General features: G+C 41.8%; 1 protein-coding gene and 2 pseudogenes across 2 annotated transcripts; all 3 read left to right on the forward strand.

The window, feature by feature from the left end:
- Nucleotides 1-8,949: 8,949 nt before the first annotated feature.
- On the forward strand, nt 8,950-11,674 carry LOC143882536 (G-type lectin S-receptor-like serine/threonine-protein kinase At2g19130). Of its 2 annotated transcripts, XM_077386015.1 has the most exons (2): nt 8,955-9,215; nt 9,807-11,674. In XM_077386015.1, the coding sequence occupies exons 1-2, from the start codon at nt 9,050-9,052 to the stop codon at nt 11,414-11,416; spliced, it is 1,776 nt and encodes a 591-aa protein (XP_077242130.1). In that variant the 5' UTR covers nt 8,955-9,049; the 3' UTR covers nt 11,417-11,674. The 2 variants fall into 2 exon arrangements, with proteins under 2 accessions (XP_077242129.1, XP_077242130.1); XM_077386014.1 differs by having other exon boundaries at nt 8,950-11,674.
- A 5,133-nt stretch (nt 11,675-16,807) lies between these two features.
- Nucleotides 16,808-36,816, forward strand: LOC143885607 (G-type lectin S-receptor-like serine/threonine-protein kinase At2g19130 pseudogene; annotated as a pseudogene).
- Nucleotides 36,817-38,562: 1,746 nt separating this feature from the next.
- Nucleotides 38,563-42,341, forward strand: LOC143883903 (G-type lectin S-receptor-like serine/threonine-protein kinase At2g19130; annotated as a pseudogene).
- The last annotated feature ends 29,748 nt before the right edge of the window (nt 42,342-72,089 follow it).

Consider the following 72,089-nt stretch of genomic DNA (forward strand, 5'->3'; position numbering starts at 1 on the left):
AAAGAGTGTGAAGAATTGATAAAATTATTTCAAGAATAAGAAGATTGTCTAGAAAAGCTACAACCGATACCAGGGGCAAGACATAGATGGAAAGCTCAAAGAATATGAAGAAAGTGAGAAGATATATGCTATACAAGGGGCATAGAGTGGAAACAACTTTCATATTTCCAATCAATGACCTTGGTTCTCAAATTCATAAAGCCAACAAATTCAAGATGAAAAGTTCAAAAGCAAACAATGAAAAGTGATCATCAGATATCGAGAGTACGAATCCATAGATGGAGGATGTCAAAGAACAAGTTTCGCTCTATGAAAGTCAAAAGCACGTATTAGAATCTTGAAAGAAGAAGATCCATTATCTCTTACCTGGAAATGCCGTCAAACTCCGCGAAAAAAAAAACAAAAGAGAAAAAAAAATAATCAGTACCAGAGGGACTCTAGTAACCTAGATCGATTCCCAATTTGAACATCAGAAGGCCTCCTTTGGCCGAATAAATCCCAAAATCAGAACCCAACGTCAAAAGAATACCGATTGCAAACCCTTCGAGCCTGAGTAAAATTTTCTTGAAAACCCATCAAACCAGGGGCATTTCCCCGAACTACGCGAGACCTGATCCCTATACTGGGGTACGTAGGCAACTCGGTTGAACCGAGTTCGGTCGATTCAAAAAGGAAAAGAAATTCAATCCTTTCAAAAAAAAAAAAGAGAGGGACAAGTTCCAAAAGAAGAGAAGTTAATTGTTCCAGAAAGAAAAGAAAAAAGGAAAAAAAAATCAAACAATTTATCTTCAAACTAGGGGCATTCGCCCTGAACTACACACGACCTGATTCCTACCTTGGGATATGTAGGCGACCTGTTCACAGGTTCGGTCGAAATCTTTGTTGAGCCTTAAGCCATTCTTTGAAAAGCCCTATCTTACCTATAAAAGTCCTTCTGGTGTTCAGAACTAATGAGCTAGGTCCTGAGATACAATAAAAAAATGAAATGATGATGAATAAGAAAAATAACGGAGTTTGAAGATCTGCTAGACTGAAAACCTGAAAGGGCGGTCTAGGCAAAATTTAAGATCATTCCCCTGCTAAGTTGAAAACCCGAAAGGGCGGCTTAGGCAAAAGCTAAGGGGATAGCCTGCTGGATCGAAAACCTAGAAAGGTGGTTCAGGCAAAAGTTAAGGCTAGCGCGGTCCGCCAAGTTAAAAACCCTGAAGAGGTGACTTGGTCACGGTAAGAGAATCATTATAAGAAGGCTACAGCCGGTATCAAGACTGAAGATCAACTGAAGTTCAAGCAAATTCAAGTGATATCCTCAAAACTGGGGGCATTGAAGCTAAGCAATCTTAGGGGTCGTAATTAAATTCTTGAGGCATTACTGTTTCGAGGAAGAAGTCCGGTGTTTACCAATTGAAAAACTATTCCTTGCAAGGATAGACTTACCAAACAAAACATTAACTAAGTCAGAAGCATCACTATGTTTGTCAGTATAGTCAGTCAATCTTTATTATTCTAAGTTCACTCCTTCAGGGCTGCTCAATCCTTTGAGTAGTGCCTTTCATCTAAGTTTTCTCTTTAGAAAGAGTCAATTGTCGTTCCTATGTCCAAATGATGTAACTGTCTTGGTGAAGGAGGCCAGGCCTAGGCAGCTCCCTGCAATTATACCTGAAAGAGCTCGAGAATTTAGTCAAACAACTTCATTTCAAAGAAGATCAGCTCAGAAAAATTCAGAAGTAGAAACATCAGAAAGCCCAGCTTCCGTAAAAAGATCATACCCCAGGAAGGCACCTTAAGCTTGGAAGAACCTCAGATGCAAAGATGGTTGAGCCAATTTCTCAGAAAGATGAACCGCTAAAATTCAGAATTTCCTTCCAGTTAGTTTGATTATATCCAAAAGAGCCGTTGTTCTAGATTACCAATCTCAAATATCTTCTTCAAGGTTTCAGTTATCAAAATCCCCAGAAGACAAGACCAGCAGTCTCTTTGAGAAAAATCTTGTTGAAGTTTCATAAAAGTGTTTCTGATCCATTCTTGTTAGTAATGGTTCTTCGTTCCTAAGGTTTGCCGTTTCATCATTCGTCAAAGTCCTAGTTTCCGATATCTTTGTCAGGCACGATCTATAACATCCCCGATTTCATTAAGTTCAAAAAATCAAAAATTCATCAAATCCAATCCTATGTCAAATTCAAGTTCATGAAAAATCTCTAAATTCTTCGTTGTTGAATTCATCAATCAAAGCTATCTTGTTTCTTTGAGCCCGTTTGTGAACGGTGCCTCTTTTCTCGAGTCCATTTGTAAATGATCTCGTCTTCTCCTTGAACCCGTTTGTGAACAGTGTCTCATTTTTCTGAGTCCATTTATGGTCTCATGTCCTCCTTAAGCCCGTTTGTGGACGGTGCCTTATTTCTGAAAAATAAAAAATTCATCAAATCCAATCCTATGTCAAATTCAAGTTCATGAAAAATCTCTAAATTCTTCGTTGTTGAATTCATCAATCAAAGCTATCTTGTTTCTTTGAGCCTGTTTGTGAACGGTGCCTCTTTTCTCGAGTCCATTTGTAAATGGTCTCGTCTTCTCCTTGAACCCGTTTGTGAACGGTGTCTCATTTTTCTGAGTCCATTTGTGAATGGTCTCATGTCCTTCTTGAGCCCGTTTGTGGACGGTGCCTTATTTCTGAAAAATCAAAAATTCATCAAATCCAATCTTACGTCAAATTCAAATCCTACGAAAAATCTCATGTCCTCTTTGAGCCCGTTTGTGAACGGTGCCTCTTTTCTCGAGGCCATTTGTGAATGGTCTCGTCTTCTCCTTGAGCCCGTTTACGGACGGTACCTCATTTCCAAAAAATAAAAAATTCATCAAATCAAATCCCAATTCAAAAAAAAAATAAAAAACAAATCCAATCTTACGTCAAATTCAAATCCTACGAAAAATCTCATGTCCTCTTTGAGCCCGTTTGTGAACGGCGCCTCTTTTCTCGAGGCCATTTGTGAATGGTCTCGTCTTCTCCTTGAGCCCGTTTACGGACGGTACCTCATTTTCCAAAAATAAAAAAATTTAGCAAATCCAAATCCTTACTTCAAAAAAAAAATTCAAATCCTACGAAAAATCTCATGTCCTCTTTGAGCCCGTTTGTGAACGGCGCCTCTTTTCTCGAGGCCATTTGTGAATGGTCTCGTCTTCTCCTTGAGCCCGTTTACGGACGGTACCTCATTTTCCAAAAATAAAAAAATTTAGCAAATCCAAATCCTTACTTCAAAAAAAAAATCCAATCCTACGAAAAATCTCATGTCCTCTTTGAGCCCTTTTGTGAAAGGTGCCCCATTTCTCGAGTCCATTTGTGAATGGTCTCGTCTTCTCCTTGAGCCCGTTTACGGACGGTACCTCATTTCCCAAAAATAAAAAATTTATCAAATCCAAATCCTTAATTCAAAAAAATCCAATCCTACGACAAATTCAAGTTCATAAAAATTCTCTAAATTCTTCGAGCCCATTTGTGAATGGGGCCTCGTTTCTCGAGTCCATTTGTGAATGGTCTCGTCTTCTCCTTGAACCCGTTTGTGAACGGTGTCTCATTCTTTGAGTCCATTTGTGAATGGTCTCATGTCCTCTTTCAGCCCTTTTGTGAAAGGTACCTCATTTCTCGAGTCCATTTGTGAATGGTCTCGTCTTCTCCATGAACCCGTTTGTGAACGGTGTCTCATTCTCTGAGTCCATTTGTGAATGGTCTCATGTCCTCTTTGATCCCTTTTGTGAAAGGTGCTTCATTTCTCGAGTCCATTTGTGAATGGTCTCGTCTTCTCCTTGAACCCGTTTGTGAACGGTGTCTCATTTTCTGAGTCCATTTGTGAATGGTCTCATGTCCTCTTTGAGCCCTTTTGTGAAAGGTGCCTCATTTCTCGAGTCCATTTGTGAATGGTCTCGTCTTCTCCTTGAACCCGTTTGTGAACGGTGTCTCATTTTTTGAGTCCATTTGTGAATGGTCTCAGGTCCTCTTTGAGCCCTTTTGTGAAAGGTGCCTCATTTCTCGAGTCCATTTGTGAATGGTCTCGTCTTCTCCTTGAACCCGTTTGTGAACGGTGTCTCATTTTTTGAGTCCATTTGTGAATGGTCTCAGGTCCTCTTTGAGCCCTTTTGTGAAAGGTGCCTCATTTCTCGAGTCCATTTGTGAATGGTCTCGTCTTCTCCTTGAACCCGTTTGTGAACGGTGTCTCATTTTCTGAGTCCATTTGTGAATGGTCTCAGGTCCTCCTTGAGCCCGTTTGTGAACGGTGCCTCATTTCTCGAGTCCATTTGTGAATGGTCTCGTCTTTTCTTTGAACCCGTTTGTGAACGGTGCCTCATTTCTCGAGTCCATTTGCGAATGGTCTCGTCTTCTCCTTGAGCCCGCTTGTGAGCGGTATCTCATTCTCTCGTTGCCCGTTTGTGAGCGGCACCGCAGCGGGATTTTTTTTATTGCATTCCAATTCTAGGACTTCGTTTAGGGTCTTGCATTAGGTAGTAAATGTTTGCGTCGGTTCCGTTTTGTGTAGAGTCCTTTGTCGATTAAAGCTACGCAAAATGGTTCTGTCATTTTTAACTTTGGTATTCAATGACTACGTCATCTCTACCAAAGAGGGGCATCTGTAGACACCCCATTTTGTTTTGTTTTAATCAACAAAGAAGTTAGTGTTCTTGTTATCAGTCTCCTTTAGTGTTTTCCATTCCCGTGTCCGCTCCTCTTGTTTTCTCGATCTTTTTGGTTATTTTTGTCATGTTTTGTGTCGTCCTGATAATTGTTGAGAAAGGTTATTCCCAAGAATCCGAGCAAGAGAGAATTTGGATCCGATTGATGGGCCCGTCTTGAGCATTTGTTTAGATTTGGATCAAACAGGGTGGCCCGCGCATTGTTTTAGTGAAAAATGAGTTTTGAACCTACTTCGATCCAACACCTAAAGATGATCATCAAGAGAACGGTCAAGATCTCAGAGAAGTCGTTTTAACAACCAATTTTGTTACGATCATCAGGTTGAGTTACTCGGATCAGCCCATTGAAATGATTTAGGAGGACACAACCTACTTAGGTAGGGGACCCATCAATTGGATGGTCTGGATCGTCATAGAGGAATGATTTAAGGGGGCACAACCAATTTACATTGCGACCCACCATTTGAACGGTCAAGATCATCAATTGTCGCCCATCAAATGGACGGTTCGGATCATCAAATGGGAGTGATTTAAAAATGGGGTAACATATTCACATTTTGATATATTGGATGGTTTGGATCAGCCCATAGGATTGATTAGTGGAGCACAAATTAAATCACATCGCAGCCCACTATTTGAACGGTCAAGATCATCAATTGTCGCCCATCAAATGGACGGTTCGGATCATCAAATGGGAGTGATTTAAAAATGGGGTAACATATTCACATTTTGATCTATTGGATGGCTTGGATCAGCCCATAGGATTGATTAGCGGAGCACAAATTAAATCACATTGTTGCCCATCAAATGAACGGTTCCGATCATACTTTGGAGTGGGGCATATGATTTTATGCACAATTGGGAATTTGGTCACATATGGGACCCACTTGGGTTATCTTTTACCTACTCAAAAGGATTTTAAAAAAACATGCATGGGGCCACACACATGTCAAAATTCAATGTCCACAATGGTGGCCACCTACCATGGAATATGTCCACAATGGTGGCCACCTACCATGGAATAAGTCCACAATGGTGGCCACCACCCTCCCATTCCTTTGCTATAAATGGTTCAATGAGGGTGAGTAAGAAGGAGAACTCATTTCTCTTCTATCATGAGTTCTAACAAAGTGGCTATGTGGGGTTGAAAAGAAAAAAAGAAAGAAAAAGAAACAAGAAAAGAAGAAAAAGAAACAAAAAAAGAAGAAAAAAGAGAAAGAAAGCGGAAGCGATCGCACGGAGGCGGGATTTTCGAGTTTTTCGGCTCTCGGATTCGGCGAGGATTTCGATCACAGGTAGGTACACCGTTCTCGGAATTTTTTTAGAATTATTTGGTATATTTTCGGATTTTTGCATGATTTTTAACAAAGAAAACTAAACGTTATACTAAACAGATTCCAAAAATAATGAAATTTCGTGGGAAAATAATATGATAATGATACATTCTACCATGAATTTGTGAGAATTTTTGGATTTTGTTTGGTATATAATTTTATGCTTTCTTTGAAAATCAGCAGATTTTGGGGGAATTTTTACTGACATCAGATCACAAAGAAAATTCTTAAAATTTTTACAGTAGTCTTATATTTCAAATTTCTTGCTTCTATAAAAGTTTCAATTACTTTGGATCTTGTTTTACATGGGATGTAGTGTTAATTCATAATCTGGTCTAACAATTGAAAAATCCGAAACTGATAGTAAATAGTTTTTTAAATTCATGAAAATCTCACAGCATGCTAATTTCACTTATATCTTACTAATGTAGAAATTTCATGGAATTTAGATTTCTATTTCTAGTAGTTTCTGTGTTATTTTTGCAATCTGGTCAATTAATTGTTAAATCAAAATTAAATATGAGCTTAATGTAAAAATCTGTAAAAATCTTCCAGCAAGCTACATCTCATCATATCTTGCTTCTGTATAAGTTTCAACTCATTTCGAATTCGTTTGCAACAATTTCACTTGTAAAATCACTCATATGCTTAAAATTGATAAAATCCATTGAAAATCCGAAATTAATTGAAAATCACCTGAAAATCTCTAAAGAACCTTAAATCTTTGTCATATATTAAATCCTTAATCCATTGAAACAGAAATCTTAGGATCTTTAGATTTCCCTGGAAAAATGGCCAATGCATCCATAATCGTATCCCAATTGCAACCGATCTTTGACAATTTGAATACTTAAGCTATAGCACGTTGTTGGCTCCGAGGTTCACTGTCCACGAAAATCCTGAGATATGCCAGGCAATAAGATGCTATAACCTAAGTATTAAATTGCGCAAGGAAAGAGCGCACGATTCCCTTCCTTGGATGCTATCCTGGGCCGAAACTGGTGAACCCTAGAACCATTGGTAATCCTTGAATGTCCAAAAACTGAAAATCCTTGAAATCTAAAATTCATTAACCTCGAGAATTTAAATCGATTTGTCTTGTGTCTCTCGGAACCATTGGATTATGGTTTCCGTCTTAAGAACCATTAGAGCCCACTTTAGGAACACTGGTGTCGTGTCGTGTCCTAAGTTTTAGGGAGTCCTAGAGTTAGGAGTCCAGCCTCATCACGGACGTTTGCTATGTATAGCAACCGTGCCATAGGTCTAGTTACACTAGTCACCCGATCTTTCCCTAGGACAAGCCTAGTTAACTAGGATGTAGGCTAACCTGCATTAGTCTAAGGGACAACTTGCATTTAGATAAGAATCATATAGCATCTTCGATGAAATCCTAAGATAATAAAATCCTCAACTTGAATTAAATAACTTCTCCTAAAACTGTTGAAACAGTCAATCCCGTCTAGGTCGGTGTCTTAGTTGAGTTAGGCATATGTAACTTAGCTTAGGTGCACCGAACTACGTCGACTCTGATCCCAGTGAGGCTTGGGTACGTAGGCAGCTTGGATGTCTGACGGCATACCACCCGCGAGTCGGCACCACAAACAAATTGTGGTGTTTTGTATATTAATTTTCTTGTAAATGCTTAATCAAATCACTTAGGATTTTCCATGAAATTAGAATTCTAGGAGAACTTTCACTTAGAATGAATCCAGACAAATTAATAAATCAAGATACACATCTAGGATTCACATTAAAATTAGATCATAGGATGCATGTCATTTAGTTCGCACATTAACATAGAGTTGAATGAGCCATTTAAAATAAATTTAAAAGAATTAGCTTTTGGAATCGAAGACCGATTATCGGGCAGGAATGGTGCATGTGGCGGATAACTCCCCATACCTTCCATTCTCGTAACCAGGTAGCGAGTCTAGATTTCTGGTTAATTACGGGTCCTAGATCCCACATCTAGGTGGCGACTCTGTCAGTCTCTTTCGTGTGGAATTCGGATTGCCTTAGTGATCCCAAGTTCACAGGAAAGATTAATTCAAATCAACATTAAAATGCACACGCCAATCGCGTGGGTACGAGAGACCAAGAGAGAGAGAGCGGCGGCTCGCGCCCCACACCCCTCTCGCGGGATCAGGGTACCACAGAAGTGTACCGTTCAGACCATAGGATGATCCGAGCCGTCCATTTGATGGGCCATAACGTAAATGGGTTGTGCCCCCAAAAGGGTTGGCCCATCAAATGAATGGTTTGGATCATCTTGTGGTCATACAGTAACATTAAGGTCCGTCCACAACATAGGATGATGCAAGCCGTCCATGGTTTGGATAATCCTATGGAGTTGGTCGTACACTATCATTAAGGCCCAATCGTAGGCGCCACCGATATTTTTCAAATTGAAGCATACCGTCCATATCATAGGATGATCCAAGCCGTCCATGGTTTGGATCATCCTATGGTGTGGTTCGTACCAATTTAGGCCCCACCCATATTTTTAAAAATGAAGTGTACCGTCCAGACCATAGGATGATCTGAGCCGTCTATTTGATGGGCCACAATGTAAATAGGTTGTGCCCCAAAAATCATTTCCGTAGGATGATCACAACGCTACAATCTATAGAGGTTGCATAAGATGTAGTTTTTATTTAGATCGGAGGGCTAGGATCCGCCTATGGAAAAATATTTTGGGACGCAACCTATTTATGTTTATGGCCCATCAAATGGACGGTTTGGATTATCCTATGGTGTGGTATGGGCTGGGCCTACGTTGTTCAAAGATGGGCCCACCATTCCACCAATGGTTTCTGTTGGGCCCACCAACTGTTCCTGTTGTGTGTGTGTGGAGAGAGAGAGAGAGAGAGAGAGAGACCGGTCAAATGGTGGGAATAGCCTACGGGCGGGGGGGAAGAAATATCAGCGCCCTTCTTTTAAACTCCAAATTAAAAACTCCATCTCTTCTTCTTCTTCTCCTTCTCCTTCTCCTTCATACTAGACAGCCTCCTGGTGCTTTTTATTTTATTTTTGCAGAGATGGAAATCAAAAGCAGATCATGGATCTTTATTCCTCTTTATCTCTTCCTTTTCAAAACCCATTTTTCTATGGCAGCTAATAGCATCTCTCGAGTTCAATCTCTGTCTGGAAACCAAACGATAACTTCTCAAGGAGGCAAGTTTGAATTGGGTTTCTTCACACCAGGTAACACACATAACTATTATTACATAGGCATCTGGTATAAGAATATCTCAAAGAAAACAATAGTTTGGGTAGCAAACAGAGCAAACCCACTTCCCAACAATTCAGCAGAACTAAGAATCATAGAAGATGGCAATCTAGCCTTGCTCAATCACTCAAGCATCTCAATTTGGTCTACCAATTTAACCTCAAACACCCTCAATTCTACTGTTGCAGAGCTTCTTGACACTGGAAATCTAGTTTTGAGAGATGGGTTGAATTCCTCTAATGTAATTTGGCAGAGTTTTGATCACCCAACTGATACATGGCTACCTGGAGGGTGGCTTGGATTCAATAATATCACAAAAGAAAAACATAGTCTGATTGCATGGAGGAACATAGAAGATCCTGGTCTGGGGACTTTTTCTCTTGAGTTAGACTCAGATTCAAAAGGCAAATATCTTTCTATGCTGAGAGGTTCACAGGGGACTTGGGATTGGTATCTGTTTGATAGCTTTGGTGATTTTATCTCCGATGAAAATGGAACAGGGAGCTATATCACTTACTCTGTTAATGATAGTTCTATTATTTCAAGAATTGTGTTGCATATTTCAGGACGAATCATGAAATTTACATGGTCGGAAAGTATACAAGACTGGAATTCAACTTGGGTACAACCTATAGATAATTGTGAGGTTCTTTCTCCTTGTGGGGCTTTTGGTATCTGCAGTAATGTAAGTAGTCCTCCTTGTATATGTTTGCGAGGTTTCGTACCGGGGTTTCCGAAAGATTGGAATTTGAGTGCTCAAGCTGGTGGGTGTGTGAGGAGAACTTCTTTACAGTGTAGTAATAGCAGCTCTACTAGCGGAGAAGAAGATGGGTTTTTTTTAATGTCCAATATGCGAAATGCCGATAATTATTCAACAGTTGTTGGAAATGCCAAAGAATGTAGATTAGCTTGCTTGAGAGACTGTTCTTGTTCTGCTTATGCTTATGTTAGTCAGTGTTCTATATGGAAAGGAGATTTAAATAATCTGCAACAGCTAATTAATGGTCAGGGAATCGATCTTTATCTCCGGCTTGCGGGTTCTGAGCTTCTGGCGACTAGCATTAAGAAGGGAACTATTATTTGGTATATTGTTGGTGCAGTTATAGTGGTTGTCTTAGGCCTTGTTTTGGTGTTGGTTTGGAAATGCAGAAGGAGATTAATAATTCGTTCATCAGAAACACTTGAGGGGTTTTTGGTGATGTTTAGCTACAAGGATTTGAAGAAGGCGACATATAATTTCTCTGAGAAACTTGGGGCAGGTAGTTTTGGTTCTGTTTATAAAGGGACTTTGCCCAATTCAAATACCATAGCCGTGAAGAAACTTGAAGGATTTAGGCAAGGGGAGAAGCAATTCCGAATGGAAGTGAGCACAATTGGACTTATTCAGCATGTTAATTTAGTTCCTCTTCGTGGGTTCTGCGCCGAAGGTAGTGAAAGATTATTGGTTTATGATTACATGCCAAATGGTTCTTTAGCTTGTAATTTGTTCCATAAGAATTCTGAGATTTTAGACTGGAAGATTAGATACCAAATTGCACTCGGGACTGCTAGAGGACTAGCCTATCTCCATGAAGAATGCAGAGATTGCATTATACATTGCGACATCAAGCCAGAAAATGTGCTATTAGATGCTGAATTTTGTCCCAAGGTCTCAGATTTTGGTATGTCAAAGCTCATCGGACGGGATTGTAGCCGGGTTCTAACGACCATGAGGGGAACCTTAGGCTATCTCGCTCCAGAATGGGCTTCCGGCACTCCTATAACCACAAAAGCTGATGTTTATAGCTATGGAATGATGTTTTTTGAAATTATATCAGGAAGGAGAAACACAAAACGGTCTGAGGATGGGACTGTTGATTTTTTCCCTATTGTTGCTGCTTCCAAAACATTCGAAGGAGAGGCATTCTGCTTATTAGATGAAAGGTTGGAGGGTAAAGCAGACATGGAAGAACTGGAGAGAGCATGTAGAGTTGCTTGTTGGTGCATACAAGAGGATGAGTCTTGTAGGCCATCTATGGGAGAGGTTATTCAAGCACTGGAGGGAGTTCTGGAAGTGAAAGTCCTTCAGGTTCCGACGTCTCTCCGGCGACTTGCACAAGATTATGAGAGCACAGTTTACTCGGATTCATCGTCTGATGAAAGTAGTACTTATCTTATGGTGAATGCCTCTGTCTAATTCTCACTCCATGAGATAGAAGCAGTGAATCATGGTGGGTTTTCAATTTCTCAAGTTCCTTTGGGGTGAGTGAGATTCAGATTAGTTTTAAATCTTTGTAGTAGCTTAGTCTCTATTAGTTCACTTGGATGTAAATGGTTTTATGATTTTATTGTGGTTCTTATGAAAATAAGAGAGACTTCATGTATATGATCACAGGATGGTTTGAGCTTTAGTGCTTTTGGGTATTTGATTTTACCTAGGGAAACATCATTTCAACTCACTTTCCCTTCATTTTCATTGCCATCTTGTTTGTCTTTTTCATGAACGACAAATGAATGGTTTATATGAGTTTTTTATGGAGTGTCCACCTCCAATTACACATAATTAAGATGCCATCCTTGATATTTAATCCAACAACGACTTTATAAGAGATAGTTGCGTGTAATATCCGGCGGATACGAATTCGGTAATAGATATTAAATATCTGTCAAATTCGAATCCGAATCCGAATTCGGATAGTTTATACTGTAATCGAATTCGGACATAGCCATATCCGATTCGAATTCAATCTGTTTACACCCTTAATCATTAGTGTACTATACTTATGAAATGAAATATATGAAGTTCCCAGTACCTACTAGCTGCTTCTGCGTCCATCACTTAGTCCCTCTTGGTTTATTGTACTTGCGAAATTAAATACATGTTGGACTTAACCTCATTAGGTCTCACTTGTAAAATGGTATATATTTTGGGCACTCAGGCGTGAGTCGCGTGACAAATGCAAAATTAATGCAAGACGGTCTGACCCTCACACTTCTACCATAAAATAGATTGTGAACTTACTCTCAAGTCTCAACAACGTGTAACACATGTAACTGAGATTACGGTGCTCCCATCCTAAACTTGAGAAGTGAAATACACGGTGGCCCCACTCTTAGTTTGTTACATACTTGAAATAAAAACATGATAGTTTATAAGTGACACTTGTAAAATGAAATACATGGCTGGCTCACTTTAGTGCACCATACTTGTAAAATGAACTACCAGGTGAGCCTACCTTCACCATGCCACATGAGACCTGGCAAAACTAACCCCTGCGGGTAGACCCGGCCCACCCGCAAATTTGCAGGCACGGGTTGGAATTTTCGTGACTTGTGAAAATCGACCCACGGGTCACCTAACCCAACAAAACATGGGTCGGGTCGGGTTAATCTGCAGGTTTTGTGGATTTTGATTTTTGATTTTTATTTTTATTTAAAAAGATGAAAAACCAAAGGTCAAGATCAAAAGATCAAAAGCCAAAACAAAGGGAGTTAGGGTTTCTCATTTCTGTAAAGAGAAGTGAAGAAGAAAAACTGAAGAAGACACCTTCGATCCTGCCACCATCCGAGAAATCTCATTTCTCTTATTCTTGAAGAGAGAGAGAGAGAGAGAGAGAGAGAGAGAGAGAGAGAGAGAGAGAGAGAGATCCCAAAACCCTTTTCCCCTTCCCCATTCATCTTCTTCGGCGAGGGTGCCGGAGCTCCGGCAAACAATATTTCTGTAATTTCATTTTTTACTTACACTACTATTTTCATTTAATTTCTTCATCTTTGTCACCTCTTTTCACTCAGATCTGATTTATCTCTAAACCCTAATCTCTTTTTTTCTTCTTCTCCGGCCAATCACCGGCGAGATTCCGGCGATCATCTTCTCTTCTCCTCAGCCATCTTCACTACTAGATCTAAACCCTAGATCTGACCTTTCCTTGTTAGGTCTGGCCATTTTCACTTCAGCTTCAGTTAATTTCCATTAGATCTAACCTTTTCTTATCTCATCTCCGATCGTCCTCTATACTTACCATCTCAAGCAAATTTCAGGGGTGAATTTATCACCGCCCAATAAAAACACTGTTTTGGAAAAAATGGCGGGTAATCCGTGGGTCGACCCAACCCACCCGCACTGGGTTTGGGTCACCAGGTTGCTAACCCGTAGGAATGCGGGTCATTTTGGCCCTCAACCTGCGTGACCCACACCCGCGACCCGACCCACCCGTTTGCCAGGTCTATGCCACATGTATAAATGAAATGCATGGTGGGCTCAATTTCAGTGTGCCACACTCGAATTATGAATTAGGATAATTCAAACAACCTTGACAGTACCCGATGTATAAACGATAGTTACGATATGCCATGAATCCGTGGCCATACTCATAAAAGTTCGTCGGATTTACTAGGCAATTTCGTGGAAAGTCATTTCACGGCTCACTTTTGGAGAAGCGAACACCACCGCAATAGTAAGCAGGGAAATTGCTTAGCAAATCCCAAAGTTTGCAAATATAAATTTTTTGCCAGGCAATTTCCCGGAAAGCCATTTGGGGCTCACTTTTGCAGCCAGCTAAAAAAAAAAAAAGGTTGCTAAATAGCCACACACGTTGGCTTTTTAGAAGATTTTGTCTTATTCAATTAATTCATCCGAGTGGATGTTCTCTCCAGCAAAAGTACGCCCTGAAATGGAATTGGCTTTCACCAAAGTTGCCTAGCAAATCTCTTTTTTGGAATTTGCTAGGGACCATCACAGAAGGAATTTCGCGGCTGGGCTGATGCTTCCAAATATATTTTCCAGGTAAAAGCAATAAATTGATGTGAAAAAAAAACATTAGAATTTCAATTTCTTGATGCTTACCTAATGAGTGTTTAGCACTGCCTTTTTAGTTTTACAACTACCAGGTTAAAGGGCATAGGTCAGAGGATTAGGACTTGCATTATGGCTAATCAAAAGTGAGGTATTGAACAGGTAAATAGTTTGGATTGTGGAACAAGTATCCCAACTTGTCCTTTTGCCCCACCACCATATGACTAGGGGTGCAACTCTGGTCGAGAATTGATCGATAAAACATCACAAAAAGACTTATATTATTCATAAATTACGTGTCAATATATGGATAAATCTTACCACCAATGAACTCGGAGTGATGCAATTTTGTAGGAGGCCTCCGAAACTAAGCGTACTTTGGTCATTTAATTGAATTCGGGATTTTTCCATGACAATAAGGCCATGTTCGGCCGCCATGAATTTTTTTAGGGGTGCAACTTGGATCGGGTTCAACCAAAAAATATCACGGGTCCGGTTGTGTTTGGGTCAGCTCGGGTTTAGGTTGAGGAAGTTGAACCCGAGTCGGGTTGTGTTTGGGTCAGCTTGGCTTTAGGTTGAGCTCGGGTTTAGGTTGAGGAAGTTGAACCCGAGTCCGGTTGGGTTCAGGTTTAGGTTGACGTATCGGGTTGACCCGACCCGCATCAAAACCCGACATTTAAAATAAAAATCCAATTTTCTGCTTTTTTTTTAGAGCATAAAAACCTAAGGGGGAAGATATCAACCATAGCCAGGTCAACCTGACCCAAGCTCACCGAATTGGGAAGTCAGGTCAGATTCGGGTTTGGTTTGAGTTGATATTAATTTTTCGGGTGAGGACGGGTTTGGTTAACCTTCATCGGGTTGAGAGTCAGGTCGGATCGGGTTCGGTTTGACGGTTTAGAGTTTTAGGTTGGGGTCGGGTCCCAACCTGAGTTGCACCCCTAATTTTTTTTTCATGATAAATTAGTGTCTTCAAGTGGTAAAAGAGGTGTAGTGTGGGTGGGAGAAGGGGAGAGATTTGAGAGGACCCATTGAGATGAGGGTGAGGTGGCTAAAATTCAGGAAGATAGACATTGGATTTCACGCTCTACTTTGTTTGGTTGCACAAAAGGTTGGCAGCTGCCGGAATTTGGATTGGATTTGGCATTCCATTCCATGTTTGGTTGCCAAAATAACATTGGACTACCTTGGATGTCTCCCATGTAATGATTACTTGTCCCTCCTTTAAGAAAATCCTTCTAAAAGCAAAGAATTTTGATTTAATTGTCTAGGGAATGATGCTCTCTCTTCCCTCTCTCCCTATATTGGTAATGACAACCCTACTTATTCTCCTACTCTCCAAGTATTTGTCATGCAACTAAATACTACTTCACTATCCTCCGAGGTAATTCTAGACAAGTCAAAATTCTGGCCTCCTCCCTTTGACTCCTTATTCCACTAATCTCCGACCACTCCCGAGCAACCAAACGGAGTATTTGAGTTTTTTGTTTCCTGATTTTTAGCCACTTGGACACTAGTTTTCTTGTTTCCTGATTTTTAGCCACTTCAACCGCCCAACTACTCTCTCACCACTTGGATACACCAGTTTATCATGAAAAAAATATTCATGGTAGCAAACGTGGCTTAAATCTTTCATTTCTTGTCTTTTTGTGTAGGTATAGCCAGTGGCGGAGCCTGGATTTATACATAAGGGGGCAGGTTATATATATATATACATAAGGCTAGGCCCTACCATTTCAAAAAAAAGACATAAGGGTAGGTCCAATTGAGTTAGGCCTGTTAAGGAGTTTAGCCCAACTCAACAGGGGCAGCTGCCCCAACTTATGCTACATGTACCTCCGCCCCTGGGTGTAGCAAAATATTGAACTCGTTTGTTTAGACAAAACGGGCTTCCGTTGTGCTAGCTACGCCCCAACTAATCTCTCCCCTGGCGAAATATATGCAGAGTACACAATACGTCCTTTTTCTCCTCGCTGCCTGTAAATTTAGGTGGTATTGAAAGAAACCTCGATTTCAAAAAAGTCCACATGAATTAATTTCAAAGTTTGGTGTGTGTAAGGTATAGATAGTTTGAGATTTCTTATCGTATTTGAGCAATAATACAACGTGATATTTGAGATTTCTTATCGTCTCTCTAATTCACGATATTTTGGTCCGAAATTTAGAGTAATTGTAATTTTAAAATATATATATATATATATATATATATATATAGGGCGAAATTTTGGAATTTTGGTCCAAAATGAATTAAATATTTTTTTTTAATTATTACCAAATTTCGACCAAAATTTCAGAATTTTGATTTTTGAAAGGTCCTAAACTGGTACCGAAACTGGAATTTTAAACCATGAGTGCGACAGGGGCTGTCTTGACTCCTAGTTAACACGGACACCAAAATTGCCGATGGGGGACACAAAAAAGCAGGAATTGCCAATTATGGAGAACTCTAACATCTTCGACCATTATTGAAGGGAGGGGGCGGAAATAGCTTAATGGGTTTGGTAACCCATTTTGAGAGTTTGATAACACCATTTAGAGGGTTGATAACCCCCTTTTAGAGACTTGATAACCCCATTTCCTCCCTTTCTAACAATTTTTCAAAAGAGTGTCCCCCCTGGCAATTCTCGTATTTTGGTGTCCCCCATTGGCAATTTTTCATCCTTTTAATGATGGGAAATGAAACTATTAGAAGTTACATTGGCATCCTTTTCTTGCAGGTGAGCCAATTTTTCTTCAAAATAACTTCTTGCAGGTGAGCCAATTTTTCATCCTTTTCTTGTCTTTTTCATCCCAGAAATGGGTATCAGTTGCAGGCCATGGTTCTTCTTTGCTGTTTTCATCTTCGCATCCTTCTCTTCAGAATCCCATCTTTCTATAGCTGTTGATACCATCTATCCAGGCCAATCACTCTCTGGAGACAAGACCATAATCTCTAAAGATGGCAAATTTGAATTGGGTTTCTTCTCTCCAGGTAACTCTCAGAAACATTACATTGGCATCTGGTACAAAAAAATCTCAAAAGTAACACCAGTATGGGTAGCAAATAGAGAAACACCCCTCCCTGACACTTCCTCAGAACTAAAAATCTCAGAAGATGGTAATCTAGTCCTCCAAAACCAGTCAAGCATCCTCATCTGGTCCACAAATTCAACTGTTAAAGCCTCAAATGGAACAGTCGTTGTGCTTCTTGACAATGGGAATCTAGTTTTGAGAGAACGGTCGGATTCCTCTGCTCTGATTTGGCAGAGTTTTGATCACCCAACTGATACATGGCTTCCTGAAGGATGGATGGGGCTGAACAAGATCACCGGAGAAAACCAGATTCTCACTTCATGGACCAGTTCTGAAAATCCAGCTCCTGGTCTATTTTCTTATGAGATCGACCCAGGAAACAGCAGTCAGGCTTTTATACTATGGAATGGATCAGACATCTACGGGAGCAGCGGGGATTGGAATGGGCATTTCTTCAGCAAAGTTCCCGAAATGGCAGTTCAGTTGTACTTCAAGTTCGGCTATATCAATGATGACAAGGTAAAGTATTCTAATTACTCAATAACTAATCCTCACATTACCTCCAGATTTGTGATGGATGTGTCAGGGCAAGTGAAGACATTAAACTGGATCGAGGAGAATAAACAGTGGCAATCAATTTTTTCTCTACCGAGAGACCGATGTGAAGTTTATTCTCTTTGTGGGCCTTTTGGTAGCTGCAGCCAGAGCGTGAGCTCCTGCACATGTTTGCAAGGTTTTGAACCAGCTTCCGTAAAAGATTGGAGCTTGAGTGACTTTTCTGGTGGATGTGTGAGGAAAACACCTTTGCAATGTGGAAATGATGGCTTTTGGAGGATGCATGATATGCAGTTGAGTATGTATGATATGCCGTTGCCTGTAAATCAACAACTTTTGACAGCTGGAAGCGCTGATGATTGTCGATCAGCTTGCTTGAATAACTGTTCTTGTACTGCCTATGCTTATGATAATAGTAGATGCTTCATATGGATTGGAGACATTTTGAATATGAGACAACTATCTACTGGTGACGGTAAGGTAGGAGATCTTTATCTCCGCCTTGCGGCTTCTGAGCTGCAAGGTTCTGCTTTTGAGCTCCCGCGTTCTTCAGGAGGTAAGAAGAAAGCAAATACAGGGTTGACTATAGGTGCAGCTGCAGGGGTTATGGTTTCCATAATGGGTATTGTTTTGGTTCTGATTTGGAGATGTCAGAGGGGAAGGGCCACTATAGCATCAAATGCAGTACATGGTTCTTTGGTATCACTTAGCTATAAAGATTTGAAGAGTGCCACCAAGAACTTCGCTGAAAAATTAGGGGGAGGAGGTTTCGGTTCAGTTTTTAAAGGGATTTTGCCTGATTCAACGTCCATAGCAGTAAAAAAACTCGAAGGCTTTCGACAAGGGGAGAAGCAATTCCGAGCAGAAGTGAGCACGATTGGGACAATTCAGCATGTTAATCTCATTCGCCTTCTCGGGTTCTGCTCTGAAGGTGATAAAAGACTGCTGATCTACGAATACATGCCAAAGGGTTCTTTAGACGGGCATCTGTTTCAAAGGGACTCCGGTATATTGGACTGGGCAACCAGATACCAAATTGCACTTGGAACAGCCAAAGGGTTAGCTTATCTCCATGAGAAATGCAAAGATTGCATCATACATTGCGACATAAAGCCAGAAAACATACTTTTGGATGATAAATTCTGCCCCAAGGTGGCAGACTTTGGTCTGGCAAAGGTCTTTGGGCGGGAGTTTAGCCGGGTGTTGACAACTATGAGAGGAACCAGAGGGTATCTCGCACCGGAATGGATTTTGGGCCTTGCTATCACATCAAAAGCTGATGTCTATAGCTACGGAATGCTTCTTTTTGAAATAATATCAGGCAAGAGAAACTTAGAACAATTTGAAGATGGGAAGGTTGGCTTTTTCCCTAGTTCGGCTTCGAAGAAAATAACCGAAGGTGAAGTTCTTTGCTTGTTGGATCACAGGTTGGGGAGTAATGCTAACACAGAAGAACTTGATAGGGTTTGTAAAGTTGCTTTTTGGTGTATTCAGGACAACGAGAATTCTAGACCAACCATGGGGGAGATTGTTCAAATTCTTGAGGGAGTTTTAGAGGTAAACATGCCTCCAATTCCAAGGACTATTCAAATCTTTGAAGAAGATCAAGAGAGTCTTGTGTTCTTTTTGGAATAAATGCTATTACAAATTCTATTATGTTCCGTGAATTCCTATGAAAATTACTACTCAATGAGAGTTTCATATTCTACACAGTAATGTTTTGCATGCTTTTATGGAAGATTAGCTTTCAATTTCTCTTTTTTCTTGGTAGTATGTCATTTGAGTGATAATATTATATCTAGGGCGCTGATAAATTCACCCACCTTTGCCGGTTGTAAAGCCGTGAAGACACATCCGGCACAACACTTTTGTACAGCCATTACAACACTTTTGTAAAACCAATACTTAACCTCCCCTCCCTCCCTCTCTCCAACACGAACTATAGGCAGGGCCAACGATTGATTTGTTTGAACAATTGGAGATCGGGCAAGTCTGATGTCGATCGATTAGTTCGGTTGGATGTTGATAGGGATAGCCTTGCTAGCTTTGATTTCCTTCTTCATTGAGGGAGTACGTGTTTGCGGGTCTATGTTTATCCTTGGTTCATGTATTGCTATTTTTATGTATTGACCATCACGGTCGCCTCTCTATTTAATGTAGCCAACTACGATTAAAAAAAAAATCAAATGAATATGGAAAAATGTCATCGATAGGGCCCTATTTGGATTGCATTGCAAGAAAAACATTTCAGGCAGAAATTTCTTTACTTTGCACAATTTTCTATACAATTTCAAGAAATATTTTTCTGCTGTTTGGTTTGCCAAACTTGGCAAGAAAAAAAAATTTCAAGAACATTTTTTCTAATGTTTGGTTTGCCAAGTTTGGAAAGGAATTTTTTCCTTTGGATGCTCACATTGAAAGCCAATGACTAATAAAACTAGAGGGGCACAACTTAGATTTCTAGTAAATTAAAAAAGGAGCCCAAATGTAGTATATAATTACACACTTATAAGGCTTGTGACCCCACAAGGATGGTCACGAGTGACCTACTACTGAGACCCACTTGGTAGAGGGCTGAATGGCAAAAAAAACACAATGGAGACCACATGTATCTTAATGGCTAGTCTATTATAATGGGCCTTGATGGAGGTCACAGTGATCTTATATACATATTTGTACATTTTTCATTTCTCATTATAACTTAAGAGTAGAAGAACCAAATATAAGTAATTGTAGACACCCCATTTTGACAAGGCCCTAAACCTGCATATTCGAATAAAATCCCGAGGTCAGGCGGAAAATGAATGAAATTAATCCGAGCAAAAGGGAATGTGGGGCCCGCTTGTGTGGGACCCGCTTTTGTGTGGGACCCGCTGATGTGGGGCCCGTTTGTGTGGGGCCCATTTGTGTGGGACCCGCTTGTGTGGGGCCCGCTGATGTGGGGCCCGCTGATGTGGGGCCCGTTTGTGTGGGACTCGCTTGTGTGGGGCCCGCTGGTGTGGGACCCGCTTGTGTGGGACCCGCTAATGTGGGATGCGCTTGTATTCAAAGAGAGAATAAGGACAGTCATCATTTCCTTTGTTTTTAAAATGGCCGGTAATGAGTATGTTTTTTTTTTTTTATTTTTTTTTATGGCATCCGATGCCATTTGTGATGATTGTTTTTATTTTTTTTTACGAAAAAATGAGAAAATGGGGAGGAAATGGGGGGACATGAGGGGGACAAAAAAACCCTCATTTTTCTCCCCTCATGAAGATTCATGATGAGTCTCGGACTCATGATGAGTCTCCCCCTGGTCTCTCGCATGAGGGGAGAACGAAGGAAAAAACCAAAAAGAAAAAAAAAGGAAATCGACAGTGGAGAAAAAGGGAGCAGAGGAGAAAAACCAGGGGGAAAAAAGAAAAAAAAAAGAAGAAAATCGGCAGAGAGAGAGATCCGGCCAGTCATCTTCTCCGGCGAATTCCTTGCCGGAATCCGATCGCACATCTCTCATTACCAGTCACCTTCTTCATCTCCATCTACGCCACAAGCGTCTCAGATCCGGCGGATCTCCGGCAAATTTCTCCCTTCTTCGGTCAGTATCATCGGATTCCGTCGATTTTTACTACCTCCTGCAATGATTCCATCTCCGGCCAAGATCCGAGGTCTGCAAATCTGAAAGGAGTGAGGATCAAGCTGCTGATTTCAAATCTTTCCGAGCTTTGATCATTTTTTTTAAACTCGATTAGCAGTCCATGTAAGTAGTTTCTCTTGAATGTTTGTTTTTGTTCTTGAGTTTTATTTGGAGGCTTGAGTTGCTTGTGATTGTAGACACCCCGCTGATGTGTGGGGCCCGCTGATGTGTGGGACCCGCTGATGTGTGGGGCCCGCTGCTGTGTGGGGCCCGCTGTGTGTAGGGCCCGCTGATGTGGGACCCGCTGATGTGGGGGACCCGCTGATGTGTCGGACCCGCTGATGTGTGGGGCCCGCTGCTGTGTGGGGCCCGCTGTGTGTGGGGCCCGCTGATGTGTGGGGCCTGCTGATGTGTGGGGCCCGCTGTGTGTGGGGCCCGCTGATGTGTGGGGCCCGCTGTGTGTGGGGCCCGCTGATGTGGGACCCGCTGGTGTGGGACCCGCTGATGTGTGGGACCCGCTGACGTGTGGGACCCGCTGACGTGTGGGACCCGCTGACGTGTGGGGCCCGCTGACGTGTGGGGCCCGCTGTGTGTGGGGCCCGCTGATGTGTGGGGCCCGCTGTGTGTGGGGCCCGCTGTGTGTGGGACCCGTTTATGTGGGGCCCGCTGACGTGTGGGGCCCGCTGACGTGTGGCCCGTTTGTGTGGTTTTCTTCTTTTTTTTTAGAGTCTGTCATAGAGAGTTTAGGATTCCGTCCTTCCATCTTTCAGAGTCAGTCTTCAGCATAGGAGTCAGTCCTTCAGTCTTTCAGGGGTCTGTCCTATCATCATAGGGGTTAGGATTCTGTCCATCCCCTCATCCAATCACGTGATTTTATTCACTCATGCAAGGTATAGGATGCTGTCCAACCCTTGCAGAGTTGTTATTCTGTTCATCCCCCCCGCAAAGCATAGGATGCTGTCCAACCTTTGCGGGATATCAGGAGTCTGTCCTCCACTTGTGATGATAGGATTTTGTCCTCTTGTGTCGAAAAAAATCAAAAACATCTGAAAAATCAAAAATCTCAAAAATCTCGAGTCATTAGAGTGTAGTTAGGAAAATCTGTTCCGAACTACGGATGGCTTGATCCCTAGCTGAGGGGTACGTAGGCAGCTCAGGCGTGCTGCTGGCATCCTGAGTGCAGTCACCATTTTTTTACACACCATTTTCACTTTCACTCTTTTTTATACCACTTTACCATTATTTCTCACATTTCCTTCCGAACTACGGATGGCTTGATCCCTAGCTGAGGGGTACGTAGGCAGCTCAGGCGTGCTGCTGGCATCCTGAGTGCAGTCACCATTTTCACACACTATTTTTACACCCTCTCACCTTTTCATCCACCCAAGTTCAGTCAAACCTTCTTAATAAATATTTCCAAACATTTCAAAACAAAAGCAAAAATGGGCAAGGATGGTGATTGCCAGGTCACTCGGAGCCCTCTTTTCATTCCATTTCCGGTTTTCATCGTGGTTTGCCGGTTTTATCGATTTTCCGACGTTTTTATCGCGTTTTGGGACGGGCGACGACGTAGCGTGGCCCCTTCGCAGGGATTGTCCTCGCTGAGCCCAACGATAGGCTATGACGATCGTGAGACCTATCCGATCTTCAGCGGATCAGGATTGTTGAGTTTGATTCATTGGACTCTCTGAGCCTATCGTATGCTCCCTTTTATTTTCCCTGGTATTCTCGGTCCTCATGTACCGTCGATTTATCGATTCATTTCTTTCCTCACATCTTTTGTTTATCGTGTGTTTGTCTTTGGTTCCTTGTGTGTTTACTTTTAGATTGCTTATTATTTGTGCGCTTAGTTTCACATGCTTAGCTGTGGCTATTTACTGCTTTTCGCTTACCATATCTGATATTGCTTGTTTAGCTGTAGCTGTGCATGCGGATGTTACTGCTTTCCTAGATGTGATGGGTTAGGAGTAGATGCGGTGAGTTAGGATTTGGATGTCTATTTTCTTTTGCCCATCCCAGGGTCATGCATGCTTAGATAGACGTTTTCTCGGGGATGCTCGTTCCCATTTCACATGATTTTCGCCCAAAATTCTTCAAAATTAATAATAAATGGCATAAGAGACCAGGTGCTAGCACTTGGGCGAATTGGGGGCGCCTAATCCCTTCCCCATTCGTCATCAGGCACGAACCCTTTGTATCTCTGGTTATCTGTTGCGACAGAGCACAGCATGGGATCCAGGGCCCACTTCCTTGGATGGCGACTCTTTCTTTGCTTAAGGTGCGTCTCGAATCCGGGCTAGTCCCCGAATCGAGAGGTATCTCACTTTACATCGCCGCTCATGCTGTGAGGGGCACTCTTTCGAGGGTTCCTTGGTGGGGCTCTCCTTCACGTGGATGATCTAGAGACTCGCGCGGGGGCCCGTCCCCTCACGCCCGTCCCGGATCTGGTTCCACAGGCTGGCGACTCTGCTGGGGAAATCTTGGAACATTGCCTAACTCTGTAAAAATGCCATCTTTATTAATTTAGAAGAAATTTGGGTCAAAACCAAGTTAAATGGGAACTTTATCGTTAGAAATCCAGGGGCACCAAGTAGGTGCGTAAATAAAACAAGGGATTCACACACTGCACATCATGCATCGTCATATTCTTTATTTCTTTATTTGTTTTCGTTATTGGCTCCACGGGATAGATTCGATGCGTGCCCGACTGGGATGTCATTACACCCTGATGGTACTGTTGAATCTATTTCCAAGCTATGCGCCGGTGCTGCAGCCGTAGACATTGGGCGTACTTTTGTCTACAGCAGCCGATGGGCAATGAAGCATACTATGTATAACATTGGGCGTACTTTTGTTATACATGTTAAGTATGTTTCATACGCATAGTACCCGATAGATTGAGTCCGGAGCCCTACTTTGTTTTATATATTATGTATATACTTACTGACTTAGTGAAACCCAACTAGGAAGTACCCGTGTTTATATACATATGTATTGTATTCATATGAGGACGAACATGTGTTGCTTACACATGTGAAGCCTAGAGTTAGGAGCCTTGTCCCATTTGTAGACTAGGGTAGCTCACCTTGCGTGGCTACAGCGCGGTCCTAGTACACTCATCAGTCTGTCACGAGTCAAGACCTCCTTGGCTCCGCTAGATTAGACTAGGGTTGGTGCCCCTGGTTAGGATGTATATATATATATATATATGTATATATATGTACATGTTTGTTATTAGATTAGGGTTTACTTCCTAGTTAAGTTTTCCTTCATAATCTAATCAATTATTCTTCTCTATCCATTCTGTGGATTATCATAAGATTCTTGGCTCTCTTAGCCATGATCTATCTCCCATGAGTCTGATCCTTTGATTGATCCTGATCAGACCGTGTTCCACATGTCGATTGTGAGTCTACCTTGCCATTATCATTATCGGAGTGTGTGTTCTTGCTGAGAACCCTGCTTTATCTTGACCATGACGGCATACTCTTCATGTTTAGTTGCTGAGACCCTCCTAGTATAGCCGTCATGCTGCCAATTTTTTTTAGAACCCTTGAGCGTAATCATTATCCTTTTGGGTTCATTGACAAACCATGTGCTTACCTTACCACATCTCCTGGTATAGCCGTTATGCTGCCGAATTTTCTCCAAATACCTTGAGTGTGGTCATCATCCTTTTAGGCTTGTTGACAAACCATGTACTTGTCGTACCACATCTTCATGTACAACCATTAAGCTGTCGGATTTTGATCCAAGGGAAGGATGTGTTGGCGCTACCTTTTGTCTCAACTTGCGCATTACATTGTCATGCGATTAATTCTCATTGAGCCTAGTGTTTATGGTGTCCATGACAGGAGTCTTAGTCACTCGTCTACCATCAACCCCAAAAAAGCTTTCATCTCTAAACTCGCTTGGTCTAGCCCACTATACCTTTTTCCTCTCACATTGCCCAGATGGCTGAGTATGCTGAAAGTCTCGTCCTGAGAGAAATGAGAGAGATGGTGATGACATCCATGACCTGATAGACAGGGATCCCCTCATTCTTCTTGAACTCAAATGCTTCTGAGAACCCTGCACATAACCGTGTTGCACCTCCTACACCCACCATGGGAATCTACCCTTTCAACCCTTCATAGATCTCACCACCTTTACCTGTACCACTTCTGGGCTGGAAAATGATTAGGAAGGGAAAAGAAAAATGTCAGAGCTTGAACTCCTTGAAAACATTATACCAGAGAAAGCCTTGCCATTGTCAGGTGCTCAAGGACAATTTGAGCTGGATCAACAGAAACCAAAGAGGCCCTCTCTTCTGAGATTCTAACTCCAGGATTGCTCTCTCCAATCATTATCAATGAAGGCACGTTGTCCTTGAACTTTCAGCGCCAATCCGTTGCCTCCGATGAAGTGTCTCATCTTTGAAATTTGTTTGGAAGAGTGTATACCAACCCTCCTGTCAAAGTTGGTAAGCCTAACCATGTCAATATCAATTCTACGTACGTTGTGTTTATTGGTCTCTCTCATTGTGAACCAATGTCCAATCTTTTGTTGAATTTGATGGAGAGCCTATCGTGGCGCGTCAAAAATCAATGTATGTACTTCAAACATTCAATGCAACGAACATTTGATTCCAGTGTCGTCATTATTCTTGTATATGTTCACTCTTGGATCTAATGTTAATAAACAAATTAAGACACTCTCCTCAGACGAGGATGCCGATGAAATTCTCCTCGAGATTTGAAAGCTGATCAAACGAGGGGAAGAGCGTCGAGCAAAGCCACTCGAAGATGAAATCGATACCGTGGATAGTGGTATCCAAATCCGAAACTCGGGAAATAAGGATTGGCAAAATCTCCCGAAGAACGCAAAGAATCGATAAACCTATTTAGAGGGTTCAAATAAGTGTTGCTTGGTCCTATGAGGATAAACCGGAAGCGTATCTTGACACTGTTCAACGTGAGTCACCCTCAGCTTTAGACATCGGGTCGAAAAAGCAAAAATTTCAAACGAAGAATACCAGACATCAAGTGAAGTTAATGAAAAATTGAGAGAAGACTTTCGGACAACAAAGTCATGAGCATAGAACATGAACCCCAAAAAGAATACTTAGGCTATACATTCCGATGGAATTTCAAGTTAGAACATTCAAGGAGTAGGGGCCTCCCCGACATCCAATAAAAAAAAAGAAGGATAGAATCCAGAGAAGAAAGGAGAGGGGAGCATGCCCCACGTCAACTCCTCAAGAACGTCAGAATCTCAAAAAGCAGAGCTGATAAATAGATTGAAAATTTCAAAATCATCTTCAGCATTTAGAGAAGACCCAGAGTCGTAGAATCCCGAATATCAGTGCGAGATCTCAAAGACAAAGTGGGAATTCAATCAGTCTAGCTTGCACAGTGCAGATGAAGTCTTGCCAGGAAATGCCGCCAGATTCCTCAAAAAAAAAAAAAAAAAGAAAAAGAGAAAAAGTTCAAAGCCATTGAACCTTAGCCATTCAAGAAGCTTGTATGCCAAAACACCAGAAGGCCATCATTGGACGCCTGAGCCTTAAATGCCAAAATCCCAAGTTTAAAAAAAAATCCTTTTGCAAACACCTTCGAGCCTCAACAAAATCAAACATTATTTTCAAGCACCCACAAACCAGGGGTAGTTCGTTTCGAACTACGTCTGACCTGATCCCTTTCTATAGGGTACGTAGGCAACCTGATCAATTCAGGTTCGGTCAACCTTTGGAATAAAAGTCAAATTATTCCCTTTCAACCTTTGGAATAAAAATCAAATTATTCCCTTTCAACTTTTGAGCTTAAAGCCAAATCATTGTGTTCCAAACCCCAGCAAACTACGCGGACCTGATCCTCCATTTTTGGGGTACTTAGGCAACCTGACCAATCCAGGTTCGGTTGAAACTTTGAAATCCAAAGGAAATATCCAACCCTTTTGAACCCAATCCCGCCTAGAAAGTCCTTCTGGTGAACAAGCAGAGGTTCAAAGTCAAAAAAAAAAAAAAAAAAAAACGATGGAGTCTGAAGACCCGCTAGGCTGAAAACCCGAGAGGGCGGTCTAGGCAAAATTTAGGGTCATTCACCCGCTAAGTTGACAACTGAAAAGTCGGCTTAGGCAAAAATTAGGGTATCAAGCCCGCTGGATTGAAAACCCGAAAGGGCGAACCAGGCAAAAGTTAGGGCAAACGGTCCGTCAGATTGAAAACCTGAAAAGGCAATCTGGTCAATGGCAATGACTTCCAACGAAAAAGCGAATCATCAAGATGGAGAAACAGTCTTCAACCAGGGCAAAATCTCGGAGTCCAAGTAGTGCCAGCAAGATTACTTTAACATTCCTCTAAACTAGGGGCATTGAAACCGAGCAATCCGAAAGGGATAATAACCATGACGGAAACACCGAAAGAGGAGAGTAGTGCCTCTTGACATGGTCTTCGAAATACTCTAAGAGTGGCTAAGCCATACCCTTGAAAAATAACACATCAGATCCAAGAGTGAGTCGAAAGCGAGTCGAGTCCTTAAAGCAAAAAGAGTCTTCTTTGATTGAGTCCTTGGAAATCTGTTCCTCCTTCATATTTGTGGTCCCTTTCCTTGCAAAGTCCAAACTGTCGGGTGCTGGAAGAATGGGAGCGTGTCTTCCAAAATGCAAAGAAAATTCAGAGTAAATCCTGGTTTAGGTATCAGAAGGGGCGAGAGACATCTTATTCAAACCTACCAGAGACCTTAAGCCTCCAAAAGTTAGCAATACGAAAGAAGGGATTCTCAGACTCGGCCATCATGGTGATTGTCCTACTCTCTCCATACAAAAAAAAAAAAAACTGTGCAACCTCAAGCCTTCATGAAATGAAACATCTTTTCTTCAACCATCATTGTCCTGCCTCCTTAAAACTCCTGTCATGGAAACACAATATACTAGGGGCATCTTTTATGACTCGCGTCATAAAAGATGTCAAGCACACAAAGGCAATCAGTAATAAGGCCTCCAGCAAGTTAAGATAAGAGGGGTACGAGCACATCTCAAGCCAAACCTCTAAACTCCTCAGTTGATTCCACTCTTCAGAAGAGTCAATTCTCCAAGAAAATCAGTTTCCCTAGCGAAGTCTAGAATGTGCTCACGCAGCCTTCAATCTCCAGCAGAATTCAGTTCTCTCAGAAGAAGTGGTCAATACTCAGAACCTCAGCAGATCATGTGAGCCTGGTCCTCAGTAAAGAACTCGCACTCCCATTTTCTCGGCAAGAGACAAAATAATTTTCAAAGGAATCAATCTGAATCAATAAATCAATCAATCAAAATCAAAAGAAATATCCATCCCTTCCAAAGTCCCCTGAGGCATCCCATACGTGTAAGACCCCTGAGGCATTCCATCCGTGTAAGACCCCTGAGGCATCCCATCCGTGTAAGACCCCTGAGGCATCCCATCTGTGTAAGACCCCTGAGGCATCATCCGTGTAAGACCCCTGAGGCATCATCTGTGTAAGACCCCTGAGGCATCCTATCCGTGTAAGACCCCTGAGGCATCCCATCTGTGTAAGACCCCTGAGGCATCATCCGTGTAAGTCTCCCTGAGAGCATCCAACCAAAGTCTCCCTGAGAGCACCTCACTAAAGTCTCCCTGAGAGCATCCAACCAAAGTCTCCCTGAGAGCATCCAACCAAAGCCTCCCTGAGAGCATCCAACCAAAGTCTCCCTGAGAGCACCCAACTAAAGTCTCCCTGAGAGCACCCAACCAAAGTCTCCCTGAGAGCACCCAACTAAAGTCTCCCTGAGAGCACCGCACTAAAGTCTCCCTGAGAGCATCCAACCAAAGTCTCCCTGAGAGCACCTCACTAAAGTCTCCCTGAGAGCACCCAACCAAAGTCTCCCTGAGAGCACCTCACTAAAGTCTCCCTGAGAGCACCCAACTAAAGTCTCCCTGAGAGCACCCAACCAAAGTCTCCCTGAGAGCACCCAACTAAAGTCTCCCTGAGAGCACCCAACCAAAGTCTCCCTGAGAGCACCCAACTAAAGTCTCCCTGAGAGCACCGCACTAAAGTCTCCCTGAGAGCATCCAACCAAAGTCTCCCTGAGAGCACCTCACTAAAGTCTCCCTGAGAGCACCCAACCAAAGTCTCCCTGAGAGCACCTCACTAAAGTCTCCCTGAGAGCACCTCACCAAAGTCTCCCTGAGAGCACCTCACTAAAGTCTCCCTGAGAGCACCCAACCAAAGTCTCCCTGAGAGCACCTCACTAAAGTCTCCCTGAGAGCACCTCACTAAAGTCTCCCTGAGAGCACCTCACCAAAGTCTCCCTGAGAGCACCCAACCAAAGTCTCCCTGAGAGCACCCGCACTAAAGTCTCCCTGAGAGCACCTCACCAAAGTCTCCCTGAGAGCACCTCACTAAAGTCTCCCTGAGAGCACCCACCCAAAGTCTCCCTGAGAGCACCCACCCAAAGTCTCCCTGAGAGCATTCAACCAAAGTCTCCCTGAGAGCACCTCACTAAAGTCTCCCTGAGAGCACCTCACCAAAGTCTCCCTGAGAGCACCCAACCAAAGTCTCCCTGAGAGCACCTCACTAAAGTCTCCCTTAGAGCACCCATTCCGCTGTGTTCATCTGTCAAGATGCTGTCTTCTCAGATCCCGATTCAGGTTTGATCATGATGCTGTCTAATCATTTCGCTATATTCATCTGTCAAGATGCTGTCTTTTCAGATCCCAATTTCGGTTTGATCATGATGCTGTCTAATCATTCTGCTGTGTTCATCTGTCAAGATGCTGTCTTCTCAGATCCCAATTCAGGTTTGATCATGATAACTGTCTAATCATTCCGCAACGTTCGTCTGTCAAGATGCTGTCTTCTCAGATCTCAATCCCGGTTTGATCATGATAACTGTTTAATCATTCTGCTGTGTTCATCTGTCAAGATGCTGTCTTCTCAGATCCCAATTCAGGTTTGATCATGATAACTGTCTAATCATTCCGCAACGTTCGTCTGTCAAGATGCTGTCTTCTCAGATCTCAATCCCGGTTTGATCATGATAACTGTCTAATCATTCCGCTTCGTTCATCTGTCAAGATGCTGTCTTCTCAGATCCCAGGTTTGATCATGATAACTGTCTAATCATTCCGCTTCGTTCATCTGTCAAGATGCTGTCTTCTCATATCCCAATTCAGGTTTGATCATGATAACTGTCTAATCATTCCGCAACGTTCGTCTGTCAAGATGTTGTCTTCTCAGATCTCAATCCAGGTTTGATCATGATAACTGTCTAATCATTCCGCTTCGTTCATCTGTCGAGATGCTGTCTTCTCAGATCCCAGGTTTGATCATGATAACTGTCTAATCATTCCGCAACGTTCGTCTGTCAAGATGCTGTCTTCTCAGATCTCAATCCAGGTTTGATCATGATGCTGTCTAATCATTCCGCTGTGTTCATCTGTTAAGATGCTGTCTTCTCAGATCCCAATTCAGGAATGATCAAGATGCTGTCTAATCATTTCATTCTGCAATTTGTGAGAGTCTGTCTCACTCCCCCTTGAGAGTCCATCTCAGTTTTTTTTTCGAGATTCTGTCTCGTCAATCCATCTTATCATTCCCTCTCGATGAGAATCTGTCTCGTCGCGTCAATCCATCTTATCATTCCCTCTCGACGAGAATCTGTCTCGTCGATCCATCTCGTCACCCTCTTGCATCACTTCCGTTCGAAATCTTGGGCCAGTCAAAATGTGTTGTCTGCTCGGCTTTGGCTTTCGTGCGACAAGCACACTCTGCCAAAGAGGGGCATCTGTAGACACCCCATTTTGACAAGGCCCTAAACCTGCATATTCGAATAAAATCCCGAGGTCAGGCGGAAAATGAATGAAATTAATCCGAGCAAAATGGAATGTGGGGCCCGCTTGTGTGGGACCCGCTTTTGTGTGGGACCCGCTGATGTGGGGCCTGTTTGTGTGGGGCCCATTTGTGTGGGACCCGCTTGTGTGGGGCCCGCTGATGTGGGACCCGCTTGTGTGGGACCCGCTAATGTGGGATGCGCTTGTATTCAAAGAGAGAATAAGGACAGTCATCATTTCCTTTGTTTTTAAAATGGCCGGTAATGAGTATGTTTTTTTTTTATTATTTTTTTTTATGGCATCCGATGCCATTTGTGATGATTGTTTTTATTTTTTTTTACGAAAAAATGAGAAAATGGGGAGGAAATGGGGGGACATGAGGGGGACAAAAAAACCCTCATTTTTCTCCCCTCATGAAGACTCATGATGAGTCTCCCCCTGGTCTCTCGCATGAGGGGAGAACGAAGGAAAAAACCAAAAAGAAAAAAAAAGGAAATCGACAGTGGAGAAAAAGGGAGCAGAGGAGAAAAACCAGGGGGAAAAAAGAAAAAAAAAAGAAGAAAATCGGCAGAGAGAGAGATCCGGCCAGTCATCTTCTCCGGCGAATTCCTTGCCGGAATCCGATCGCACATCTCTCATTACCAGTCACCTTCTTCATCTCCATCTACGCCACAAGCGTCTCAGATCCGGCGGATCTCCGGCAAATTTCTCCCTTCTTCGGTCAGTATCATCGGATTCCGTCGATTTTTACTACCTCCTGCAATGATTCCATCTCCGGCCAAGATCCGAGGTCTGCAAATCTGAAAGGAGTGAGGATCAAGCTGCTGATTTCAAATCTTTCCGAGCTTTGATCATTTTTTTTAAACTCGATTAGCAGTCCATGTAAGTAGTTTCTCTTGAATGTTTGTTTTTGTTCTTGAGTTTTATTTGGAGGCTTGAGTTGCTTGTGATTGTAGACACCCCGCTGATGTGTGGGGCCCGCTGATGTGGGACCCGCTGATGTGTGGGACCCGCTGATGTGTGGGGCCCGCTGCTGTGTGGGGCCCGCTGTGTGTAGGGCCCGCTGATGTGGGACCCGCTGATGTGTGGGACCCGCTGATGTGTGGGGCCCGCTGCTGTGTGGGGCCCGCTGCTGTGTGGGGCCCGCTGTGTGTGGGGCCCGCTGTGTGTGGGCCCGCTGATGTGTGGGGCCTGCTGATGTGTGGGGCCTGCTGTGTGTGGGGCCTGCTGTGTGTGGGGCCTGCTGATGTGTGGGGCCCGCTGGCGTGGGGCCCGCTGGCGTGGGGCCCGCTGATGTGGGACCCGCTGATGTGGGACCCGCTGCTGTGTGGGGCCCGCTGTGTGTGGGGCCCGCTGATGTGTGGGGCCTGCTGATGTGTGGGGCCCGCTGTGTGTGGGGCCCGCTGATGTGTGGGACCCGCTGATGTGTGGGGCCCGCTGTGTGTGGGGCCCGCTGATGTGTGGGGCCCGCTGTGTGTGGGACCCGCTGTGTGTGGGACCCGTTTATGTGGGGCCCGCTGACGTGTGGGGCCCGCTGACGTGTGTCCCGTTTGTGTGGTTTTCTTTTTTTTTTTTAGAGTCTGTCATAGAGAGTTTAGGATTCCGTCCTTCCATCTTTCAGAGTCAGTCTTCAGCATAGGAGTCAGTCCTTCAGTCTTTCAGGGGTCTGTCCTATCATCATAGGGGTTAGGATTCTGTCCATCCCCTCATCCAATCACGTGATTTTATTCACTCCTGCAAGGTATAGGATGCTGTCCAACCCTTGCAGAGTTGTTATTCTGTTCATCCCCCCCGCAAAGCATAGGATGCTGTCCAACCTTTGCGGGATATCAGGAGTCTGTCCTCCACTTGTGATGATAGGATTTTGTCCTCTTGTGTCGAAAAAAATCAAAAACATCTGAAAAATCAAAAATCTCAAAAATCTCGAGTCATTAGAGTGTAGTTAGGAAAATCTGTTCCGAACTACGGATGGCTTGATCCCTAGCTGAGGGGTACGTAGGCAGCTCAGGCGTGCTGCTGGCATCCTGAGTGCAGTCACCATTTTTTTACACACCATTTTCACTTTCACTCTTTTTTATACCACTTTACCATTATTTCTCACATTTCCTTCCGAACTACGGATGGCTTGATCCCTAGCTGAGGGGTACGTAGGCAGCTCAGGCGTGCTGCTGGTATCCTGAGTGCAGTCACCATTTTCACACACTATTTTTACACCCTCTCACCTTTTCATCCACCCAAGTTCAGTCAAACCTTCTTAATAAATATTTCCAAACATTTCAAAACAAAAGCAAAAATGGGCAAGGATGGTGATTGCCAGGTCACTCGGAGCCCTCTTTTCATTCCATTTCCGGTTTTCATCGTGGTTTGCCGGTTTTATCGATTTTCCGACGTTTTTATCGCGTTTTGGGACGGGCGACGACGTAGCGTGGCCCCTTCGCAGGGATTGTCCTTGCTGAGCCCAACGATAGGCTATGACGATCGTGAGACCTATCCGATCTTCAGCGGATCAGGATTGTTGAGTTTGATTCATTGGACTCTCTGAGCCTATCGTATGCTCCCTTTTATTTTCCCTGGTATTCTCGGTCCTCATGTACCGTCGATTTATCGATTCATTTCTTTCCTCACATCTTTTGTTTATCGTGTGTTTGTCTTTGGTTCCTTGTGTGTTTACTTTCAGATTGCTTATTATTTGTGCGCTTAGTTTCACATGCTTAGCTGTGGGTATTTACTGCTTTTCGCTTACCATATCTGATATTGCTTGTTTAGCTGTAGCTGTGCATGCGGATGTTACTGCTTTCCTAGATGTGATGGGTTAGGAGTAGATGCGGTGAGTTAGGATTTGGATGTCTATTTTCTTTTGCCCATCCCAGGGTCATGCATGCTTAGATAGACGTTTTCTCGGGGATGCTCGTTCCCATTTCACATGATTTTCGCCCAAAATTCTTCAAAATTAATAATAAATGGCATAAGAGACCAGGTGCTAGCACTTGGGCGAATTGGGGGCGCCTAATCCCTTCCCCATTCGTCATCAGGCACGAACCCTTTGTATCTCTGGTTATCTGTTGCGACAGAGCACAGCATGGGATCCAGGGCCCACTTCCTTGGATGGCGACTCTTTCTTTGCTTAAGGTGCGTCTCGAATCCGGGCTAGTCCCCGAATCGAGAGGTATCTCACTTTACATCGCCGCTCATGCTGTGAGGGGCACTCTTTCGAGGGTTCCTTGGTGGGGCTCTCCTTCACGTGGATGATCTAGAGACTCGCGCGGGGGCCCGTCCCCTCACGCCCGTCCCGGATCTGGTTCCACAGTAATAAGGTGAACTTTGAGAATTTAGGTAATAAGCATATTTTCGTCTTCACTTTTGCAAGTCATACACATCTGAGACAAGTCATAGAGATATTTTCATCTCCATAAAAACTTCACTTATGGCAATTGAACACAAACTGTGGCAAGCTTGTAATAAAACAAGAAGACCAAAAATGGAGAAGTTTCAATCCAATTCACATTTCACTTTCAATAACAGTTAAAAGCATGTAAGATTAGATTCTCCAGTGTATTTTCAAAAGAATAGATGGAGGGATTTCAATCCAGAACCTGTCAGATGTAAAAATAAAACAAGAGCAAAAGGAAAATGAAAACCCAAGAACTTCTCAAATTGAAACAATATTCAAGAAGAATGAAAACACATATAAGATCGACATTAAGAAGACAAAAAAATCCCATGAAAACACAAGTAGAACGAAAACCCATGAATGTACCATTTTACATTTTTTGATACAATATTAAATATAAATCAACAAGACCAAAAACCCCAAGGAACGAACAGACCGAAAACTCCAAGAAAACGAACAAATGAAGACATATAAAACAAACCCTAGAGTCAAGAAGAATAAGAAGAGCACCATGCACGAGGAGCGAGAAATTGAATTGTTTCCAGCGAGAGATAGAGACCGTTCCGAGACTTTTCTTAATCTAGGTTTTAGAAATCCAAGGACGGGAGAGAGATTTATAATCTAGCTTTGTCTTCTTGGATTTTTGCCTTATTCACCGTTAGATTGTTATTATCATTTGGATGATTATGAATTTTTTAGGTTATCGAATCGCCGGTGGATCCCACCACTATAAAGGTTCCAACATTTGGATGTCAAATGTGGTCCCGTACTCCCATCCCGATTATTTTCCACGTCCTTTGCCGGTGACAGTACGCAGTCGCACCAAGAAAATAATACACAAAACGAGCCACCCATGTAGACAGACCTAACTACGTTGACTCGTATTTGAGGAAACACCACGCGTGACCTTCTTTAATAAGCGGAATGATATTGTGTGAAGCTCTTACTATAAGACACGCAGAGATGGAGCTTTGCATGGGCCCACTCATAAGAAGTCGGCATGATCCTGACCCTCCATCATTGCTAGTCTAGACTGTCTAACCTTTGGAAGGCAGGACTAGAATGTGCATCGTCGCTTCATTTTTTATTTTTCCAAACAATCGAATTGGATCACGGTAGGGCCTACTAAATGAAGGGTCTGGATCATGAGAATATGCTGAATATGCTGTAGGTAGGCCCAGATTAGGCTTCTCATGTGCTTCTCTTGCTAGTACATCTCGTAGTATTATTGTCCATTTTTATGTTGAAAAGTCTGCAACTGAACTGTGGAAAGAATGGAAAGATGATTTCAGCTTCTTGTGTGGGTTGTTCTAAGCTTCTAGCCCATGACATTTCGTCGCAAAATTACGGAAATGCCATACATTTCGTAGCCTCGAAGCTAAAATGAGGAAAATGTCTTTGCTTGCAATTTGCAATCCCACGTTCCAACTTATCAGTTGTCTTTCCTTCCTTATTTTTTCGAATATGGTGACCAAATACATAATTTATAGCAGAATATTATGTACAAAATATAATCTATGGTATATTAAAACGGATTTGCTATCGTCCAACGCATGAGAGAGCAGGCATATTGGCTTAAGATTTTGTCTAATCCATTCAATTCATCTGAGGTGGGTGCTCTCTCATGCAACAGACGCTCCGTGAAATGCCTTCTGCGATGGACGCTAGCAAATCCCATGTTAAAAAGAACAGATTTTTCTGGATACGGGCGCCAAAAGAATATTTTTAATCATTATTTTTAGGGAAAATTATTAAAAAAAATGTAAAGTTTTACATTTATTATGAATCAAGGGTAGCGTTTTCAAAATCATCAAAAAAGGGCTGTACGGTATGTTTGGGGAAATGTCAAGAATACCCTTTATGTGAAAAAGGGTTTTTTAACCCATCTCTTTTTACTCCTCTCTCTCTCTCTCTCTCTCTCTCTCTCTCGCCTGGAAGTGCGATTTCTCGCCGGGACGAATTTTTTTTGCCGGAATCCGTCGTTTACCGCCGGAATTTGCGTTGCAACTCTGTGAAGTTATTTTTTAAAACAAGGTTTCGTATTCACGAGGGTTTTTTGAAATTATATCAGGAAGGAAAACACAAAACAATCTAAGCATGGGACTGTTGATTTTTTCCCTATTGTTGCTGCTTCCAAAACATTCGAAGGAGAGGTATTCTGCTTATTAGATGAAAGGTTGGAGGGTAAAGCAGACATGGAAGAACTGGAGAGAGCATGTAGAGTTGCTTGTTGGTGCATACAAGAGGATGAGTCTTGTAGGCCATCTATGGGAGAGGTTATTCAAGCACTGGAGGGAGTTCTAGAAGTGAAAGTCCTTCAGGTTCCGACATCTCTCCGGCGACTTGCACAAGATTATGAGAGCACAGTATACTCGGATTCATCGTCTGATGAAAGTTGTACTTATCTTATGGTGAATGCCTCTGTCTAATTCTCACTCCATGAGATAGAAGCAGTGAATCATGGTGGGTTTTCAATTTCTCAAGTTCTATTGGAGTGATTGAGATTCAGATTAGTTTTAAATCTTTGTAGTAGCTTAGTCTATATTAGTTTTATTTGGATGTACATTGTTTTATGATTTTATTGTAGTTCTTATGAAAATAAGAGGAGAGGCTTCATGTATATGATCACAGAATGGTTTGAGCTTTAGATTTCTTCTGCCTGATTTGGGTATTTGATTTTACGGAGGGAAATGGCATTTCAACTCACTTTCCCAGCAGTTTCACTGCCTTTTGTTTGTCTTTTCATGAAAATGACTATTTTCAAGGAAAGACATAAAAGGAAGAGGTGAGAATCAAGCTTTTTTAGGAAAAGATAAAACAAAATGCGTGGATATATTATGAGATTTTATATGGTGTGAGCCATATTAAAAAGTACTGTACGGACCACAATATAGGATGATCCAAACCGTCCATGTGATGGGCCACAGTGTAAATAGGTTGTGCCCAAAACATTATTTCTATGGGATGATCCCAACCCTCTGATCTACAGCGGAACTGCAGATTATGGAAACCTCTATAGATCGAAGGGCTAAGATCATCCCATGGAAATGATTTTTGGGGAACAACCTGTGTTCCATCACATGGATGGTTTGGATCATTTTGTGATGTAGTCGGTACAATACTTTTTAAAAAATACGGGATTATAAGGGCTTACACCATATAAAAACTCCATATAAAATTTCCTTCCCAAGGAAGGGTAATGTTTGATCTCTTATGGATTTCTTGGAAATGAAACAACTGGCTCAACGCACTTAGATGTTCTTGACCAAAGATTTGTGGTTTGGACACACATAAGTACCGTGACCGAAACCGGACATCCCGTGGGCCACCACACCAGGTCAGATAGCTGTCTAAATGGGCCCAATATGTATGAGCAATGGTCCAAAACAGAATGTGAAACCGTTGTCATTTTTTTTTTGTTCTTTAACTTCGAAAGCTACAAATCAAATGGTCACAAAAGTCCGATCAAGCTGGCGTGACTGGTGCAAATTTTCCCCAGCCATGTGAAAGCCGTGAGCTACGTGTTGTAGGAGGCAAAGTATCTAATTAACCCTCCACGAATGGTGATGAAGTACGTGGGCTGAAACTGGAATTTTAAACCATGAGTGCGACAGTGGCCGTCTTGACTCCGAGTCAACACGGACACCAAAATTGCGGATGGGGGACACTAAAAAGCAGGATGGGGAACACAAAAAAGCAGGAATTGCCAAACGGGGGACACAATTTTGAAAAATTGTTAAAGAGGGTTATAACCCCCTTCTGAGAGTTTGATAACCCCATTTAGAGGGTTGATAACCCCCTTTTAGAGACTTGATAACCACATTTCGTCCCTTTCTAACAATTTTTCTAAAGAGCGTCCCCCGCTGGCAATTCTCGTATTTTGGCGTCCTCCATTAGCAATTTTTCATCCTTTTAGAAGTAGTTGCTTTGAAACTGACCCTGGCTTTGTTCATTTTTTTTCAAATCGTAGGAAGGTAGACCTTGACTCTGGACCATGACTTCATTTTTAGACCATCGATCGGACAGTTGGGATCATCCGATGAGTCATATTTGTTCCCTGAGAATTGAAGAGCATTTCAGTCGTTTTGAACAGTTTTAAAGTTTTAAAAGCAAGGGCTAGTTTGGTAATTTCAACTGGGATTTTTTTTTCTTTTTAAGATGCAAGTGCGACGTCTTCTTTAGTCTATACACTCATACCTCATCTCCTCTTCTTCGAATATCTTCTTTATTTCTGCTGTTTCCGCAGAAATGGGTATCAGTTGCAGGCCATGGTTCTTCTTTGCTGTTTTCATCTTTGCATCCTTCTCTTCAGAATTCCATCTTTCTATAGCAGTTGATACCATCTATCCAGGCCAATCACTCTCTGGAGACAAGACCATAATCTCTAAAGATGGCAAATTTGAATTGGGTTTCTTCTCTCCAGGTAACTCTCAGAAACATTACATTGGCATCTGGTACAAAAAAATCTCAAAAGTAACACCAGTATGGGTAGCAAATAGAGAAACACCCCTCCGTGACACTTCCTCAGAACTAAAAATCTCAGAAGATGGTAATCTAGTCCTCCAAAACCAGTCAAGCATCCTCATCTGGTCCACAAATTCAACTGTTAAAGCCTCAAATGGAACAGTCGTTGTGCTTCTTGACAATGGGAATCTAGTTTTGAGAGAATGGTCGGATTCCTCTGCTGTGATTTGGCAGAGTTTTGATCACCCAACTGATACATGGCTTCCTGAAGGATGGCTGGGGCTGAACAAGATCACTGGAGAAAACCAGATTCTCACTTCATGGACCAGTTCTGAAAATCCAGCTCCTGGTCTATTTTCTTATGAGAACGACCCAGGTAACAGCACTCAGTGTTTGATACTATGGAATGGATCAGACATCTACTGGAGCAGCGGGGATTGGAATGGGCATTTTTTCAGCAAAGTTCCCGAAATGGCAAGTCCCTGGTACACCAATTTCAGCTATGTCAATGATGACAAGGTAAAGTATTCTAATTACTCAATAAATAATCCTCACATTACTTTCAGATATGTGATGGACGTGTCAGGGCAAATGAAGACATTAATCTGGATCGAGGAGAATAAACAGTGGCAATCAATTTTTTCTCTACCGAGAGACCGATGCGAAGTTTATTCTCTTTGTGGGCCTTTTGGTAGCTGCAGCCAGAGCATGACCTCCTGCACATGTTTGCACGGTTTTGAACCAGTTTCCGTAAAGGATTGGAGCTTGAGTGACTGTTCTGGTGGATGTGTGAGGAAAACACCTTTACAATGTGGAAATGATGGCTTCTGGAGGATGCATGATATGCAGTTGAGTATGTATGATATGCCGTTGCCTGTAAATCAACAACTTTTGACAGCTGGAAGCGCTGATGATTGCCAATCAGCTTGCTTGAATAACTGTTCTTGTACTGCCTATGCTTATGATAATAGTAGATGCTTTCCCTTCATTTTCATTGCCATCTTGTTTGCCTTTTTCATGAAAATGACTATTTTCATGAAAAGAAAAGGAAGAGGTGAGAATCAAGCTTTTTTTAGGAAAAGAAAAAACAAAATGGGTGGATATATTATGAGATTTTATATGGTGCAAGCCATATCAAAATGTACTATACGGACCACAATATAGGATGTTCCAAACCGTCCATGTGATGGGCCACCGTGTAAATAGGTTGTGCCCAAAACATCGTTTCTATAGGATGATCCCAACCCTCTGATCTATAGCAGAACTACAGATTATGGACACCTCTATAGATCGGAGGGCTAGGATCATCCTATGAGAATGGTTTTGGGGAACAACGTATTTACGTTGTGTTCCATCACAGGCATCACATGGATGGTTTGGATCATTCTATGATGTGGTCGGTACAGTACTTTTTAAAAAATACGGGATTATAAGGGGTTACACCATATAAAAACTCCATATAAAATTTCCTTCCCAAGGAAGGGTAATGTTTGATCTCTTATGGATTTCTTGGAAATGAAACATCTGGCTCAACACGCTTAGATGTTCTTGAACAAGATTTGTGGTTTGGACACATATAAGTACCGTGACCGAAACCGGACATCCCGTGGGCCACCACACCAGGTCAGATAGCTGTCTAAATGGGCCCAATATGTATGAGCAATTGTCATTTTTATTTTTTGTTGTTTAACTTCGAAAGCTACAAATCAAATGGTCGCAAAAGTCCGATGAAGCTGGCGTGAGTGGTGCAAATTTTCCCCAGCCGTAAGTATCAAGTTTGTCCATATCCATTCTTTTATGGGCCCACCCTGTGAAAGCCGTGAGCTACGTGTTGTAGGAGGCAATGTATCTAATTAACCCTCCACGAATGGTGATGAAGTACGTGGGCTGAAGAGTCTATCAAAGTCCATGCCTACGTTTTCCTCTAAAAATAACAAAAAATGTCCATGTACCGGATTTCCTATAGGGCCCACCTCTTTGGATGATCTAAATCATTAATTTGTTGGTCCCTGCCTCAGATAGTCCATGCCCTGTAATTGGAGTGTCCACCTCCAATTACACATAATTGGAGTGTCCACCTCCAATTAAGATGCCGTTGCCTGTAAATCAACAACTTTTGACAGCTGGAAGCGCTGATGATTGCCGATCAGCTTGCTTGAATAACTGTTCTTGTACTGCCTATGCTTATGATAATAGTAGATGCTTCATATGGATTTGAGACATTTTGAATATGAGACAACTATCTACTGGTGACGGTAAGGGAGGAGATCTTTATCTCCGCGTTGCGGCTTCTGAGCTGCAAGGTTCGGCTTTTGAGCTCCCGGGTTCTTCAGGAGGTAAGAAGAAAGCAAATACAGGGTTGACTATAGGTGCAGCTGCAGGGGTTATGGTTGTCATAATGGGTATTGTTTTGGTTCTGATTTGGAGATGTCAGAGGGGAAGGGCCACTATAGCATCAAATGCAGTACATGGTTCTTTGGTATCACTTAGCTATAAAGATTTGAAGAGTGCCACCAAGAACTTCGCTGAAAAATTAGGGGGAGGAGGTTTCGGTTCAGTTTTTAAAGGGATTTTGCCTGATTCAACCTCCATAGCAGTAAAAAAACTCGAAGGCCTTCGACAAGGGGAGAAGCAATTCCGAGCAGAAGTGAGCACGATTGGGACAATTCAGCATGTTAATCTCATTCGCCTTCTCGGGTTCTGCTCTGAAGGTGATAAAAGACTGCTGATCTACGAATACATGCCAAAGGGTTCTTTAGACGGGCATCTGTTTCAAAGGGACTCCGGTATATTGGACTGGGCAACCAGATACCAAATTGCACTTGGAATAGCCAAAGGGTTAGCTTATCTCCATGAGAAATGCAGAGATTGCATCATACATTGTGACATAAAGCCAGAAAACATACTTTTGGATGATAAATTCTGCCCCAAGGTGGCAGACTTTGGTCTGGCAAAGGTCTTTGGGCGGGAGTTTAGCCGGGTGTTGACAACCATGAGAGGAACCAGAGGGTATCTCGCACCGGAATGGATTTTAGGCCTTGCTATCACATCAAAAGCTGATGTCTATAGCTACGGAATGCTTCTTTTTGAAATAATATCAGGCAAGAGAAACTTAGAACAATTTGAAGATGGGAAGGTTGGCTTTTTCCCTAGTTCGGCTTCGAAGAAAATAACCGAAGGTGAAGTTCTTTGCTTGTTGGATCACAAGTTGGGGAGTAATGCTAACACAGAAGAACTTGATAGGGTTTGCAAAGTTGCTTTTTGGTGTATTCAGGACAATGAGAATTCTAGACCAACCATGGGGGAGATTGTTCAAATTCTTGAGGGAGTTTTAGAGGTAAACATGCCTCCAATTCCAAGGACTCTTCAAATCTTTGAAGAAGCTCAAGAGAGTCTTGTGTTCTTTTTGGAATAAATGCTATTAGAAATTCTACTATGTTCCGTGAATTCCTATGAAAATTACTACTCAATGAGATTTTCATATTCTACACAGTAATGTTTTGCATGCTTTTATGGAAGATTAGCTTTCAATTTCTCTTTTTTCTTGGTAGTATGTCATTTGAGTGATAATATTATATCTAGGACGGTGATAAATTCACCCACACCAGGTCAGATAGCTGTCTAAATGGACCTTTTTAAACAGAATGTGAAACCGTTGTCATTTTTATTTTTTGTTGTTTAACTTCGAAAGCTACAAATCAAATGGTCACAAAAGTCCGATCAAGCTGGCGTGACTGGTGCAAATTACATGTCAATATATGGATAAATCTTACCACCAATGAACTCGGAGTGATGCAATTTTGTAGGAGGCCTCCGAAACTAGGCGTATTTGGGTCATTTAATTGAATTCAGGAGTTTTCCACGACAATAAGGCCATGTTTGGCCGCCATGAATTTATTTAGGGGTGCAACTTGGATCGGGTTCAACCAGAAAAAATCACGGGTCGGGTTGTGTTTGAGTCGGCTCGGGTTCAGGTTGAGGAAGTTGAACCCGAGTCGGGTTGGGTTCAGGTTTAGGTTGACGTATTGGATTGACCGAACCCGCATCAAAACCCGACATTTAAAATAAAAATCCAATTTTCTGTTTTATTTTTTTAGAACATAAAAACCTAAGGGGGAAGATATCAACCATAGCCGGGTTAACCTGACCCATCCTCACCGAATTGGGAAGTCAGGTCGGATTCAGGTTTGGTTTGAGTTGAGTTATTAATTTTTCGGATTAGGACGGGTCGGGTTAACCTTCATCGGGTTGAGAGTCAGGTCGGATCGGGTTCGGTTTGACGGTTTAGAGTTTCAGGTTGCGGTCGGGTCCCAACCTGAGTTGCACCCCTAATTTTTTTTTTTCATGATAAATTAGTGTCTTCAAGTGGTAAAAGAGGTGTAGCGTGGGTGGGAGAAGGGGAGAGATTTGAGAGGACCCATTGAGATGAGGGTGAGGTGGCCAAAATTCAGGAAGATAGACATTGGATTTCGCGCTCTGCTTCGTTTGGTTGCACAAAAGGTTGGCAGCCGCCGGAATTTGGATTGGATTTGGCATTCTATTCCATATTTGGTTGCCAAAATAGCATTGGACTCCCTTGGATGTCTCCCATGTAATGATTACTTGTCTCTCCTTTAAGAAAATCCTTCTAAAAGCAAAGAATTTTGATTTAATTGTCTAGGGAATGATGCTCTCTCTTTCTCTCTCTTCCCTCTCTCCCTATATTGGTAATGACAACCCTACTCATTCTCCTACTCTCCAAGTATTTGTCATGCAACTAAATACTACTTCACTATCCTCCGAGGTAATTCTAGAAAAGTCAAAATTCTGGCCTCCTCCCTTTCACTCCTTATTCCACTAATCTCCGAGCCACTCCTGAGCAACCAAACGGAGCATTTGAGTTTTTTGTTTCCTGATTTTTAGCCACTTGGACACTAGTTTCCTTGTTGCCTGATTTTTAGCCACTTCAACCGCCCAACTACTCTCTCACCACTTGGATACACTGGATTTATACATAAGGGGGCAGGTTATACATATACATAAGGCTAGGCATTACCATTTCAAAAAAAGACATAAGGCTAGGCCCAATTGAGTCAGGCCTGTTAAGGAGTTTAGCCCAACTCAACAGGGGCAGCTGCCCCAACTTATGCTACATGTAGCTCCGCCTAGCAAAATAATGAACTCGTTTGTTTAGACAAAACGGGCTTCCGTTGTGCTAGCTCCGCCCCAACTACTCTATCCCCTGGCGAAATACATGCAGAGTACACAATACTTCCTTTTTCCCCTGGCTGCCTGTAAATTTAGGTGGTATTGAAAGAAACCTCGATTTAAAAAAAGTCCACATGAATTAATTTCAAAGTTTGGTGTGTGTAAGGTATAGATAATTTGAGATTTCTTATCGTATTTGAGCAATAATACAACGTGAGTCACTGCTTGACTTTTTCTACATACTGTTTGGATTGCTAGAGAAATACAATTGAAATTTTTTCCCTTTCCACAATTTACAGTGAAATGATATGTTTATGGTTAATTTAGAGAGACGTTATCACAAATTATTGAATGTCCTTCTAAGTAAAATTGAATAAGGTTGGTTAAACTCATCTTTTTTTAGTGTGTAAAAAAATGGCAAGAACTTTGAGAAATAATTTTCAACGTGATAAGGGCACTTTTGTCCTCCTAAAAATTGTTTTTTCTTTTTCTTTACATCTGAAAAAGCTTTTTTTTACGTGCGCCATTAGGTCTAGGAAAATCAACAAAAAAGTAGATTATTTTGCACACATGGCACATTCGGGATCTCCTATCAGTCTTACTCGAGTGACGATATTATTTCCCTTTTTCCTTCCAAACTTTTCCAGAAAATTCATGCAATTCAAAGAGAGCCTTACCAAGGTTTAAAATTTCGGTTTCGGTATAGGTTTCGGACCCTGAAATTTCAAAATTTCAGTCGAAATCCGGTACCACAAAGACATAAGGCTTGGCCGGGAGTTCAGCCGGGTGTTGACAACCGTGAGAGGATTCAGAGGGTATCTCGCACCTGAATGGATTTTGGGCCTTGCTATCACATCAAAAGCTGATGTCTATAGCTACAGAATGCTTCTTTTTGAAATAATATCAGGCAAGAGAAACTTAGAACAATTTGAAGATGGGAAGGTTGGCTTTTTCCCTAGTTCGGCTTCAAAGAAAATAACCGAAGGTGATGTTCTTTGCTTGTTGGATCACAGGTTGGGGAGTAATGCTAACACAGAAGAACTTGATAGGGTTTGTAAAGTTGCTTGTTGGTGTATTCAGGACAATGAGAATTCTAGACCAACCATGGGGGAGATTGTTCAAATTCTTTTGGGAGTTTTAGAGGTAGACATGCCTCCAATTCCATGGACTCTTCAAATCTTTGAAGAAGATCAAGAGAGTCTTGTGTTCTTTTTGGAATAAATTCTATTAGATATTCTATTATGTTCCGTGAATTCCTATGAAAATTACTACTCAATGAGAGTTTCATATTCTACACAGTAATGTTTTGCATGCTTTTATTGAAGATTAGCTTTCAATTTCTCTGTTTTCTTGCTAGTATGTCATTTGAGTGATAATAATATATCTAGGGCGGTGATAAATTCACCCACCTTTGCCGGTTGTGAAGCCACATCCGGTACAACACTTTTGTACAAATAGTACCCTCTCTTCCAGTACAACTCTCTCTTCCGGTACGACACTTTTGTTCTCTCTCTCTCTCTCTCTCTCTCTCTCTCTCTCTCTCTCTCTCGCACAACACTTTTGTACAACCAATACTTAACCTCCCCTCTCTCCCTCTCTCCAACATGAACTATAGGCAGGGCAAGGATTGATTTATTTAAACCATTGGAGATCGGCCAAGTCTGATGTCGATCGATTAGCTCGGGTGGAGGTTGATAGGGATAGCCTTGCTAACTTTGATTTCCTTCTACCTTGAGGGAGTACGTTTTTGTGGGTGTATGTTTATCCTTGGTTCATGTATTGCTATTTGTATGTATTGACCATCACGGTCGCCTCTCTATTTAATGAAGCCAACTACGATTAAAAAAAAAAAGAATATGGAAAAAGGCATCGATAGGCCCCTGTTTGGATTGCACTGCAAGAAAATCATTTCGGGCAGAAATTTCTTTCCTTTCCAGAATTTTCTATACAATTTCAAGAAATATTTTTCAGCTGTTTGGATTGCCAAACTTGGGAAGAAAAAAATTTAAAGAACATTTTTTTCTAATGTTTGGTTAGCCAAGTTTGGAAAGGAATTTTTTCCTTTGGATGCTCACATTGAAAGCCAATGACCAATAAAACTAGAGGGGCACAACTTAGATTTCTAGTAAATTAAAAAAGTAGCCCAAATGTATATGGGCTTACTTAGTATATAATCATATACACATATAAGGCTTGTGACCCCACAAGTATGGTCACGAGTGATCTACCACTGAGACCCACTTGGTGGAGGGCTGAATGGAGAAAAAACACAATGGAGACCACATGTATCTTAATGAGTAGTCTATTATAATGGGCCTTGATGGAGGTCACAGTGATCTTACATACAGGTACATTTTTCATTTCTCATTATAGCTAAAGAGTAGAAGAGCCAAATATAAGTAATAAGCTGAACTTTGAGAATTTAGGTAATAAGCATATTTTCGTTAGATATATGGTATCTGAACTCAAGCTCAGATAGGTTTTCTGAGCTAGAGTTTTTAAATAGGGAGGGTGTGGACCCCGATCCGAGAGAGGGGCGGCGGTGAGGGACGAGCCCCACACGCTAACTATCTCAAATGGATCATCCACGTGAATGGAGAGCTCTACCAAGGAACTCTCGAAAGAAGTGCCCCTCACAGCATGAGTGGCGATACAAAGGTGAGATACCTCTCGATTCGGGGACTAGCCCAGATTCGAGGCGTACCTTAAACAAAGAAGAGTCGCCATCCAAGGAAAAAGGCAAATGGGCCCTGGATCCCATACTATGCTCTGTTGCAACGGATAACCAGAGATATGAAAAGAGGGTTCGTGCCTGGTTACGAATTCGGAAGGTCTAAAGAGCACCTCATCCGCCCAAGTGTAAACACCTGGTCTCTTATGCCATTTACTTAATAATTTTGAAGAGTTTTGGGCGAAAATCATATGAAATGGGAACACAAATCTCCGAGAAGACGTCTATCTAATCATGCATGTCTCGGAGGAATAAATAGCACACATAAAAGAAATAAAAGAAGTGTCGCCTGAGAATAGCTAGGTTATGAGTGTCAAACCTAATTGGTGTCTAAGTTCTGGTGTGCAAACGCATGCATGCTACAGCTAAAAGCATAGGATCTGTACATGAAAATAAGAAAACACATCAAAACACAAATCAATTCTATACATGACTGGACAAGACAAATCCTAAAACTCTAATGCAGGACTTGACTCGGACCAAGATGGCCTTCCATCCCAGCTGCTCTACGTATCCCGGCCTCGGGAAGAATCAGAGTCAACGTAGTTCGATGCCCTATTCAAAACTACTATGCCTAACCATCTAGAACCGCTATCTTAGACTCGATCCACTAGACTCAACTGATTTTTAAAGCTTTTTGTACGATTGCTTAAGTTCAGGTGAATTGTAATTTTCAGGACTCTCTATATGCCATAACTAATGCAAGTTGATTAGCCTTAAGCTAATGCAGGTGGGCCCTACATCCTATGTGTGACTAGGCTGTGCAACCTAAGGAAAACCATGGGCTGACTATATGCTTCCTAGTCTAGCCATCGGTTCGACTAAGTGTCTAACCGATCAACTTGAGGCCTCCTAACTCTAGGGACACTCACACGACAGGACACACCATATCAATACAAATCAGGACAGACTCCTAACTCTAAAACACCCCAAACAAACTAGGACAGACTCCTAACTCTATGGGAAGATCTTTTTGAAAAGGTTTTGAAGAATTTTTGTATTTTTAGAAGGTTTGAAATGTTATTATTTAAAAAGGTTTGGCTGGACTTGGGATGTTGATCCCAAGCTGCACTACGTACCCCATGGAAAGGGATCAAGCCAACGTAGTTCGGAAACGATTTTCCTAACTACTCCTAAATGACTCAAGATTTTTAAGATTTTTGGTTTTTGAAATGTTTTTTGAGTTTTCAAGTGTTTTTGACTCAAGGGGACAAATCCTATCGTCATAAGGGGAGGACAGACTCCAGATATCCCGCAAAGGTTGGACAGCATCCTATGCTTTGCGGGGGAATGAACAGAATAACAACTCTGCAAGGGTTGGACAGCATCCTATACCTTGCGAGAGCGGATAGAAAAAAAACATGATTTGATGAGAGATTGGATGGAATCCTAACCCCTATGATGATAGAATTTGACTCCTGAATAAGAGGACTGACTCTCTAGACTAAGGACGGATTCCTATGCTAGTGGACTATCAAACCAAGATAAAGCTCACAAGTACTAAGGAAAAAGAGACCTTGTGCATATTTGGCAAAGGAAAAACACCCAGCCGGGCCGGACAGCTACCTAGCCCTAGGGTGCAACAAATGTGCAACCCAATACCCATAAGAGTAGGGGTATGATGCCAAGCCGAGTAGGGTGTTCTCCCAAAACCAAACGACGCACAAAGAGGAGGTTCAGCAAGAGAATGAGACTGGGTAAGTCTCTTAGACACAGAGGTAGGATAGAGAAAAATGCTAGCAAGACTAGGCAAGTCTCCTAGGCACAGAGATGAGATAGAGAAAAAAATGCTAGCAAGACTGGGCAAGTCTCCTAGGATGGGCTTGGGCTATCACCTTCATCGCCCTTGCAATGAAGGATTCTAATTATTTACTATCCCTATCCCTATCTATATCTATAGACTTGATGCTAAAATGAAAATGCAATGTGACAAGTCTCTAGCTAGGAATGCGAGCTATGCTCCTGAAAGACAAAACGACAGGGAGAACTACTGACATTTATTACATTATGTCTATTTAGGACAACCACCTGATCCAAGGTACTATCAACCTTAAAGCTATGAGCTTCCTACAAACTTCCTTCCTGAAATCAGATATACATGGCATAGCACAATTCCAATCGTCCCCTGCCGTATCTCTCACAATAAGAAAAACATCGAATCTACCAAAGTCCAAGATATCATCACAATTCCCAAAAGGATCTTACAAGTTCATCCAAAAAGAAGAAAATCAGGTCATATGAATGCTAACATGATGGTGTCAACGTCATTCTTCCCAAGCAACTAAATCAATTTAGTATTATCATTCAAACATGGCTGCGAGGCAACACAGATGAACAGTCAAATGTGAAATGAATCTAGAAATCCAAGAACATGAGAACAGGGTAACTTCACTCAAACATAAAAAAAATGGACCAATGCTTCGATTAAAATGGAATAACATAGAGTATTTGATCACAAGATCATGAAAACCATATAAGCATAAAAAACTGAACAGATCCTCCTGTAGACACCCCATTTTGCTCTGCTTTGATTAAAAAAGAAATTAGGGTTTCGCTATCAATTTTTCAATGTTTTCTATTCCGGTGTTCGTCCCTTACGCTTTCTCAAATCTTTCTGGTCATTTCTGCATTGTTCTGATTTTTTCCGCTAAAGTGCGGAGAAGGGTTATTCGTGAGAATCCGAGCAAGGGAGAATTTGTACCCGTTTGGTGGGCCCGCATTGAACATTTGTTTAAAATTGAATCAACCGGGGGCCCACAGTGTGGGGCCCACGTTGTGGGGCCCGCGTTGTGGGGCCCACGTTGTGGGGCCCGCGTTGTGGGGCCCGCGTTGTGGGGCCTCAATGGGGCCTCTTGTGAGGCCTCTTATGAAGAGCAATGATGGTAGCTCTCCACTAAGACAACATGATGGGCCCTCCACTAAGAACAATAATGATGGATTCTCCACTAAGAAACATGATGGGCCCTCCACTAAGAACAATAATGATGGATTCTCCACTAAGAAACATGATGGGCCCTCCACTAAGAACAATAATGATGGATTCTCCACTAAGAAACATGATGGGCCCTCCACTAAGAACAATAATGATGGATTCTCCACTAAGAGGGACAACATGATGAGCTCTCCACCAACATATCTCTCTCTCTCTCTTTCTCTCCCTATATATATCTTCCTTCCCATCCATAAAAAAGGGGAGAGAAATTTATCTTCCATTATCTCTTTCTCTTCCATTATCTCTTCTAATCACTCCCTCCAATCCCTTTCCTCAATATGTTCTTCCATCCCTCTCCCTAATATTCTTCTTCCATTATCTCTTCACTCCCTCAATCACTCCCTCTAAACACTCCAGAGAAAGCGAAAGACGGCGGAGCGGATCGGCGGCGGCAAGATTTTTTATATTTTTTTGGATTGGGCGGAGATCTTCACCACAGGTAGGTGCATTGTTCTCAAAATATTTCTGTATTTTTCCGAATTTTTCTGATTTTTTCCGCAAATTGTGTTTTAAAAATGGAAAACTCTTCAAAAAACATCTTTTGACGAAGAAAAATTAAATTATATACCAAACAGATTCTAAAATTAATGAAATTTCGTGGGAAAATAATATGTTACTGATTCATTTTACCATGAATTTATAAAGATTTTTGGAGTTTATTTGGTATATTATTTAATATTTTCTTTGAAACTTATCAGATTTTAGGAGAATTTTTACTAACATCAGATCATCATTAAAATTCATAACATTTTTACAGTAGTCTTATCTTCCATATTACTTGTTACTGTAAAATTTTCGTGTTATTTGGATCTGTTTTAATATGGGATGTAGTGTTAATTTATAATCTGGTCTGGAAATTGTAAAATCCGAAATTGGTAGTAAATAATTTCTAAAATTCATGAAAATCTCACTGCATGCTATTTTGATTCATATAGTATTTCTGTAGAAATTTCATAAAATTTAGAGTTGTATTTCTACTAGTTTATGTGTTAATTGTGCAATCTGGACATTTAATGGATTAATCAAGATTAAATGTGAATTTAATGTAAAAATATGCAAAACTCATCCTGTAAGCTACATACATTTTCATCTTGCTGCTGTAGAAATTTCAAATCATTTCGAATTTATTTGCAACAATTTCACTTGTAAAACCGCTCGTATGCTTAAAATTGATAAAATCCATGGAAAATTCGAAATTAATTGAAAATCATATAAAAATTCCTAAAGAACTTTAAAATTCTGTCACATGTTCACTCCTTAATCCATTAAAACAGAAATTTTAGGATCTTTAGATTTTCCTGGAAAAATGGCCAGTGCATCCATAATCGTATCCCAATTGCAACTTGATCTTTGACAATTTGAATATTTAAGTTATAGCATGTTGTTGGCTCCGAGGTTATTGTCCACGGAAATCCTGAGATTCTGCCAGGCAATAAGATGCTATAACCTAAGTATTAAATTGCACAAGGAAAGAGCGCACGATTCCCTCCTTTGGATGCCATTCAAGGCCGAAATTGGTGAACCCTAGAACCATTGGTAATCCTTAAATGTCTAGAAACTGAAAATCTTCGAAATCTGAAACTCATTAACCTCGAGAACTTAAATCGATTTATCTTGTGTCTTTCGGAACCATTGGATTATGGTTTCCAATATAAGAACCATTAGAGCCCAATTTAGGAACACTGGTGTCGTGCCGTGTCCTAGGTTTTAGGGAGTCCTAGAGTTAGGAGTCCAGCCTCATCACGGACGCTTGCTATGAATAGCAACCGTACCATAGGTCTAGTTACACTAGTCACCCGGTCTTTCCCTAGGACAAGCCTAGTAAACTAGGATGTAGGCAAAACCTGCATTAGTCTAAGGGACAACTTGCATTCAGATAAGAATCATATAGCATCTTAGATGAAATCCTAAGATAATAAAATCCTCAACTTGAATTAAATAATTCCTCTTAAAACTGTTGAAACAGTCAAATCCGTCTAAGTCGGTGTCCTAGTTGAGTTAGGCATATGTAGCTTAGCTTAGGTGCACCGAACTACGTCGACTCTGATCCCAGTGAGGCTTGGGTACGTAGGCAGCTTGGATGTCTGACGGCATACCACCCGCGAGTCGGCACCACAACAAATTGTGGTGTTTTGTATATTAATTTTCTTGTAAATACTTAATCCAATCAGTTAGGGTTTTCCATGAAATTAGAATTCTAGGAGAACTTTCACTTAGAATGAATCCAGACAAATTAATAAATCAAGATACACATCTAGGATTCACATTGAAATTAGATTCTAGGATGCATGTCACTTAGTTCGCACATTAACATAGAGTTGAATGAGCCATTTAAAATAAATTTAAAAGAGTTAGCTTTTGGAATCGAAGACCGATTATCGGACAAGAATGGTGCATGTGGTGGATAACTCCCCATACCTTCCATTCTCGTAACCAGGTAGCGAGTCTAGATTTCTGGTTAATTATGGGTCCTAGATCCCACATCTAGGTGGCGACTCTGTCAGTCTCTTTCGTGTGGAATTCGGATTGCCTTAGTGATCCCAAGTCCACAGGAAAGACGAATTCAAATCAATATTAAAATGCACACGCCAATCGCGTGGGAACGAGAGACCAAAGGAGAGCGCGCGGCGGCTCGCGCCCCACGCCCCTCTCGCGGGATCATGTCCCACAGTCTGGCGACTCTGCTGGGGACCACCTAACTTCATTACAATTCCAAAGGATAACTCATTTGAATCTATTTTAACTGGCTCATGAAAACTCTATCTCTTTTATGCTTGTTAGATTAATTTGTATGCTTTATTTTCTCATCACATATACTCAAACTTAATCTAACAAAACCTGAAGGCATCATAGATTGCGCGAACTTATTGCACACACTTACATCACTTTCATCTAAACCCCTGCATCTCACATGCACACACGTCCTATTTTAGGAACCCGGAGTGTTATCTAGCATGGTTGACTGGGATTTCATCACCTGGTGCCTCTGTGCTAGAGAAGCATTCCACCCTTAGCCTAGTACCTTTATGGTACGTAAACGGATCTCTTGTTCACGTACTGATACGCCGGACACTGGTACAGTATATCGAACAGGGATTCGCGCTAAGGGAACTCTTGGCCTTACCCCTAGATTAACCCACACATGCATGTAGTATACGAACACATGTGCATCACGTGTGTGAGCCTAGTTTAGGATATCCTACCTATTTGTGTCTAGATTAGGCCGTAGACCATCTTCTAATGGCTACGATCGGTCCTAGGTACACAAACAAAGTCATGAGTCGAGATCCTCTCTCCACTCCGCTAGATTAGGATTAGGGTTGATGCCTTCAGGTAACACTGATAAAATGTGCAAAGATTAAAAAACTTTCCCTTTGGGGTTAGGATTTAAATCCCATTCATTTCCAAAGATCTCATAGGATTAGTCATTCATGATCCATCCGTTGAAAGCAATCTTATGCTATCTCATCTCATCTCGATCGTACGATTTTTAATCTTATATTATCTGATTCGATCGAGTATCCATACTTCCTTTATATTGGTAGGAACTCATCCTAATCTCATGTTCATGTAATCCTGATTATCCCTGTATCCTTTCTCCTGGCTTACAGACACCATGTCTACTCGTACAATTCTTGATTGGATCCGTGGTACATTAAGAGAATCCCATATCTATGCCATAAGTGAGCAAGAGAAAAATCTCTTCGGTTACGTGGCCACCATCAAGCTCGATTGGGGATTACTCTATGCTGCATCAGAGTGTTGGGATCCCGATCATCATGTCTTCCGTTTTGGCAACCAAGAAATGTGTCCCACCTTTGAAGAATGGTGTGCCTTATTGGAATATCCTGTAGATGGCCCTCTGGTGAAGCCATCTTACGTGTCGGATTATCGTCCTTTGTTCCTTCGCTTGATGAATAATCCAGATGAATCCATGAACTCTTTCATCAAAGACCAGGAAGTGTCCATGCAACAACTGATTGACATTTACCCTCCTGTTGGGCATATTGGTGCTGTTGATATTCAAAAAGCCCGAGGTCGCGCTCTGAGATTCTGCTCCTTTGCTAGGTTCCTCACTGTCCAGCCTTCTCGCTGTGCGTCAGCTGTTCTCTTGGACCTCGTTGATCAGATGGATCGTGGCGCCAATCCAATTCCTACTATGCTTGCAGAAACCTTCAATGGATTGGATGAGATGGCTCGTCTTCGTGCCAGCTCAGGTCCAGGCTCTTATGTTCGATCTTTTGTTGGGTCCTTCTCAGGATGTCCTGCATTACTTCACGTGTGGTTATGCCACAAGCTAAAAATTGCAGCTCCTGTGCATTTTGATCATACGTTATACACCTTCAGTGAATGGCGTCATGATGTTTCTTTCAATCATAAAGGCGATTGGGCTGAGTGGTTGAGTTCTCGCCATGAAGATCAGATTTATTGGCAAATCCCTGGAATCCAAGAAGCTGTCTTCAATACTGGAGAAGCTAACTACGTTCGCCTTCTTGGCCTCAAAAAGACTTCCTTTTATATTCCTGCCAGGATTCAGCGTCAGTATGGAAGGGAGCAATCCATTGTGCCTCCCCTTCGTCATTTCTATCCGCCTGAGGATCTCAAGCCCAAGATTGTCAAAGCCGTTTCATCTGCTTGGGATGTTCGAGTCATCAAATCTTTCAAGGAGTCAGTTGAGGAAGATAGTCGTCCAAAGAAGAAGTCTAGAAAGAGTGCTTAATGTCATGTTTTCTCTTATCAGTCTATCTTTGAAAGATCGAACCATGTACTCAAGCTTTAATGATCTATCAATAAAAGTTCACCTTTTTCTTTCAGTATCTTCGTCTATGCATACATCAGTGTCTACTTCTTTCTGATTTTAAATATGTCTTTCAAATATTACAGGGCCGTAGACACCATAGCTAACCCTAATACTCCTTGGGTTCGGGTCTCTTCTCGATTACAGAGGAAATCTGTATCCCCGCCACCTTCTCTGAGAACCCCAGCATCTCATTCTTTCCCGTCCTCATCCTCACCAATGGCAGAAAACCAGGACAGTCCTCCACTCGCTGCTATCACCGATACTCTTACCTTGATTCTCCGGCAGCTTCAAGAACTCAAGGAAGAGAACCAAGTTATCAAGGCTCAACTTTCTGAGAAGTTCGGACAATCGTTGTCCAAGGATAAAGGGCCTGTGCACCAAGCAGCTACTTCAGCAGCACCTGTCCAGCCAGTGTTCATCAATATCCATGATAAAACCGAAGAAGATTTGGAAAAAGAGCAGTATAGTGAGAATCGCAGTAGACCTTCTCAGTCCATGGTTGATAAGTCTGTTATGGAGAAATTAGAGACTCTTACCAGAAAAGTTCAAGACATTCAGTTTCAAGACCAGGGTAGTTTCAATCCCAGTGATCTTACTCTATTTCCCGAAATCCGCCTTCCTGCTAATTTTCAAATGCCCGATTTCGACAAATATGATGGTGTGGGTTGTCCAATCACACATTTACAAATGTTCACCATCATGTGTCAGCCTCAAGGCTTATCTCCTGAGCAAATGGCTCAATTGTTCCCAGTTTCCCTAACCAAGGTTGCTAGGAGATGGTTCATGGTCTTGGACAAGACTCGTTACAGGACATGGAAGGATATCGGCGAGCAATTCATCAGGCAGTTCAAATATGATGATGGGACAGAAATCACCAGAAAGGATTTAGAGAGAACAAAACAAGACTCGAGAGAATCCTTTCTGATTTTTGTGAAAAGATGGAGGAGAATAGCAGCTCAGATGATGGAGCGCCCGTCTGAGGAGGAGCAAGTCCAGATAATCATGAAAAATATTTCCCCCCAGCTCCAGTATCACATGTCATTGCAATACTATCCAGACTTCAAACACTTCATTGTGGCTGGCACCCAGATAGAGGAGGCTATGGCTCAAGGTGTATTCAACCGTAGCAACCCAAATCCTAGAGATTTCAAAAAATCCCCACCAGCCCAAGTCAGTAGTATCTCCCATTCCAATGCTCAATCCTCTAAATCCCAGGAACCTCTAGTAATGGACTATGCTCAACCTGCGACCGCACCTCGGCAACAAGCCCGGGTAGAATTTACTCCTCTTCCCATTCCATCTTCGGAGGTGCTTAAGCAGTGTCTGGCTTCAGGTCGCATAACCCTACCTGCCACCCGGCCTCCCCCCAATCCTTTACCTGCCAATTGGCGAGCCGACCTACACTGTGAGTATCACAGGGGTCCTGGTCATCTTACAGACAATTGCATCGCCTTGAAATTCAGAATCCAAAAACTTATTGATGAGAAAGTCATTGCATTCCAACCAAGACCCAATGTTACCCAAAACCCGCTACCTGGTCATGCTAATCCTCCCGCTGCCGTTAATGCCATAACCATAGGAGATCCTGAGTTTGACCCTCTCACCCTCATATGTGCTTTAGAACCCATTTCTGAACCCGAAATCATCTTCTGTGATGAATCATACCTGAGGGAGTCTGTACCTCCCTTGGTAATCACCTATGAGCCACAAGTCCCTCAAATTATCACCTATGGTGAGCCAGAATTGGATGAAGTCAGACATGTGACAAGGGGTGGAAGAATTTTCAAACCTGCTGAATTAAGAGTCGAAAATCCAGGGGCATTGGCTCGAGGAGAGGAGCCGCAATACGTGAAGGACCCAGATGATGAAGTTGTTCAGCAGTTGAAGAAAACTCAGGCTGTCATATCTGTTTGGGGGTTGTTGATAGCATCGAAGAAACACAGAGAGGCTGTGTTGAAAGAACTGAATACCACACAGGTGTCCTCAGAAATATCTCCAGAGCAACTAGCTGAAGTTGTCGCTCTGACACATGCCACCAGGGCCATTAGTTTCTCAGACCAGGAGCTGCCTCCTCAAGGTCGGAATCATGCTAGAGCTCTTCATGTCACTGTTGTTTGCGAAGGCAAGAAAGTACCGTCTGTGCTGGTAGATAATGGATCCGCGTTGAATGTATGTCCATTAAGAACTGCCATTACCTTGGGTTTCGGTCCCACTGATTTTGCCGAATCAACCCTTGGTATCCTCGCATATGACAATACCCGCAGAAATGTGGTCGGAGTCCTTACCACCAGGATCGTTATAGGCGGTCAAGAATTTGAGGTGGAATTTCAAGTTATTGATATCAAGGCCTCGTTCAATATACTTCTGGGACGACCCTGGTTGCATAAGGAAGGTGTTGTTGCCTCAACCCTTCATCAAAAACTGAAGTTCATTAAAGAAGGAAAATTGATCACTGTCAGAGGCGACGAAGAGCCAGAAATAGGGCAGATAACAGGAGAAACTCGGATTCTTCCAGTTACAAAAGCAGATGATTACAACTTGAATGGTTTCGCATTCGATGTTACTGCTATTTCCTATGAAGATGCCTCTCGGGAGGAGTTGTATTTGCCTTTTGCCATCAGTCCTGTGGTTGCCAAGATGATGAGAAAAATGAACTACTTTCCGGGTATGAATTTAGGCCGTGATCCAAGCAAAGCGTCTCACTGGCGCCCAATCAAAGCAAACTCTGGAGCTTTCGGTCTTGGGTATATACCTACTGAGGAGGAGGAGGAATCCATGAAAGAATTGTTGAAATTGAAGGAAGAAATCCGCCGCACTGGAAGGATACTCCCGATGACTCCATATTCCTTATCAATGAATGGTCACTTTATCAAAGAAGGTGAGACTTCTCCATACTATGGGTTTTCTGAACCATGGTATGACTCAGTAACAGGGATCATGATACCAGGTTTTGAAATATTCAGTGGCCTTGCTCTCCCAGAAACAGAACCGCCGGTATATTGTGTTGAAAAAACTGTTGAGGATTGGATAGTCTGCCTTGAGCCAGATATGTTGGGGTCTTTGTTCGAAGAAGATGTGCCTGATGTTGTTTGTCAGGAGTTGCCCGTTTTAGATCATTCTAAAAAGCAAGAAGAGACTGACTGTGAAGATGTGCTGGTGGCAGTTATTCAGAGTAATGATACCTTTACTGAACCTCAGAGTCAGATTGCACCTGCAACAGAAAATCTTTCAAACTGGAGTTCTGATGTTTTTCCACCTTATTATATTGCTAAGTCAAGTCTAGTCAAGTCGAGTGAATCGGTGTCAGTGCCTAGTCCAGGCGAGTCATTTTCTGAGTTTATTTACTATGTGAATCCTGAGCCTGTTCAGGATGAGTCCAATGATAATGATGTAACTTCTTTCAATTCAATGAAATCTGATTCTCAGTATGTCTCTGTGTTTGCTTCTGACTTTAATAATAATGATAACACTCCCTCCTCAGACGAGGAAGAGGGGATCGACGAAACTCCCTTTGAATTACAGCATATGCTCAAACAAGAGGAGGAGCGCCGAGCCCAGCCTCTTAAAGATGAAATCGAAATTATAAACATCGGAACAGAAGATTTAATACAGGAAATACGAATTGGAAATACTCTATCATCTGAAGAGCGCGATGAATTAATAAACCTACTTAAGGAATATAAAGAAGTTTTTGCCTGGTCCTACAAAGATATGCCCGGGTTGAGCGAAGACATTGTTCAACACAAGCTACCTTTGTTGCCTGGGATTAAACCTAAAAAGCAGAAGCTAAGGAGAATGAAGCCTGAGTGGGTCCTGAAAGTAGAAGAAGAGGTTACTAAGCAGTTGAATGCTGGATTTCTGCAAGTGGTGGAATATCCAGAATGGCTCGCAAATATAGTACCTGTACCAAAGAAAGATGGAAAGGTGAGAATGTGTGTAGATTTTAGGGATTTGAACAAGGCAAGTCCAAAAGATGATTTCCCTCTACCACATATCGATATCTTGGTGGACAATACGGCCGGGCATGAATTACTATCTTTCATGGATGGTTTCTCGGGCTACAATCAAATTAAGATGGCACCCGAGGACATGGCTAAGACCTCGTTCATTACACAATGGGGGACATATTGCTATCGGGTAATGCCATTTGGTCTTAAGAATGCTGGTGCGACGTATCAAAGAGCAGCTACAGCCTTACTCCATGACATGATACATAGAGAAGTCGAAGTTTATGTCGATGATATGATTGTAAAAGCTAGGGAAAGGAGGGATCACATCCCGAACCTCAAGAAGTTCTTTGAAAGAATACTCAAATACCAGCTTCGCCTGAATCCTAGCAAGTGTGTATTCGGGGTTACCTCTGGTAAGTTGTTAGGATTCATGGTGAGTCAAAGGGGTATAGAGGTAGATCCTCAGAAGATTAAGGCTATCCAGGAGATGCCGCCGCCTAGAACCGAGAAGGAAATTCGGGGATTCCTAGGAAGGATACAGTTCCTAAGGCGATTCATCGCTCATCTGACATCAACTTGTGAACCTATCTTTAAGCTCTTAAAGAAGAACTCTTCCAAAGAATGGACAGAGGAATGTCAGCAGGCCTTTGAAAAGATAAAGCAAAGTTTGTCTGAACCACCGATAGTAGCACCAGTGATACCGGGACATCCATTGCTGCTTTATTTGTCAGTAACAGAAACCACAATGGGTTGTATGTTAGCGCAGCAAGATCCAGAAACCAAGCATGAAAAGGCTGTGTATTATCTTAGCAAGAAGATGTTGGAGTATGAACAGAAGTATACTGTCCTAGAAAAAACCTGCTTAGCCTTGGTTTGGGCTACTCAGCGACTCAGGCATTACATTTTATCACATAAGGTCTTGCTCCTGTCAAGGATGGATCCTCTGAAATATCTCTTTGAAAAACCAGCCTTGACAGGCAGGACTGCCAGATGGTTATTGTTGTTGTCTGAGTTTGACATCACCCATGTAACCCAAAAATCAGTAAAGGGCCGAGTCATTGCTGAACAATTGGCAGAAGCACCCCGAGAAGAAAATCAGCCTTTCAAGACGATGTTCCCAGATGAAGAGATCATGATGGTAGAAGATGAATATCCAGAAACTGGTTGGACCCTCTATTTTGATGGAGCAGCAAACCAAACAGGGCAAGGAGTAGGGGCATTGCTTGTGTCACCCCGAAATGAGCATGTTCCCCTTGCAGTTAAGTTACAATTCAATTGCACCAACAATATGGCAGAGTATGAAGCATGCATTGTTGGGCTTGAGGCAGCATTGGCCTTAGGCATAGAGAATCTTGACGTATATGGAGATTCAATGTTAATCATTTGCCAAACCCAAGGAGAATGGAGAACCAAAGAAGAAAAGTTGCTGCCATATCATGAATACTTGGATATTCTCGCTAAGCAATTCCAGCACATCACTTTCAGTTATTTGCCAAGGTTGAAGAATAGATTCGCCGATGCCTTAGCGACGTTAGCTTCTATGATTGACATACCTCACAATATGAAAATGAGGCCCATCACGGTTCAAGAGCAATGGGCTCCTGCATATGTTGATGCTATAGAGATAGCTGCAAGATGTCCCGATGGTAAACCATGGTATACGGACATAAAGAACTACATCTCGGGCCAGGGGCATCCCAATGAGGCGTCGAATAAGGAGATAAGGACTTTGCAGAGATTGGCGGCTAACTTTGTCATTTGTGGAGGAGAGCTGTATCGACGGTCCTTCGACGGAATTCAACTCTTATGTGTCACTGAAGATCAGGCAGAAGAAATTCTCACAGATGTTCATGAAGGGGTGTGTGGACCTCATATGAATGGGAAGATGTTGTCAAAGAAGATCCTACGTCTGGGGTACTATTGGCCAACATTGGAAGCAGATTGTCACACATTTGTGAAGAAATGCTATAAATGTCAGATACATGCGAATCTCATCCATGTACCACCTACCGAATTGCATTCTCTTACTTCTCCTTGGCCGTTTTCGGTTTGGGGAATTGACATTATTGGCAAAATTTCCCCTAAGTCATCTAGTGGTCACGAGTACATACTCGTTGCAATTGACTACTTCACTAAGTGGGTTGAGGCCGCTTCTTATGCAAAGCTTACATCCGCATCAGTTGCTAAATTCATACGAACCAACATCATATGCAGATATGGAATTCCCCATGAACTTATCTCAGATAACGGATCTCATTTCAAGAAAGAAGTTATCACTCTTTGCGAAGAGTTCAAGATTAAGCATCATAAATCTTCACCTTATCGGCCGCAGACAAATGGAGCGGTGGAAGCTGCAAACAAAAATGTCAAGACTATCATTAGCAAGATGTCAGAAACTTATAAGGATTGGTCGAATAAGTTGCCGTACGCATTGTGGGCTTACAGAACATCAATTAGAGCTTCAACTGGGGCAACCCCTTACTCTCTTGTTTATGGTATGGAAGCAGTGCTACCTGTGGAGATCCGTGTACCTTCGCTCCGAGTATTGACTGAAGTCAAGTTGCCAGAAAATGAATGGGCAGACGCCAGATATAAAGAGCTGAACATGCTAGATGAAAAGAGGTTAAAAGCACTTTACCATGTGCAGGGTTATCAGCGCAGAATAGCCCGGGCTTTTAATAAAAAGGTTAAAATCAGAGATCTCGAAGAAGGCAATCTTGTTCTAAAAGAAAATCGAGCACCAGTGCTTGACCCAAGAGGCAAATTCAAGCCTAATTGGTCAGGGCCATACATCGTGGACCAAATCTTACCCGGAAAAGCCGTCAAGCTCCGTAATTTAAATGGAGAAATATTGCCGGAACCAACAAATCTTGATCAACTCAAGAGGTTCTATGCTTGAACACCAGAAGGCCGTCTTTTGGCCGAATAAAACCCAAATTCATAACCCAAAATCAAAAAATATATAACCTTTTGCAAACCCTTTCGAGCCTACATAAAATTTTCCTTCAAAACCCAATGTACTAGGGGCATTCCCCTGAACTACGCATGACCTGATTCCTACACTGGGATACGTAGGCAACCTGTTCACAGGTTCGGTCGAAACTCTTGCAAAACCTTAAGCCATTCTTTGAAAAGCTCTACCTCACCTGTAAAGTCCTTTTGGTGTTCAAAAAAAAAAAAAAAAAAAAAAAAAAAAAAAAAAATGGAGCTTGAAAATCCGCTAGATTGAAAACCTGAAAAGGCGATCTAGGCAAAATTCAGGATCATTCCTCTGCTAAGTTGAAAACCTGAAAAGGCAGCTTAGGCAAAAGTTAAGGGGGTAGCCTGCTGAGTTGAAAACCTAAAAGGCGATTCAGGCAAAAGTTAAGGTTGAACGGTCCGCCAAGTTGAAAATCTAAAAAGGAATACTTGGTCGTGGTAAGATGGGGTTCACGCCAGAAGAATTACATCGACCTCTGAACTCTCAGTAGGTCAGGCAAAAATAACAATGATTCCCGAAACTAAGGGCATTAATTTCAAAACAATCCGAAAGTTGATAGAAGGATATATGAAGTATCACTGTCTTAAAAAATAAGTGAAGATGTTTATCAGTGGAGAAACATTCTTTAAAAGAGGCTAACCTAACCCAAAAGAAAATACTGATAAGTCAGAAGCATCACGAGATCACTTGAGTAATCTTTCTTATTTTGTCTTTTTATTACCAATGTCTGTGGTTCTATTTTTAGAAAAATTTACAAATGCTATTTTAAAGAATTGTTGTAGGGTGCAATCACTCTGAAGGCAGGTTCATTAACGGATTCCGAGAAACTTGGAAAAGGTGCGACTGTCACGAATGGTGAAAAATCGTTGCAAGAATGATCTCTGGTCAATGAATAGAAGAAGGTTAGAAGGCCTTAAACTGGGGCAGGTTGCTAATAAAGTGGCATCTCATATTCAAGCCTTGAAAGACCTTTGCTGCATGGTGGTATTGAATCATTTGCTTCCAAAATTGTTAATTGGAGATTCCAGTTCCCCCTTTCCTGATAATCTCTGTTATCATATACTCTCTGAGTCCATTTGAAAGTGGTCTTCTTTCTTTGAACATCATACAAATATGATATCTCATTTCCTTGGAACTCCGTAAAAATACGGTATTCCATTTTCTTCTAAGTCCATTCAAAAATGTTCTCTTATTCTCTTTGAGCATCATACAAATATGATACCTCATTTCCTTGGAATTCCGTAATTCATCAAATCCAATTCTACGTTAAAATCAAATTCCCAAAATTCATCAAGTCCAATTCTACGTCAAAATTCAAAATCCCAAAATTCATCAACTCCAATCCTACGTCAAATTCAAATTCCCCAAATTCATCAAATCCAATTCTACGTCAAATTCAAATTCATAAAAAAACCTCCAAATTCATTAATCTCAACCGAAGATTGAAGCCGTAAAAATACGGTATTTCATTCTGAGTCCATTCAAAAATGTTCTCTTATTCCCTTTGAGCATCATACAAATATGATACCTCATTTCCTTGGAACTCCGTAAAAATACGGTATTCCATTCTCTTCTAAGTCCATTCAAAAATGTTCTCTTATTCTCTTTGAGCATCATACAAATATGATACCTCATTTCCTTGGAACTCCGTAAAAAATACGGTATTCCATTCTCTTCTGAGTCCATTCAAAAATGTTCTCTTATTCTCTTTGAGCATCATACAAATATGATACCTCATTTCTTTGGAACTCCGTAAAAATACGGTATTCCATTCTCTTCTGAGTCCATTCAAAAATGTTCTCTTATTCTCTTTGAGCATCATACAAATATGATACCTCATTTCCTTGGAACTCCGTAAAAATACGGTGTTCCATTCTCTTCAGGTCCATACAACTATGGTCTCTTACTCTCTTTGAGCATCATACAAATGTGATGTCTCATTTCCTTGGAAGCCGTAAAAATATGGTATTTCATTCTGAGTCCATTCAAAAATGGTCTTTTCTCTTTGAACATCATATAAATGTGATGTCGAGCGGCACCGCAGCGGGATTTTTTTACTACATTCCAATTCTAGGACTTCGTTTTGGGTTTTACATTAGGTAGTAAATGCTTGCGTCTAGGTTCCGTAAAGTCTTTTGTCGATTAAAGCTACGCAAAATGGTTCTGTCATTTTGACTTTGGTATTCGATGACTACGTCATCTCTACCAAAGAGGGGCATCTGTAGACACCCCATTTTGCTCTGCTTTGATTAAAAAAGAAATTAGGGTTTCGCTATCAATTTTTCAATGTTTTCTATTCCGGTGTTCGTCCCTTACGCTTTCTCAAATCTTTCTGGTCATTTCTGCATTGTTCTGATTTTTTCCGCTAAAGTGCGGAGAAGGGTTATTCGTGAGAATCCGAGCAAGGGAGAATTTGTACCCGTTTGGTGGGCCCGCATTGAACATTTGTTTAAAATTGAATCAACCGGGGGCCCACAGTGTGGGGCCCACGTTGTGGGGCCCGCGTTGTGGGGCCCACGTTGTGGGGCCCGCGTTGTGGGGCCCGCGTTGTGGGGCCTCAATGGGGCCTCTTGTGAGGCCTCTTATGAAGAGCAATGATGGTAGCTCTCCACTAAGACAACATGATGGGCCCTCCACTAAGAACAATAATGATGGATTCTCCACTAAGAAACATGATGGGCCCTCCACTAAGAACAATAATGATGGATTCTCCACTAAGAAACATGATGGGCCCTCCACTAAGAACAATAATGATGGATTCTCCACTAAGAAACATGATGGGCCCTCCACTAAGAACAATAATGATGGATTCTCCACTAAGAGGGACAACATGATGAGCTCTCCACCAACATATCTCTCTCTCTCTCTTTCTCTCCCTATATATATCTTCCTTCCCATCCATAAAAAAGGGGAGAGAAATTTATCTTCCATTATCTCTTTCTCTTCCATTATCTCTTCTAATCACTCCCTCCAATCCCTTTCCTCAATATGTTCTTCCATCCCTCTCCCTAATATTCTTCTTCCATTATCTCTTCACTCCCTCAATCACTCCCTCTAAACACTCCAGAGAAAGCGAAAGACGGCGGAGCGGATCGGCGGCGGCAAGATTTTTTATATTTTTTTGGATTGGGCGGAGATCTTCACCACAGGTAGGTGCATTGTTCTCAAAATATTTCTGTATTTTTCCGAATTTTTCTGATTTTTTCCGCAAATTGTGTTTTAAAAATGGAAAACTCTTCAAAAAACATCTTTTGACGAAGAAAAATTAAATTATATACCAAACAGATTCTAAAATTAATGAAATTTCGTGGGAAAATAATATGTTACTGATTCATTTTACCATGAATTTATAAAGATTTTTGGAGTTTATTTGGTATATTATTTAATATTTTCTTTGAAACTTATCAGATTTTAGGAGAATTTTTACTAACATCAGATCATCATTAAAATTCATAACATTTTTACAGTAGTCTTATCTTCCATATTACTTGTTACTGTAAAATTTTCGTGTTATTTGGATCTGTTTTAATATGGGATGTAGTGTTAATTTATAATCTGGTCTGGAAATTGTAAAATCCGAAATTGGTAGTAAATAATTTCTAAAATTCATGAAAATCTCACTGCATGCTATTTTGATTCATATAGTATTTCTGTAGAAATTTCATAAAATTTAGAGTTGTATTTCTACTAGTTTATGTGTTAATTGTGCAATCTGGACATTTAATGGATTAATCAAGATTAAATGTGAATTTAATGTAAAAATATGCAAAACTCATCCTGTAAGCTACATACATTTTCATCTTGCTGCTGTAGAAATTTCAAATCATTTCGAATTTATTTGCAACAATTTCACTTGTAAAACCGCTCGTATGCTTAAAATTGATAAAATCCATGGAAAATTCGAAATTAATTGAAAATCATATAAAAATTCCTAAAGAACTTTAAAATTCTGTCACATGTTCACTCCTTAATCCATTAAAACAGAAATTTTAGGATCTTTAGATTTTCCTGGAAAAATGGCCAGTGCATCCATAATCGTATCCCAATTGCAACTTGATCTTTGACAATTTGAATATTTAAGTTATAGCATGTTGTTGGCTCCGAGGTTATTGTCCACGGAAATCCTGAGATTCTGCCAGGCAATAAGATGCTATAACCTAAGTATTAAATTGCACAAGGAAAGAGCGCACGATTCCCTCCTTTGGATGCCATTCAAGGCCGAAATTGGTGAACCCTAGAACCATTGGTAATCCTTAAATGTCTAGAAACTGAAAATCTTCGAAATCTGAAACTCATTAACCTCGAGAACTTAAATCGATTTATCTTGTGTCTTTCGGAACCATTGGATTATGGTTTCCAATATAAGAACCATTAGAGCCCAATTTAGGAACACTGGTGTCGTGCCGTGTCCTAGGTTTTAGGGAGTCCTAGAGTTAGGAGTCCAGCCTCATCACGGACGCTTGCTATGAATAGCAACCGTACCATAGGTCTAGTTACACTAGTCACCCGGTCTTTCCCTAGGACAAGCCTAGTAAACTAGGATGTAGGCAAAACCTGCATTAGTCTAAGGGACAACTTGCATTCAGATAAGAATCATATAGCATCTTAGATGAAATCCTAAGATAATAAAATCCTCAACTTGAATTAAATAATTCCTCTTAAAACTGTTGAAACAGTCAAATCCGTCTAAGTCGGTGTCCTAGTTGAGTTAGGCATATGTAGCTTAGCTTAGGTGCACCGAACTACGTCGACTCTGATCCCAGTGAGGCTTGGGTACGTAGGCAGCTTGGATGTCTGACGGCATACCACCCGCGAGTCGGCACCACAACAAATTGTGGTGTTTTGTATATTAATTTTCTTGTAAATACTTAATCCAATCAGTTAGGGTTTTCCATGAAATTAGAATTCTAGGAGAACTTTCACTTAGAATGAATCCAGACAAATTAATAAATCAAGATACACATCTAGGATTCACATTGAAATTAGATTCTAGGATGCATGTCACTTAGTTCGCACATTAACATAGAGTTGAATGAGCCATTTAAAATAAATTTAAAAGAGTTAGCTTTTGGAATCGAAGACCGATTATCGGACAAGAATGGTGCATGTGGTGGATAACTCCCCATACCTTCCATTCTCGTAACCAGGTAGCGAGTCTAGATTTCTGGTTAATTATGGGTCCTAGATCCCACATCTAGGTGGCGACTCTGTCAGTCTCTTTCGTGTGGAATTCGGATTGCCTTAGTGATCCCAAGTCCACAGGAAAGACGAATTCAAATCAATATTAAAATGCACACGCCAATCGCGTGGGAACGAGAGACCAAAGGAGAGCGCGCGGCGGCTCGCGCCCCACGCCCCTCTCGCGGGATCATGTCCCACACCTCCAACCAAAATTCCATCATATAGATCAATCCATTCTAAGAAAATAAGAATCATCTGAGTATTAAAAGCTGAATAAATCTTTCAACAGAAATATAAACAAGATTTAGAAAAATTTCACATAACTGAACTTTAAAAGCATATCAAGCATAATCATAGAGCTATCTATGTTACAACAATTCAAACACAAAAATCTACTGACCTGAAGTGAGATTTGCCTTCCTCTTGCAAAGAAATAAGAGCTCAGAACTCGAACAAATTCACCAGAAGAACTGAACGCGTGATTGCGAGTGCTGTCCATTGCTGCTTTTCATCTCATGAGCATGCCACAGTTTGCCGACTCAAGAAAAAGCATGTTCTGCCTGTGCTGAGCATTCATAATTCCTCTTTCTTGTACCCTCAAAAATCTCTACCTTCAATATCTCCTTCCCTTCCATTACCCTGCTTCCGAAAAACAAACAAAATCGAACAATCCGCGAGCAAAGTCACCAAATACCCCGCACTCGCCAGCATAAAAGCGAAAGGATCACTCTTATCCGTTAGATCTCGAAAAGTCTCGTTCGCATCGCTAAGAAAATGCATCAGAGCCGTTCCTAGAAATACACCTCCTGCAAATTGAGTTCCGAGCACAAGAAAAGCATCGTTCCATTTGAGAAAATACAGAGAAATCCCTCCGGCGAAGATTCTGGCAAAGACTAAGATCAGGCACCAAATCTTGACGAGGATCAGAAATTTTGATTTCAGATCTGGATTTTCCGCCATTGGATCATCGTCTGGTAATTGAGAAGCGATTCGAGCCTTCCTTGCGAGATCTCGGCCTGGTAAGGAGTGTATTGCGTGTACCACCCCGGATTCTCCATTATATTCCTGAGAATCACACCAGGAACTGAAGTGTTATAGTATCCCATCCCTATAAAGGATTTGAAAACCTTGTTCTTCGAAGCTAGGGTTTTCATGTGCATAATCATCTGGCTCTCCGTCAATCCTTCATCAAATTTCGGCATCTTCATGTCTGAAATTCGGATCGATTTTGGAACAGTAGCATCAATTAGGGCATCGAGGGTTGGAAATCCGCACGATTCTGCCATTTTTGTATGTTCTTCCGGTGTAGCCGAGTTGTGCCGGCGAGGGAACGTATCGCTCGGTTTTAACGATTCAACCGATACAGATCGGGTCTGAGAACAGAGTTTCGGATCCAGATTCGGAGATCCGACATTTTTCCGTGGCAGATCGGAGAAAATTGATGGAGTTAGAGAAGAGATGTAGCGAGGAGGGAAGGAATGGGAGAAATGCGAGTTCTGACGATGTAGCCGGAGAAGGAAGAGGGAATGTTGCCGGAATCTGAGAAGATTACCGGGGGAAGCTAACAGATTCTCTTCTCTTCTACTCTCACTTCTTTAAATGTAATGAAAGTGGGTTTGGTAGCTTGGATCTGCGATTTGAGGGTTTGGATTGAGAAAAAGAAGATGAAGATGATCGGGTTTCCATCGGATCTAATAGGGAAGATGATCGGAGAAAGAAATTTTGCCGGAAATTGATCGGACCTTCGGCAAGGTGATCGGAGAAGAAGGTGGGAGTTAGGGTTTGACAAAAATTTTCTCTTTCTCTCTCTCTCTAATTTTTCTAAAAGAAATGAGATCCCCTTTTTTCCTTTTCTCTCTCTCTCTCTCTCTCTCTCTCTCTGCTCTCTGCTCGTGCCCTCTCTCCCCTGATTTCCGATTAAAAGAAATGAGTCCCTTCAAAATCCCACTCGATTGACCTTTTAAAGGGGGAGTGTGGGCTGATTTGAACACCCTTCCAGCTTTGATATATCCACCCCTATTTCTAACGAGAATGGGTTTTTATAGAAATTCCCTATGCTGAAACAACAACCCCTAAATTAGTTAATTGCACACCACCAGTTGTCTACCTTCCTTTAGTTAGTTTGAAACACTCATATTCGGTTAGTCCACCCCCCTTCTATTCCTATGGACAACCTCCCCTTTTACAAGCTCCCCATCTGCCCCCCTTTTTATAGAAAATGAAAATTTTCACTTCACTTTTCCCTCTAGACAGCCCCCTCTAATGTAGTTGGGTTACTCTTTTTACACTATAGAGGGTGGTTCGGACAAACAAGAGAAAATATGTTTCTTTCTCAATTTGAAGAGATATACGTACAATCATATTTTGATAGTTATACTAATTAATTTCCCATTTATATATTTGATCCAACCACCTTGTCTTTTATACTGGAAGGGGCTGATATCAATTCACGCATGGAGATTAAATTGACACCCCCTTTTTTTTTGGAAAATACATTAGCTCAACTTAATTTTGATAAGCACACTTTTCTAGCTTGTCTTTTCTGCCCTAGGCCGCGAGCCTTCCAGGATAATCCACCCCCCTGCTAGGCATTTGCACTACGACCTTGCTTCGGTTCGTTCGCTAGGCAAACGCACTCGGATTTCAACGAAATTTTACGGGGAGATAGATGAGACCCTAACCTAGCTTAGGGTGAAGTTTGGGACCCTAATTGATTGATTTGGTGGGGTTTTGCTCAAACTTGGATGGTTTAGGACACGGTCAAAATGGGGTGTCTACAGATGCCCCTCTTTGGCAGAGCGCTGCTTGTCGCGCGAATGTCAAAGCTGAACAGACAGCACATTTTGACTGGCCCAAAATTGATTGAAGAGAAAGAAGAATGAAGAAGATGATTTTGAAAAGATCGAATTGTTGGAAGGAAATGATGCCTCGGGGGTTTTAAATGGAAGAGATGCCTCAAGGTTCTTGAATGAAAGGGATGCCTCAGGGGTCTTTAAATGGAAGGGATGCCTCAGGGGTCTTCATTTGGAAAGGTTTTGGTATTTCTCAGATTTATACGCTCAGGGCGGATGCTCTCAAAGAGAAAAAATGATTTTACGCTTGGAGCGAAAACTTTCAAGAAGAATTTGACTTTACGCTTGGAGCGAATGCTCTCAGGGAGAAATTTGATTCTACACTTGGAGCGAATGCTTTCAAAGAAAAATTGGATCTACGCTTGGAGCGGATGCTTTCAAGAAAAAATTTGGCTTTACACTCGGGGTGAATGCTCTTCAAGAAAATAGTTCCTACGCTCGGGGCGAACACTATTCAAGGAAAATTTAGATTTTACGTTCAGGACGAAAAACTCTCAGGAGAAAATGGGTTCTACGCTTGGAGCGAATGCTTTCAAAGAGACAAAATTGATTTTACGCTTGGAGCGAAATGCTTTTCAAAGAGAAAATTGGGTTTGACGCTTGGAGCGAAAGCTTTCGGGAATAATTCGGTTTCTTCACTCGGGGTGGATGCTCTCAGGGAGAAAATTTGGTATTTTCACTCGGGGTGGATGTTTTGGTAGTTTCACTCGGGGTGGATGCTCTCAGGGAGAATATTTGGTATTTTCACTCGGGGTGGATGCTCTCAGGGAGAAAATCTGGTATTTTCACTCGGGGTGGATGCTCTCAGGGAGAATATTTGGTTGTTTCACTCGGGGTGGATGCTCTCAGGGAGAATTTGGTTCTTCACTCGGGGTGGATGCTCTCAGGGAGAAAATGGTTATTCACTCAGGGTGGATGCTCTCAGGGAGAATTTGGTTTATTCACTCGGGGTGGATGCTCTCAGGGAGAATACGGTTATTCACTCAGGGTGGATGCTCTCAGGGAGAATTTGGTTTCTTCACTCGGGGTGGATGCTCTCAGGGAGAATTTGGTTTCTTCACTCGGGGTGGATGCTCTCAGGGAGAATTTGGTAAACGGGAATCGAGGGTCCATGGTAATAAACCACAAAGAGCCTCACGAGAAAGATATTGAGGTGATTGGTAGGTTAGAAAACTAGGAATCAAGGGTCCATAGCCATAAGCTATGAAGAGCCAAGAAGTAATCGAGGGTCCACGGTGACAAACCATGAAGAGCCACACAATGAATCTAGGGTCCATGGTAATAAATCATGAAGAGCCCAGCAGAAAAGAATCAAGGGTCCATGGCAATACTCCGTGAAGAGCCAAGCATTGAATCTGGGGTCCATGACAATAAGCCACGAAGAGCCCAGCAGAAAAGAATCAAGGGTCCATGGCAATACTCCGTGAAGAGCCAAGCGTTGAATCTGGGGTCCATGACAATAAGCCACGAAGAGCCCAGCATACAGAAACAATGACATGTAAAAGATATGAATGGAATGACCATGAATAGTGGGTCCATAATATATCTGAAAGGATATATCACAAAGAGCCACTCAGGAAGCAAGGGTCCATGGTATACCTGAATGTAGACCACGAAGAGCCTTGGAAGGACAAGGAAATTGCTGAGAATTGATTGATTTTGAATGATGATTTTATTATTATTTTTTAGACTGATCGCCTCTTGCCGAGGAAATTAGGAGTACGAGTTCCTTACTGAGAATTGGACTCAGATAACTTGCAGGGATTTGGATATTAGCCCTTCTTTGACAGGTGAAAAGCATTCTGCTGAGGTTTGAAGGTTGTGGGAGCAAATTCTAGACTCCGTTGGGGAAATTGATTTTCTTTGAAAGTTGACTCTTTTAGAAAGAGGGCTCATTTGAGGAGTTTAGAGATTTGGCTTAAGACGTGCTCATATCTCTCTTATCTCAACTTGTTATAAACATTGGCATTGATTGCCTTTGTTCGTTGATATCTTTTATGGCGCAAGTCATAAAAGATGCCCCTAGTGTATTGTACTTCCATGACAAGAGTCCCAAGGAAAATAGAACCAGGATACGTAGGAAAATTTGGGTTTACATAGGTTCTTTCTTTGGAATAAAGATGAGATAATGGCTAGGCCAGAAATTTTCTCTTTTCATTGACTATTATTTGAGGTTCTTTCCACCACTCACTGCTTGAAACTTGACATCTTTGCTATGTCTGAACAGGATATTTCTCGCTTTTCTCTGGTACCTATAGACCAGGGTCTATTCTGAGAGTTTGTATTATTTTCTTCACTTTGGAAGGTATACACCCATTCTCCCAGTGCCAGACAACTTTGGACCTTGGAAGGAAAATGGATAAGAATGAGGAACAGACTTCCAAGACTCTATCAAAGAAGATGTACATTGTTCAAGGGACTCGACCCACTTTTGATTCACCCTTAGACCTGATGTGTATTTTTAAATGGTAAGGCTAACCGCTTTCAGAATAATTTCGAAAACCATGTCAAGAGGCACTAATTTCCTCCATCAGGATTTTGTCATGGTTATTACCCCCTTTGGA

The sequence above is a fragment of the Tasmannia lanceolata genome, unplaced genomic scaffold (genome assembly GCF_043159265.1).
Source record: "Tasmannia lanceolata isolate RefF3 unplaced genomic scaffold, GAP_Taslan_0.1 ptg000008l, whole genome shotgun sequence".
In the NCBI taxonomy this organism is placed as follows: Eukaryota; Viridiplantae; Streptophyta; class Magnoliopsida; order Canellales; family Winteraceae; genus Tasmannia; species Tasmannia lanceolata.

What these genes read in the sequence shown, in the direction of transcription:
- LOC143882536 (XM_077386014.1), top strand. Translation starts at nt 9,050, where the DNA reads ATGGAAATCAAAAGCAGATCATGGATCTTTATTCCTCTTTATCTCTTC.